The sequence below is a fragment of the Vicugna pacos genome, chromosome 16 (assembly GCF_048564905.1).
Source record: "Vicugna pacos chromosome 16, VicPac4, whole genome shotgun sequence".
In the NCBI taxonomy this organism is placed as follows: Eukaryota; Metazoa; Chordata; class Mammalia; order Artiodactyla; family Camelidae; genus Vicugna; species Vicugna pacos.
Window position 1 is genome coordinate 19043489 of NC_133002.1, and position 71767 is coordinate 19115255.

The window sequence follows — 71767 nt, forward strand, 5'->3', positions numbered from 1 at the left end:
TCATTTGTTCTTTTGTTCCCTTAAGAGCATTATTACTGAGACCTGTTTAAGGACAAGCATGATGGCCAGGCTTAGATCCCTGGATGAGTTAAGCCAACCATGGCTTCTCTTTGGTCAAGAAAGCCATGCCTGATTCCCTTTCTCCAGGGACCCACTACCTTATCTGCTAACAGCTCTCCATTGAATGTCAACTTCTTTACCTTCCTTGTTTAGCTTACTCTGTCATCTAATCACTGGGTACTAAGTCCCTACGTCATCTCCTCTTAAAAGCCTTCCTTCCTGCCCTGCTTCAGTATCATTAGCGACTCTTATTATGTGTCATTGAATTACCATAAGCAATGCTGCATCAGAGCCTTCAACACACTGAACAGTCGTTTATGGTCAATTGTCTTTCTCTCCCACCGTCTGGATTTTCCCTGGGGATAGGGCATTTTGCTTTACTTTGTATCTGGCAGCTAGGTGCTCATTAAATTTGCAATAAATGTTTGTTAAATAATCATATGATAGAGAAAAATAATAAATTATTAGTTATTTTAAAATCCTTCCTTTCCTGCATCTTTCAAGGAAGTTAGATCTCCACTAAGAACTTTGGTTTTGCACAGCAGAGTGATTCTTGGAAATGCAAATTATAGGAGCAAAAACAAAAACAAGAACAAAAACAAAAAACAATTTCTTTGCTTGAGAAAACGTACAGCCAGACCTTCTGAAAGTGGAGTGTTTGCCCCACTGGCATGGAGAAAAAAACGTTAGATGGGAAAATGGGATTGTTTGGCAGAAAGAGAAATGGCAGCTCCCATAAGATGTAGAATTTTGAAGAAAGAGATGTTTAAGAGTGATACATGTGGATAAAAAAAGGTGTTGCCTGCCATTTCAAGTAATACCTGCTGTTCCGGTAAACAATGAATTATGCCTGCATCAAGCCGGCAGCCTCTGCAGCCGCCTCTGATCATGTGCCCTGAGGGGAATTCAGGATGGAGGAAAACAAGCTACTGGCCCTAGATAGGTAAGATGCACATCAAAGGAATAATTTCAATGACCCCAAACTCTTGCATCTTCCCATACAGAGAAAGGCACTAAAATAATTAACTTGAGATACCTGTCTTTTGTGATTAACAGTAATCTTTGGATGTTTGACTACACGGTTATTCTTTTTGTTTTGTTTTGTTTTTTGTTCTGTTTTGTTTTTTTTTTCCCAGCAAAAACTCCTATATTTCTTGGCTCTTTCCTTACCTCTTTGGATCAGTTCCTCAGAGCTATCTGAGAGGCTGTTTCCAGGCTATTGTCCTCAGTAATGTCTCTGAATAAAACGTAATTTTCAACTTTTAGGTTGTGCAGCCTTTTTTCAGTCAATATACACAATGTCAATTCCCTTTTCCATTTTGCACAAGAACTTTAGTAACAAGTGATAATACTTTTCTATTCTTTTTAGAGGATCATTTGGGATCTTGTGTTTCTTCCAAGTATAAGAAATTTACACAGCAGAAATGGACAAACAAGGGGCTTAGTTGCATTTGGTTTACAAATAAATGAAGGATGACAGCTCTGGACACTCTACAGTAGCAGGTGAAGCTTCTGAGCAGCATCTTTCAGTGTGTGCAAGTTAACAAGTGCTCGTGGCCATTCACACCAACACACTCTGCTTTTCTCTCTTCAAGAGAAGCTGTGCTTCAACTTGTCAGCACCTCTTATTTATCATGAACAAATAGAATAGCTGAGCCCATACAAACACCAAGAACCCCTCAAATATTTTCAGTTCATGGTGGACTTCGGCAGAATAAAAGATTTTATGGATTGACTATCTCCATGGGTTTAGGAAACCCATATCTAAGTAAACAAGAATCATCAAGATAAATGGCTAAATGACCCCAGTTAAGGACGTATCTGCATTGTGTAAAATATAATTCTTTATTCTTTCTGACGGAAGCGAAGCATAGACATGAGCTTTCATACAGATCAATATGATGGCCCCCAGTGTGACCTTGTGGCCTCTGAATCACATTATGGGAACCACTGCCATCAACTTTCATTCTGTTCCCACGTTGGTCTCTTGGGATCCTCTTTGCATTCACTGGCATTCCCATCCTGATTCTCATCACCTCTCAAGCCTTCGCTGGAAGAAAGAGCTGCAGCAATCCTTACCTTTAAAAACATCATGAGGCAGTCAGAATGTTCCACATTCATATAAAGTTCCTTTTTGAGGGGGGCAAGGGGAGACAACCACAACAGCCAGAATAATGTCATTTATTGCTTGTCCACTGGGAATAGAACATGGCTGGCTGTGATGAGGCATGGCACATACTCATATACTGTGATGAGGATGGAAGGGCAGAAAGCACTGGGGCTTGGGGTCAGAAAACCTAGGCTCATATCTTGACTCTGTCATTTATACTTACAAATTTCAGTAACTCATAAAACCTCTTTAAGATTTCACTTCTTTATCTACAAAATAGATATGATTTTATCTACCTCACCGGAGGGTTTTAAGGATAAAGTGAACTACTAGATGTAAAAGTTGCAGGACGTTGAATCTGCGTAACTATTGCACATCTCTCTTCCATGTGGTTCAGTCTCTAAAAGAAGTTGTTTCAAGTAAATACAACCAAAGAGCCAAGAATAATTTAAAATAAGGGGTGGGGGGTGTAGTTCTAAACTTGGAAAATATTAGAGTATCTGGGTCATACTCTTGGCAAAATTTCTCACAATCCCTTTCCTACTCTTCTCACATCCCACAATTCTAAGAATTTTCTTACTTACCTAAATCCCTCCCCATCTCACAAAATACCTTTACCAATATCCCCCAGATTATGGAATATTTTCCTCTTGCTCATCTTCATCATGTAGACCAATATAGCATATCTGCCAACGTGTCTTCTTTCTCTCTAAATCTCTTTTTTTTTCCCCCGTTGTTTTCATCATGAAAGTTTAGGAACTGTGCATGAAAGAGAGGTGTGCCTCAAAGATCAGATGTCTTAGTCTACTTGGGCTTCTATTAAAAAAAGCCCCAAGTTTTGGTGGCTTATCAACCACAGAAATTTATTTTTCACAGTTCTGGAGGCTGGAAGTCCAAGATCAGGGTGCCAGCATGGTCAGGTTCTGGTCAAAGCCCTCTACTGGGTTGCAGACTGCTGACTTCTTGTGTCCTCACATGGTAAAAGGGACCAGGGAGCTCTCTCATGCCTCTTTTATGAGGGTTTTAATCTCATTCATGAGGGTGGTGGTCTACCTAATCATCTCCCAAAGGGCCCCCTCCTAATACTGTCACATTGAACATCATGATTTCAACACATGAAGTTTGGGGTTCATAAACATTCAGACCAGATCATCAGGGAATGTGGACAAAAGACTAAGACCTAAGACTAAGATAGCATCCTTCTCTTCAGGAAACGGAAAAGGCTGGCCGCATTTATATTTTAATAACTGCTTGACTTTGTCATACTTGGAAAGAGACAGACTGAAAGCCAGTCACAGAACAAGACTTGCAATCAGAAGTTCAGGCAATCTTCCTGGGCATCTGGAGTCACAGTCTGGAGCAGAGCTGCTATTTTCTGATTGGAGGATAGCAGATGAAGGTCTAGCTTCCAGGTGCTTCTTCATATGGTCAGCATCCAGTCCAGGAATTCTGTGTCCCTCAGCAAGCAGGACAGGTGTTCTCCCAAGAGATTCCACTGTAGCTGGCATCTGCACGGTCACAAATCCTTTCTTCTAGGCATAGGCTATGCAAATACTTGTCTGCAGTTTTGCAGAAAGAAGAACTAGTGAATGTCTGAGCTCAACAAAAATGTCACATCCTGCTAATGCAAAAACTTTCCATTTTCTTGCACTCCCAAATTCATCTCTAGGTCAAATCTAGCACCTCTTTTCTGAAAATATACTTGGGATTTCTCCTCAAAACCATTCAAATGGTCACCTCACTAAAAAAACAAACAACAAAAAAAATGTGGCAGGTATTCACATAAATAATCTCAGGCTGTTTCTTTACTTTTCTTTTCTGTCTCTCTTTTTAAAAAATCTCTTGAGAATTGCTTTCACTTCTAGGGGAAAGTCACCAACAATGAGGTTGATTTAAATTTGTGATCATATTGTTTCTACAAGCCATTTTCAGTTAATATTCCCACATATAATATTCCTGCAATATTTCTGTGGAAGAGGCCACTGTCAGTCAAGGTATTTTATTCTATCAATTCAACCTGATTTTTATCTGACTAATTTTTTTTTCTTGATTAAATGCCATTCATACTGATGTTTCTAAACCTAGGTGGCCACATACCAATTTTCCCCATACTGACCACATCTACTTGTTCAAGCTGTTGTCCCGTATGAAAGGCTGTGTGCCAAGTCATGCCCATCATGTCTTTCAAAACCCATCTCCAAACTTCCATCTCTCATGCACTCTATTCCCCAGTTAGCTCCACCACACTTTGATAGCTTCTTACAGACTTCTACACATTCTTAAGTCATCACTAGGATGTGACTTTGCATCTGTTGGTTCATTGACTTTTTTTTAACCCCTCCTATGCAATTCCTATTTTTTATTAGTTATTTCCTTTGCAATCTTTCCCTTGCTCACCAATTTATTTAGCCCAGTGGCTTCTCAGAGGAGATTAGTAAACCTTCAATCCATGCTCATTTTTCTGACTTCCAGAAAAAAGAATTTTTTTTTTAAAACAGACATACCACTGTAATGAAAACACATGCTTTGCTGGTATTGTTTGTTTCCTGAGTGGGGCATAACTAAGTTTCTTCATTGATTTTGTCTTGGATGGGGTACCAGGGATTGAACTCAGGACCTCTTGGGTGTTGAACATGCTCACTACCTCTTAAGCTATACCTTTCCCCCAGATATACTACTTTAAAACTTAGGGAGTGGCCCCTTCCTGCACTGAAAGGATCTGAAGCTAAAGCTATTGTTAGACAAAGCTAGGCACAATTCCTAGTTTTGCTTTTGACAAGTTTCTAAATCTCTCAGCCTTCTTATCTGTGAAATGACTAAGATAATGCTTGTCTCCTGAAGTTCTTGGGGAAATTAATGAAATAATTAAATAGCCACGGAAAGCACCCTTCTGGATCCTGCCAACTTGGTAGATGTTAAAGAAAAAGGAAACTAGAATTATGGGTGGAAGAGTTTCCAGCTTTCCAACACTCCACTGCATGCAGAGTAAACACTCCTAACAGGCTGACCTAATGCCCCCTTGAGAGTCTGAAGTTTGGGGTGTGGGAGACAGTGTGGACAGGCTACCTGGAGGTGAGCACATCTACATTCCAGGGGTCATAAGGAAAAGGGCAAGAAATCAGCCATTCTATTCAGTATCGTTTGAGCCTCTCTTCCAGCAAGCCTGGAGGTTTACGTTTTGACACAGCACCCTGATTCAGATCCACTTTTTGGTTTATCTGGAGGCTGCCTGGACTAAAATAAATTAAGAATAACATATAAGTATCCCTGGGAGGGCTCCTCGTTGGCGGTTCTCATGGAATCTGAGTTAGACGATACTCCTCGCATGACAGACAAGGAAAGGTTTTAAATCTGCCCTGGAACCTCACACAACAGCCTAGGGGTAGCTGGTCCTGCAAACGAAGAAGAAATAAATGAACAGAGGGATGGAGAAATAGATCATGAAGAATGAACCAATGACACAGAGCCAGGACTAGATCGCAGACAGGGGTCCCCGTTGGGGGCTATTTTCTTTATAGCTGCTTTTATGACTCGTGCCCCACCTCCTCCTTTACAATTTCTCTTCCTCTGCCCTCCGCCACTTGTCATTTCACGCTCCAACTCTACCCGTTCCAGAAGCGCGCCGCCCTCTCGGCTCCTCCGCCCCTCCCTGGCGCCCCGCCCCTCCGCTGCGAGGCCGCGCCCCCCCGCCCCCGCCCTGAGGGATGAATGGCAGCTTCGCCGCTGCTCCTCTCGGGGCGCTGATTGGCCGCCCGGCGCGGTGACGCGCTGGCGCCAGGGGGAGCACGCAGGCGGGCCGAGCGGGTTGGGGCGGAGCTGGGCTCGGGGCGGGGCGCGGGCGCCCGGGGGCGGAGGAGCCCGGAGGCGGGAGGCGGGAGGCGCCCGCGCCGTTTAAGCGGCCTCCCTCCCGCCCCCAGCTGCCCGGTTTGGCTTCGGCCCTGTCCCGACACCCAGCCTAACCCATTCCATCCCTGCCCCGCCGAGCGGTCCGCCGGGCACGCGGCGGCCTCCGGAGCAGCCCAAGCTCATGAGGGCCGCCCGCCCGGCCGCCGGCGCAGACGAGACGGAGCTCCCGGCCCCCGAGGACGAGCAGAGGATCGATGCGGTTCCAGAATCGATTCCAGCGGTGAGAAGCATGGCGCCCCCGCCCCTTTTCTCGTGCCGGAAAGGTCCTGGATCCCGCCTCCTCCCGCGTGGGTCCCGGCTCCTCACCTGGGTCCATCCCTGGTGGATCTGGCGCTTTGGCCGGGGACTGACATGGGAGATTCCGCGCCCGGCTGTCCCTGGGCAATCCTTTTCCTCCTAGTACCAGGATCTCATGTCTGACCTGGGTATCCCCTCGCGATCTGCGGACCGGACCTCGGATTCCCAGACCTCAGACCCCGAGCCTGCCCTCCTCCCAGGGGATCCCATTGCTCACCCGGCTTCACCCTCTGCCATCCAGGTAGGGCTCTTGCTTGCTCGGAGGACCCGACCCCCAGCCGCAGGCGCCACCCTTGGGTCTTCCAACCCTGGCATTGTCCTCCGTCACCCCTTGCCCCAGCGTGGGGGGTCTCTTGGGAGGCGCAGACCCGGGGCCGGTTGGCCGCTGCGCCCTGCAGCGAGATTTGTGGTAAACTGGGGGTGCTGGGCGTGTTAGGTGCTTTGTCTTTGAACGGCCTAGCAGCAGGGAAACTGAGGCACGCTCTGCCGGTTTAGCCTTGCCTGGCCAAGTGCGGGCCTTGTGGGTTCTCAGGCTTGGAGTCCCAGGGCGTGCTATTTTGGGCGCTGAGGAGGGGCAAGTTAGCATTCGGGTGATGAGACCTGCTGTTGAGTCGCCTGTGTTAGGAAAGGAGGAGGAGGAACCGAGGAGGCACCACCGGAAGGCTGGCCGGCCGCTCTGTCGCTTGAGAGCTGGTGGGAACGCCAGCCTGGGAAGGTCCCGTGGCCTTAATCCCGACTCCGGGTCTCTACCATCTAGCAATGGATGAAGGCTGGCCTTAGTTCCCAGAGGAAGCGCTCGGCCGTTTTGTTTTTTTTTTTTCCCCCCTTAATTCTTCGTTTAAGTGGGTGAAAGTTCACATCTCCTATGTTTGTGTTAACTCCATCCCTTTGTCTGAAACAGGCAGCCATCCCCACTCCCAGAACTTCACCCTGAGCAGGCTAGCTTAGTGTGCAGTGACAGAGGGGATTTGAAAAAAGAAAAAGAATGCATGAAATCTTTCAAGGAGGTTATTGTTGCCTTTTAGGCACTGCCTTTTATTTCAAGATTTGAAGGTGCACTTTTTTTTCTTTCCAACTCCCTAATCCCTCGACGCCCTCTCACCCCTTAAGCAGATCTCATTCCTCCTGTCCCTAAGGGTGAAGGAGTGAAATGAAATATACACAGGGAGAGTTGTGGTGGACTGTGCCACCAGAAGGGTTGGAAGACTTGGGTCAACTTCTGAAAATTGCTTATCACTCAGGGTGTTGAGTGCCTGGCAGTATTCCCCTAGTAGGAACATCCTATCAGTATTCTAAAGCAACCATGATGTTCTGGCTTTAGAACATAAAGTCAGCAGTGAAGACTGGAGGGGCTTTAAGGGAGGCTGTGACATCGGTTCAGTCGTGTTGGGAAAACCCTATGCATGTGGTTTGTTTGATTTGGTTTTGCTTCTCTGCACATCTGTGCTCTTCCTGTTTTCAGAGAACAGTGGCAATATTCTGTGAAATTACCGGGTTTTATTTGATTAAGGGTTTGTATTGCTTTCCCATCCTTTGAATTCTTCTCTAGAAAGAAAAAAAAAGAATCTGTTTTATTATTTGTTGCACAAACATTTAAAATGTTAGGAGAAAGGAAAAACAAACAAGCCAACCTTCGTAGAGGATCGCATCATCTCAGCTTATGAACTATCTTCTTTTTGCTGGATACTAGTCTATCCAGTCCTTATTATCACAGTTGTAATGTGACTTTGTATTCTACTTCATTCATTTAAAAATGAAAATTACAGGCGTTTTCTTTTGGTGCAGCATAGATGTCGTGATTTTCTCAGTGGCTGCACAATATCAATGGATATTTAACAGTTATATTCTTGATGACATCTAGACTTACCTTGATTTTCTATGATGACTGAATGGTCCTATAATTTCTTATTTTTCTGTTATAGGCTATCTTGGAAAGATAGTTTTAAGGATCAATTTGAACTTAGAAATAAAACCTGCAAATATAAAGTAATGTAACAGTAAAATTCTGTTTTTTGTGGTCCATGCATTAAAATGTTGAGACTACTGTTCCGCACCTCTTAAAGCTGTTTATTATACATCTTTTGAGCATTCAGGATAGTTACAGGTAGGTAAATGGCAGAGGAAGTGGAGGGAGGGACACTTCTTTGAACACATGTGCTCCTCCTGATAGATGTATCAGGACTACACTGAAGAGCACTTGGCTGCAGTAAAAACATTTCATTAGGCCACAGTTTGTGGCTATGTCTAAATGGTAAGAAAACCTGAACACCTCGCTGGTTTTGGTTTGTTCATAATGGAATCTTGGTGGTCACTGTGGCTTTGGACCAGCTTCCAGAGCTCTGCTGTACCTGTGGAGGGGGCCGTATGGACACTTAGCCTGCTGTCCTAAGTGGAGGGCTTTATGCAGGCGTGGCTTCTCAGAGGGCTTAGGGTGTGAAGAATGCCACCGGGACTCCTTTTATCTTTCTTGCTTTATCCCATCCACCCTTGATTCCTTCCCTCAACTGCCCCACCCCGGGGAGGGGGTCATTCTCTCGCTTTCACAGCATCTCGGATGAATTAGAATACCTGCTAACATTTATCTAGTGCCTACCCGTGCCAGGCAGTGGCAGGCTATCTGTAGATTACTCATCTCACCCTCAGCTGTAACCCTGGGAGGCAAATTGTATACTCATTTAGTAGAAGAGCAAATAGGGTCAGAGAGTAAAAGAGAACTTGCCATCATCACACAACTAGGAAGGGGCAGCCTAAAGGGTTCAATTTCACATCCCTCTCTACCGCCTATGCAGCCATTTACCTGTCTCCCCGCCCACCACATCTGACAGCGAAGGGGCCTCGGATGCACAGCGCTTCTAATGTATCTTGTGGGTACATATGCATTTCTTCACCCTGGCAACCAGAAATCCAAGGAAATGGATGTTTCTTCAGCCCCATCCTTGTGACCACTGGTTAGCTTTAAATTGAATATGCCGTAAAGCATCTTATTCAAAAGCATTAGGAGGTCTTCCAAGACTGCCTGTTGTGTTTTTGTTTTTGTTTTTGTTTTTTTGCGTGTTCTCAGAGCACTGAATCATAGACATGAGGTAGTCTCCTTATATATGCCATCTCCCTTGTTTAATAATTAAGTTAAACATCCCTTACCACTATCTCCACCTCTGGCAACAGACACTTTTCCTAAACATCGTGCTTATCCATGTAGGGGAGATAATAGGTGCTGTGCGCAGGGATCAGCTTCTGTTGCTCCATCAAGTGATGTCCAAGACCTTGGAATGTCCATGGTCTTAATTAGCCTTTAAGAATTTCATCTTCACGAGATTCAGAATTCTCTTGGCTCTAAGACTGCCTGTTTTCCTTTGTTCCCAGATAGAATCCCCAGTGAAACCAATTGACAATGGGCTTTCTTGGTCAGGATAAAATGGTTCAGCCGCAGGCAGAATATATGTCCATTCATTTAGCATTTATTTATTAAACTTCAGCTATAAGCTGGGCCTTGTGCTTGGGACTGGAAAGGACCTGGTGGACAAGACAGCCTTCATGAAATTCCCATTACAGAGGGGAAACGTGAAATAAGAAACAAGTTAAAAAAGTCAAATTCTGGGGGACAGATATAGCTCAGTGGTAGAATGCATACTTACCTTGCATGAGGTCTTAGGTTCAATGCCCAGTGCCTCCTTGAATAAACCTAATTACCGCCCCCCACCAAAAAAGTCGGATTCTTAGTAAGTGTGATAAGGGCTCTGGTGGAGTGGGGAGGGCTGAGGTGATACTTTGGGAAGGAAGGTGAGGAAAACCTCTCTGAGGAGGTGACATTTGAGCTGAGCTTGACAGTGAGAAGAGGGCTAAGGATTCTGGAGAAGAATGTTCCAGGCAGAAATAAGCAGTAAATGCAGGTGCCTGGAGGCAGGCCACACCTTGGTGGTTTAAGGAGCGGGAGGGATGTGGTGTGGAGGGGAGAGTGACAGGAAGGTAGCTTCAGGCTAGAGAAGTAGTGAGGCCTTGTGGCCCACAGAGGAGCACACTGTTATCTGAAGCCCCTTGGGAAGCCAGACGGGTTTTAACCTGGGCTGGGGTGTGCGGTGGGGATCCGAGTTGATAGACTGTTGCTACTGCTGGATAAAGAAGAGAGTCCGTCTGCGGACAGGCAGGGAGACCATTGACAACACTTGCATTTGGAGTATGAGAAACACAGAGGAATCAAGGATAAATTCTGAGATTTGATCTTAGGCCTCTGAGATCTGTTGGTAGGTTGCAGGTTTACTTTGGAAGGCACGCTGCTTTGGGCTACATTTAAAGTGTGCTAAGTTGTGTCCCTGGGTCCCCATCTGTTCCCTCCCTGCCCAGTTTTGAAATGCTGTCATGGGGAGAGTGTAAGGACACCAGGCCAGGGGGAAGCAGGAGAGAGTGTTTAAAGAGAAAGTGAGGATAAATAAACCCTCCTTCACTAATAGCTTTGTTAAGTGTGGTTCCCACACCCAGGACTGACTCACCTTCCCCCAGACCCTCTAAAGCAGGCTGGAATCTCTCTTGCAGCACTGGCACTGGGTGACCATCAGGGAGGCTCTGCTTTAAGCAGAGGCGTCTTCCATAACCACTTGTGGATATACCTGTTTTCCATGACTCTTGAGAATCCTCCTCATCTTTTTGTGGTGAAGAGAATAGACTCATTGTGGGGGAGTATATTTGCATTTTACATCTGCTTTTCCATTTAGATCTTGGGTGACTAATTTCGTAGTGATTTCTGCAAGAGCCTGTATTATATACCCTGGGCGATCAGAGAGAAATGGGAAAGCTGCATTGTAAATTTCACAGCAAAACCACATGCTGTCGGTCCCACGGGGTCCCAGACAGTGATCTGTGCCTAACATGCCTGCTCTTCCCCTTCCTTATTGCCCGATGGGAGACTACCTTTAAGATACATGGGTGGGATGTTTTCCTTTGCAACTTCTGAGTTTATTTTTAACCTGAGTGATTCCAGGTGGGCAGGGGCTAAGCTGTCACAAGCATGACCACCCAGCTTCTTTGCTTTTAGGAGAAAATGTGGAAGTCTACCCCTGTTGCTGTGTAACGGCTTATTTTTAGATTGGGCGGCCAGAGATATAAATTGCTATTTCAGTCTGAAGCCTGCTGGTGGGTAGACAAATCCTACTTACTGTGCCCTACACAAAGCACTTGCAACTGCATCTACGCTCAACTATCCTGGAGCCCGGCTCCTCACTCTTTGCAATTCCTAATAGGGTATGCTACTTACAGCCCTGTCGTTTTGTCTCAGGGTAATGACTTGGGAGGTCCTTGAATGCTTGGGATGCTTTTACAGCATTCTTCCCCAGAGGGTAATTATTTTCCTTTTTGCAAATAATTGCCGTATAGCAACACTCTCCTCCCTTAGGAAATTAGTCAAATTATTTAAAGGATTATCAGGGGAGAAAAGACTCATTTATCTATATGTGAGAATAGCTTGGAATAATTCTGAAGCCGTGAACTGAACATTTCTCTCAACTAGTTTTCAAGTCACCTGGTGAATTCCATTCCATAAGTATATACTTTGCACACTGGTTAGATGGCTACCCATTGGTGGTCCAGGTAAGATGTCTTCACTGTCCCAAACCCACTCCCCAGTGGACTTTCCACCTGGACTCTGTGTCTGGTTAGCGGGGAGTGCCGCTTGATTTTTGTTTATTTGCTCTAAGGATAACAGGCCCTTCTTAATTCAGGGAGAAATTGTTGGCTAATCTTTTGTTCATAAACTGGGCCTGTTTGGAATGGCTTGACCATGTGTTTCAGCCAGTTTTTGGCAGCCTGGCTCTGCCATTTGGTTTAGCCTGGTACCATTTTTTTTCATCATGTTAATGAATAAGGTATGACTAGTCAGAACTCATTAGTGACAAATAAAATCTCCTCTCCCACTACCTCCACCCCCTTAAACTAGCTCAAGCAGAAGGCTACTTTTTGTGCAAAGCCTGTTGCCATCTTGCAGGCTCCAGAATGCTGCCTGAATGCTGAGACCTGAATCCTGCATGGCACCAGGGCTCTTTTACCTCCCTTGTTTCTCTGCACCTGCTTATTTCAGGTAGCTGCCTCTTTTTTATATATATTCCTGAGTTTGCATCTCCCTCCTTCTAGGGAACACAGACTAAACCAGAATCCGTCATGAAACGTGGCACGGGTATGGGTCGGGGTTGGGGGTATCCTCACCCACAAACTGGAATGGAAGAACGCTCTTTATCTCTTTTGGTCCTGTGGTACTTATGTGTCTCACTGTTTTTCTCGTTGCTACAACCTAGCCAAAGGGAGGTATGGAATATGGGCATATGTCTATATATGTAACAGATTTTGATGGTTAGATATATACACACAAATTTTATAGCCAATGTATCAGGTGCTAGTCATATATTTAGATTTTGAAGAAAACTCAATTCAGGAAGATGCAGGTGAGAAATGTACCTCCTGTTTCAGGTGGCCCGGAGGCAGCCAGGTATCATTTATTTAAGCTGTCTGGTGCCGGGACAGGTAATGTAATATAGGGAAACTAGTTGGACAGGCCTGCTATTCAAGAGATGGAGGGTTTAAAGATCTACATGTATAAAGCTGCATACATTTTGAGAGAGGAAATAGAAACCTTGCAGATGCACTGAATTTGCATTAAATGGCAGTTACCAGTGGTATTTGTAAAGTTTAGAAAAATTACCTTGATTTTTTTTTCCTGTTAAGATTTAAGAATTGATTGTGCCATTTTTATTTTTTTATTTTTTATTTTTTATTTACTTTTTTACTGTGGGGGTACCAGTTGAAGTGGGTGGATTTGGTTTTTGTTTGCCCTTGGTTGGTGGAAGGTTTTTCTTTTGTATACACTGAAAGATACTTAATCCCATAAACTAGGGCATTCGCTGTCGGACCATTGCTGTTGGCTTGGTTTACACCCAGTTAGTGGCTTTGGTTTTGTTCCCGTAATCAGGCATTTCCAGGAGTCACCTCTTCAGTTAGAACAGACCAAACAACCACTGGCAAGCCTCCCCATTGTTCTTTACTCGCTCCGAGCTTATCCCATGTTGTGTCTCTGTCTCTACAGGTTCATGAACCACCCAGCCCCCGCCAATGGCCGCTACAAACCAACTTGTTACGAACATGCTGCTAACTGTTACACACATGCAGTGAGTACCAGTTTTCTGCCTTTCCTGTCCTTCCCCAGGGGCTGTGGTGGGAGGAGGCGCAGTCATCTGTGTTACCCTCAGCCCCATTAGTCGGGTTTACTCATCTCTGTGACCTCACCCACCATGGCATCAGTGCTGGGTCATGTCCGTGTGAGCGTGTCAGACACTTTGAGTGCTCTGACCTTCAGTCAGCTCTGTCCCTCCTGGACCTGCTTTCTCGGACAAGGGCTTCTTTAAAAGAATAATGTGGTAAGTACCATAGTTATTAGGAAAACCAAAGAAGACTACTTCACAAAGACTGTCACCCCTAGAATGAAACAGATTGCCTTTTCAAGACAGTCAGCTGTGGTCATCTGGCAAGAAGAGTTCACAGTTTGTTGGAAAAGGTGGCTTTTTTTTTTTTCACTACGTGATTCCCTAAAACAGGTAGCCCCATCCTCCCCCTCCCCCCGTGGCCCCTGCTTCTAAGAGCAGATGTTAGTCCACATCGTAGAAGAAAAGGCTGATTTAATCCCTAAATTCTTACTTAATTTTTTTTCTTCCTATAAAAGCAAAACATGTTCATTATAAGAAGCTTAGAAAATACTGAAAAATATAAAAGAAAAACAAAACTACCTAGAAGTAAATTGTTAACATTTGGCTGCATTTCTTCTTTTTGTGTATGGTGTTTGTGGATGTGTATGTATTTTCATATTAATGGCATTATTGGCATTTTCTTGTGTCATCATAAATTTTCCTTTATGATTTCCCTTTGAAAGTTGCATTTAGTGAGACTTTTGAGGGAAAGATAATGGCTGGTATATCATCTGAAGACAGGAAATAGAGAAGAAGACAAATTTATTCCGTTAGTGAAGAGTGTTTAGAACAGGCGAATTTAATTATTTTAGACAATGTTAATACAACATGTAGGTGACATATACATGCTATTAGAATAAAATTTGCTTGAATTCAAGTTGTTCCTTTTCATTTCTTTAATTCCCTTCTCCAAAGAATAGTGTTTCCTGTAAAGGAATCATGATGCCAAATAAACGTGAAATAAACTAGTTTTTGGTGGATTCCTTTATAATCTAATAGAACAATACCATTTCATCATTACTTAGTGGAAATTCAACTTTATAAAGTATCAATTTTATGTATTGTAATAGTAGAATTCAGATACTACTTGGTAATACTAAAACGTTATTCTCCTTTATCACTGAATGTTCTTTTTCCTTAGATGCTCAAGACTTTTATTTAAATAATTAATATGCTGAAATCTTGCTCCTTTTTTTTTTTTCAAGAAAAAATTTTCTACCTGGCATGCATACCCCTGGATTCCATAAAAGGGCTTCAGTAATGAAATTTGGAGTAACTTCACTAGTGGACAGTCTCCCTGGACCCGTGGCTTAGATTCTGGTGACAGGAAGGATTTGGTGGAATTCTCTAGACTTGAGCTGACCCCTGTCTTTGCCTTCATGACGTGCTTTGTGAAGTGAGCTTCATGAAACCAGAGAGTTAAAATATTTAGAGGCCAAACTTGGTTTTAGAGAATGCATAGCCTGATTTGATTGTTGGCTATACTTGCCTAGATATCCATCTTTTATATATTTTTTTAATTGAAGTATAGTTGATTTACAATATTGTGTTAGTTTCAGGTGAGTCAAAGTGATTCGGTTTTATATATATGTATAATATATAGGTTACTTTCCATTATAGGTTATTACAAGATACTGAATATAGTTCCCTGTGTTATATAGTAATAAATTTCTGTTCCTTATCTATTTTATGTATAATAGGTTTCTTGCTCCTGATTTGTCTCTCCCCCTGCCCCCTTTCCCCTTTGGTAACCACAAGTTTGTTCTCTGTGTCTGTGGGTCTGTTTCTGTTTTGTATGTAGATTCATTTGTATTAATTTTTTAGATCCCACATATAAGGGGTATTGTAATATTCGTCTGACTTACATCACTTAATATGATCATCTCCAGGTCCATCCATGTTGCTGCAGATGGCGATATTTCATTCTCTCTAGGGCTGGGTAATATTCCATCGTGTGTGTGTGTGTGTGTGTGTGTGTGTGTGTGTACACAATATATATACATGCAGACACACACCAATAGTCTGCTGATGGGCTTTTGGGTTGTTTACATCTTTTATTCTTGACTAAATGCCTGATGCATTTAACAGAGCTAAAAGTAAAGTTGCTTCTGAAGGCAATCGTCCACAGGCTCCTATGAAAATAAAGTGTGTATGTGGTGTTTTTTAAATCTAGGTCAGTATTAGGATAAAAGAAATGTAAAAGTTTGAGTAAGTTTATTTGGCTTGTTCCTTCACTTACTGTTCCAGTATGCATTCATTATTTTCTCCATTTACCACTGCAAAACACTGATAAAAGTTATGAAAATCGTGCCCTGAAAGTTTTCATAACACTGACCAATAAATGCAGTCAATGAAGTACTTAGTACTTAGTATAATATTGAGCATTTAAATATGACATTTTGGCCCTTGAGATACACAGCTCACGTTTAAGAATAATATTTGCTTCAGATAGACCTGAATAATTTCTTAGGTTATCTCTTCTGGATTGTCACAGGGAACACTTGCATAAACTGAAGTTAAGGAAAAACTGATAAAACAGCTACATTATCTTTTTAGAACAGAAAATGTCCTCTTATACTAAACTGTGTCCCTGATTTCTGGATTTCAGAGAGCAGTAAAATGTCTAAAATCAAAATAAAAAACTTCCATTTAGTGTCATCATTTCATTACAGAGAAGATACTTGAACATACTCTTAAAAAGTAGAAAAGGCATAATCTCAAAATAAATTAATTAAATTCTGTTTTATGAAAAACTTACTTTGTTGCCCTTAGTTTTCTCATTTTGTTCTGGGCCAGTGAAAATGCCAGCCAGCATATGAAATTGAGTGTTGGTCTCATCTGGGGAATTTAATATTCTTTTGCAAGAGGGAAAAAGTAGGTTGGTAACAAAAAAGATACGTTTGCTAAAGTTTGCGTTCTTTGCTAGGTATGTTTATTCTAATAACTAATAAAGTAGTTCATTTCTCCTGATGATTTCTGTTATTATAAAATGTTTAGTAGTCAGACTGATGTGACTAGACATTGAAATTTATGTCCATATGTAGTATAAAATGTGCAGAAAGCAAAATTCTGCGATTCTAGTCTCCTGAAATTATTTGAATAGGTAGGAGTCGATTACTTGAAAGGTGCTGTTAAAAATGAAATAACCCAAAAACCCTTTGACTCTGGAATAGCTCCCAAATGGATGGAAGGCACACATCTACAAATCAGGACGTGAGACTAGAATGAAAGGCTTATTCGAGTGTGGTGTGCACATTATAATTCTTACTGACTTGATCCATTTAGTTACCCTTTGCTGAAATACTGGGATTTCATTAGCTCATGGGGGAAACGGGAAAGAATATTTAAAGATCAGAACTTCCATGGGAACTTGGTGTATGCTTGGCATTTGACTACGTTAAGTGCCTTCCCTAAATCACTAACAAAATTAGGGTAAAGAACATTTGTTTTGCCACAGTTGAGTAATGTTGCATTCTTACTGCTTGATCGGGTACCCACTGGTGGGCACAGTTCCTGGGCCCTGAACAGTACAGTACCTGTTTTCTGGGGAGCAAACTGACGACTCCATCTGGCTCTTGTTATGATTATCCAGAAAAGGCAGATGTTTATTTTAAAACGATCTTCCTAAATTATCCCTGACATTTTTAGCAAAGTCCTTAATTCACTGTTTTACTGAATATTTACCTTCCTTTCCCTTTCTCTCAGTTCCTCATTGTCCCGGCCATCGTGGGCAGTGCCCTCCTCCACTGGCTGTCTGACGACTGCTGGGAAAAGATAACAGCATGGATTTATGGGGTGGGCCTCTGCGCCCTCTTCATCGTTTCCACAGTATTTCACATCGTATCATGGAAAAAGAGCCACTTAAGGTACAGTGGATGGTATGCTCTTTCAACAGGTCACGGTAGTTGTCACGTTGGCCTCTTAGGCTGGCATGCTTTGGCCAGCGGAGGCAAAGAGTGGACATTTCCCTGCCTGGTAGACTATTATGCCGTCCCATCTTTCAGGACATTTCCTATGGATTGGACAGAGTTTGAGGACCCCCGTGTGAATCTAAGAGAGCAAGCCTTTGCTCAGAAACCAAATAAAACCACATTGCTTCCCCAGGACTTAACGTAAAATCCTGAGACCTGTTTTCCAATGTGTCAGCTCGCTAAGAAAGAGCCCAGCAGCTGCAGAGTGGTCACCAGCACCCTGAACCTGGACTCACCAGGTGGGCTTTGAGTCCCAGCCCTGCCACCTAGCCTTATGTAGGTCATTGACGTGGGGAACATTGCTTCTTCATCACTAAAATGAGAAAGGTAATGCCCAACCTGCAGGCTCTTGTGATAGGTAAATGAGATGACGCATGTGACATGACCTGGAAATCACAGGTTTACTTTAGGACTCTGTGATATGCGGAGGTGTCACTACAGCGCGGGTTTACTGTCTTACAAAACTCAGCTTTCAGAATTAGGTCCTGTGTATCTGTTCAAACAAAATTCACGTATTTTGCTACTGTTCTCTGTTAAGCACTTTCTGAACAGTACTGTGTCTTGAGCCTCCCCATGAGAAGGACATGAAAGCATTCCTCCTCTGAGTGAAGGGTTAATTTGGGGCAATACCAAGAGAGCAGCACACCATTCAGTTGCTTTTAAAATAGATTCTGCACAACCCAAAAGGGCAAAAATTCTTCTAAAAATAAAGGAGAATTCAGAGCAGGCTTGAGAGTGATTTACTATATTAGACTATATCTTTTGGTTTTTAGAGAATGTTAAAAAAAAACCCAAATATTCAAACAATCTAATATTAAAAAGGCATATTTTATTTAAGACCAGGATTTGGGATTCAAGAGATTATTTTACTGGTTTCCTCATATGTAGAATCATAGAATTTCGAGCTGGAAGGCTCCTCATGGATCATCTAATCCAAACCCCTTTATTTTCATCTGGGGAAACTGAGGCTCATGGAAGTAGCCTGAATTGCCCAAGTCAGTGATACGAACACAATCTGGTCATTCCAGGATCTCTGACACCTAGTCCTGAGATTTTTCTCACCACACCCTTCACAGTATTGCTTGTAGTTTGCAATCTGTTACCTTTGCCCATAAGGCGACAGTTCCCTAGGCTTAAAATAAAACCACAGCATTGCATCACAGCAGTGGTCTGAGACACGCTCAAAAGAGAGTCTCAGAAGTACTTTCCTGCCTCTTTAGGACGCACTGTCGCGGAGGCCAGAGCACTTCATTATCTTCTTGGCACAGTCCAGTGCTTGTGGTTGCCTTGGCTGACTTGGCTCTGCTGTCTAGATTTCTGAGTTGATAGAGTTGTAGGTACCTGTTTCAGCATTCAGGGCCTCCCTGCCAGGGCCGGTGGATGGAGGTGTAATAAAAAAGACTCTCCTGAACCTTGGAATAGCACTGCTAGAATCATAAGCCATGTGTGGAGTTTTGCTCTGCATTCATTAAAAAAAAAAAATCCAAGTATAGCCTTAATTTATGTAAAAGAGGACAGGGAATGAGGATTTATTGAGTATCTACTATGTGCTCAGTGCTGTGCTAAATAAACACATGGCTACAGCATCTCATTTAATGCTCACACATACTCTGTGATAGAAATGTTACTATCTCTGCTTTACTTGTAAGGAGAGTGAGGGTCAGAGAGGTGGATGATAGATGTTGAATAAAATTGCAGGTCTGACTTCACCTGCTGCCACAGTGCATAAAAGTCTAGAAAGCAGAATCAGAAAGGCCCCAAGTCTGGCTTGGAATCACAGTCATCCAAGGAGTTGAATAAAAGAGATTCTCTTCTTCCCTCCGCCGTCTGCCTCCTCCTCTAGCCCTTTTAAATTAGAAGCTTCTGGACTGAAGTTTGTGACTGTATTTTATGAGCTCCCCAGGCGATTCTGGTAGGCCATCAAGTTTGAGAAGCATTCATCCAGTGTTGGCTTTTTCAGACTTGTGACTTAAATTATTCTCACTTCTTTACTAACACGTGACCAACACTGTGACCACAACATCCTCAGTGAACTTTGGGCGACACTGTGTGTGCGGTGAGGCAGAATCTAATACTGGTGCTCCCAGACCATGGCCACTGCCCCTTGGACATTGAAAACGGATCCAAGGGGAAGCAGTGCAGTTGTAGTTTTAAATCACCTCTGTAAAGGGCGGATTCTGTCTCATCCGTTTTCTGAACAGACCCCTACAAGCCAGATCTCTGTTCACTTCCTGACTCTTCAGTTTGGAAGGAAGAACTTGCTTAGAAACCCAGGTGGCTACCCTCTTTGGCAGCAAACAACGCTTTTTTTTTTTTTCCTTTCCTGGTTTGTGTTATTGCTGTTCCTAATTAGTTTCTAAATTTGCTTTATTACAACTTACTGTCTGCACTAGGATATTTGGAATAAAAGCTTCTTCAAAAGACATTCTAAAAGGAAAGAGCCTGGACAATTTTTGCTCTGCACTGTGATAGGGGTTGTGAGTTGGTCCACCCTGAAGGAATTTCATTTTTCTGTTAGCATCCAAACGGAAAGGAACACATCAGAAAAGACAGGTTTTGTTTGTTACTTTTCTCCACTTCAAAGTTCCTGATTATTGTGGAGTTCTGTTCCTATATCTCATACATGTTGAGGGTCTGTGGTATGTATGTGCAATCTTAAAATAATACAAAGCTCTTACTTGTGGCTTCAGATCATTAAGAATAGCTGTGTGTAGAGGGGGAGGATATAGCTCAGGTGGTGGAGCTCATGCTTAGGATGCATGAGGTCCTGGGTTCAATCCCCAGTACCTCCTCGAAGAGTAAAGAAATAAATAAGCCTAACTACCTCCCCAAACCAAAAAGAAAAGCAAAGAATAGCTACACTGAAAAATCAAATAAATAAATAAACCTAATTACCTACGCCCTGCAAAAAAAAAAAAAAAAAAAAAGAACAGCTGCGTGTATACCTCAACTAAAAAAAAAAAATAACTCTGAAATTTAAAAGAAAAAGCTATTTTTAAAAAAACCTATGTTAAAACTCAGTTTTTATAGTGTACTTCTGGCATCCTCCACTATTACTTATAATTTTCCAAGTACTTACATAATCTTATTTCTCAGTCTGTGAATGAGCATTTAGTCTGTTACTAGTTTCTTTTTAGTTTTGTTTGTTGCTATTCTGAATAGTGTTGCTCTGGACATCAAAAATAAATAAAATCAAAATTTGAAAAAAAATACCGTGTGACCTTGAAGGCCAAGGCAGACCGGCCATGAGACACTGGAACACAAGTGGAGGTTGCAGGGTAGTGGAGTGATAACCCCTACTGCCAGTCTGAAGAATTTCTGGAAACTGTCTAACTTGCGTTTCCCTCCAGGACAGTGGAGCACTGTTTCCACATGTGTGACAGAATGGTGATCTATCTCTTCATTGCCGCTTCCTATACTCCATGGTAAGACACAGCCTTTCTGTTTTTGAAGATAGTGTTTTGATGAGAGAATTCTCAGCCCTCCCTTCTTCCTGTCCCTGCCCCCAGGCTCCCCCCTCCCCACCCACAACACACATGCCTATATGCACTTTTTTTTCCACTTTGATTTACCTGGTTCAGACCGCAGGTTTTTAGGGGAGAGTGTTGCTGCTCTTCAGAATACCTATCTGGCACTGGATTGTTCGAGAGAGGTTGCTACAGACTCGTGTGCAGGTGGCATGCTCTTCTGAAATGTGTTACCTTTGCCTTCCAAATTCTCTCTGTATGTGTCCGCTGCTTTTCACAGTAGCTGGACATCTCATTGTTTACGTGGAAACGCTGTAAATGTGTGTTAAAAAGCAAGCTCACTTCTGAAACTTGTAGTTTGCTTCCAGTTCACAGCACAGCAGCTGGTGTGCGTTTCTCATTCGTTTGGCTATATGAGAAAGAGATCTAGCCAAACTTCTTAGTTATTTAAAACGCCTAGTATTCAGTTCCGTTTCCTTGACCTTCCTGCCCTTTTGGTATAGATCAGATAGAACCTTTTGCTGCTCTGAAGCCCACAATTAAAGAAACATTAGTTTTCCTCCATCAAGACATGGTCCAGTTTCAGACACTCAGAAATCCGCAGCATGCCATCAGCTGCTGTCGTCATGAGAAACAGCAGGCCTCTAGATCCTGACTAATGCAGCACCCATCATTCCAAAGAAACCTAATTATCTGTTTGGAGTAAGAAGTAAGTGCCACCTCTCTCCAATGCCTGTTACTAAATTATAGGTCTGCATCATGTTGGAACGAGAACACATAAAGGCTTTTGTGAAGTATACCACAATTTAAAATAAGTAAATAAAGATTTAAAATGTAAGCTGAAGAATCAAATATTGCAGTAGGCAAGTTGCTCACATGTAGTCGTCCATATGCACATAGTACATTTTCCATTCGGAAATATTAATTTTGTAGTAATAGCCAATCAGAACTTTTTTTTTCATGTCTGTCCTTAATCTGAATTTACCATAAATGAATTTGCAGCATTTTAAAATCAGGCTTCACAGGAGTCCACGGTTAAAGTCTAACAGAACATCTTTCGTAACGCGTTGGGCTAATTCTTCTCAGGTTCTGTCTTGGCGGAGAAATTGATGAGGGAGGCACTGGGTCTGTGTGCTAGGTACCCGCTGTGTGTGTGATCCGGTTCAAGATTTTGTTGAGTTCTCAGGGAGCTTTGTAAACAGCCTGCTCCCAGATACGATGTCAGAAGTAAGAAGGCGAGTAGCCTTTCCAGCCGTCTGCCTAATAAAGTCAGGCACCACGGGTAAGCCGGGACTCACTTCTGCGTGTCTCCTTTTAGCTGGTTCTATTTTTAAACCACATTGGAACTAATTCTGAGTCTTAGAGGTTGAACGACAATTTTATCTTCGAGTTATTAATTTTACCCTGGTTGCCCAGATACCTCCATGCCATGCTGAATGCTTTTTCTTTCTGGCCTTATCCTCGGACCTTCTCTCCCAGTTTTCAGAATTAGAGGAAAACACAGGTTGTATGAATTCCCTTCATTGGTCACTGATCACTTCTGTTCTTTGTTGTCATGTTTACATTTTTAGGTTAAATCTCCGTGAACTTGGACCCCTGGCATCTCATATGCGTTGGTTTATCTGGCTCATGGCAGCTGGAGGAACCATTTATGTATTTCTCTACCATGAAAAGTAAGAGAAAATAATTTTACATTTGATAGGTTTAAAATTCCTAAATTTCATCTGCAACACAATTTGTATTTGCATTTCAAAATAGTAGAAATACATAAACACAAGATATATCGTTTTAACAATTCTTCAGAACCATTCGGTATTCATTATTGGTGGACAGATTGCTGCAGAAAGAAATGAGTGCCACCTCTGTGGCGTGATGACAAGGTGGACTTGTCCCTCATGTGAAATGACAATTTTAGAGTCTCTCAGACCTCATTTCACATCCTCAGCCAGACTAGCTTTGTCAGCAAACTAGCCTTCTCCTGTATGATTTAACAGTTACGACATGAGAAAAAGAACTGCTTTCCAATGTTTCTATGAAGGATAAAGATAATAGATATTAAGCACCCAACACAACACTTACTCAGTTGTGTTGCACCTACTTAGGGACCCAGAAGATGTTCAACATTAGGGTTCCCTGAGAAAGGGGACGTTTGGGTGGGCATCTAAACTCTTAGTCTCCTAGCCATGGGACACACTTTTTTTAACCCATTTTTCGTAGCTCATAGTCATAAGTGTTAAGCAATCGAAAAAGGAAGCTTACTGAAATTTAGCATCTTAGTTCTAGAGGAGCCCTTCAAGGTCATCTATTTCCGCTTCATGTTTTAAAAAATGAGAGCATTTAGGACGTGCATCCAATTAGTGACTCATCTGGAATGAGGACCCACGTGTCCCAGTTCCTACTCCGTGGCTCTGTTCATTATCTCACGTGCCTGCACTTGAGCAGCCGAAAGCCATGAAATCATTGTCATTGGATTCAATTTATTAAATTCTTGATCTATTGTTTTTGGCAGAATGGCCATCAGAATTGAACATAATTTGTGTTTATCACAAAGCATTAAATTGTTTTCTCTTTTCTGAGGAAAATGATCGTTTTAGCCAACTTCTCTCCAACTTTGAAATTCACTTTAAATGCATTTTGACCATAATTAGCAATTCTGAGTGGTGTTATGTGTTGTGTATGTGTGTATATATATATCTCTCCAAGAGAACAGTTTGCTTCTCAGGCTCAAACCCCTAATTTATACCCTTGGATAAAATAGGAAATAAAATAAGACAACTGTCTTTTCTCCTATTCCGGGCCTTCGGATGTAAACGAAACCCACGTTCTTCCCCAGTTCCCTTACATAGTTAACTTCATGGTGGACTTAGTATAAAATGCTACGAACGAGATGCGAGGTGCCCTTGGCACCCACTTTGGCAGGTGTTAGGGAGGACCTAAATGGTGCCATGTACTGTCCTAGGCCCTGCGGACCCAAACACAAATAGCACGTGGTCCCCGCCTTTGGGCAGTTTCCAGTTTGATTAGGCAGAGATAGAAGTTGAATTTCAGGATGGTGCATTTCTTAGCATGTACACATTCTGCAGCCTAATGTGACGAACCTTAGAAATTGAATTTTATGCAGACGCAGAATAAAGAGACAGTCCAAAACACATGTCCTTCGTTCCTTAGGGCTCCCACCCCTTTGCCACTGAGAAAGTAGGCTGCACGCCACTTCCCTGTGCAGCTTCATAGTCTCAGTGTCACAGAGCGAGGACTGGGGTGGGGTGAGGGCAGACACCCTGGGGTTGGAAACGGTGAAGTGCATAGGGGACTGGGTTCAGTGATAACTATTTTTGGCAGAAAACATTTTCCAGGTAGCACATGGAATTTGATGCCTTAATCCCGAAAGAAATGCTAGTTCATTGTTACTCAGTGACAGTATTTCAGTTAGGAAGCCTAATGGTCTCCTACTGGAAAAATACATTTTCTTTGAATAGTTAAGAGTTTACATTTGTCTTTCCAAAAGAAAAAAGGGAACAACTGGTAAGGAAATGGTCTGTAGGGAATAGAGAAGTTAAATTAATGGTATTTCTGTTCTGCAGGTACAAGGTGGTTGAGCTCTTTTTCTATCTTACGATGGGGTTTTCTCCAGCCTTGGTGGTGACATCAATGGTAAGAAATGGCTTCATAATTTTAGTTACTTCACCTTATTTCCTTTTAAATCTCTGTGACTGTTAATATTTTGTCTGCAGAGACGAGATGTAGCTTTTCTTTCTGAAGTTATGACATGTCCATTAAAGAGAGACTCAAAAGAAAAAATACATGAATTACAACATGCCACAACTTGTACTGGCTACTCTCTCCATTGTGGAAAAGCTGCACATTTAACTGTGTCCTTCCATGTGGCTTCTGCTGTATTTCTTCTTCTGGATAATCTTTCTGTTCACCCACCCCCACCCTTTTCCCAAAGAGGTGTGGAATGATGTGAAGGTGGGCATTTCTACTTGAATTACTTGTATCTTAACCCTAAATCCCTGGACAAGGGTGAATTTGAGGTTTCTTAAAAAGAAAATATAAATTAGTGACTTCTAGAACTTAAGAATTAAAAGGACCTCGTAAGTTCATTTGGTTCAATGCTTTATTGGATATTTCTCAGATCCCTTCACTCTTACTTTCCCTTTAACTTGTGTTTTTTGGGGGGGGTAGTTAGGTTTATTTATGTATTTATTATTTAATGGAAGTACTGGGCATTAAGCCCAGGACCTCGTGCATGCTAAGCACACGTTCTACCACTGAGCTATACCCTCCCCCTTCCCTTGCTTTTAAGTCATCTTATTTCTCTTTCTCAGGACAGTGCCTTTTTTTTTTTTTAACTTTGCTTGAAAATTTCTTTTGTGGACTTCGGGTGAAAGCATGGCATTTCCTGTAGTAGCAGTTGGATGTATGTGTTTTGTTCTCCCATTCAGACGGACTACTGTTGAGAAATCAGTGCTGTCAATTTGAAACAGTAACATAACATAACAGCTTCACGAGCCCGTCCACTGGTCACTTGTGCCTTTAGTTTATGTGTTCCCATGTCCTAGGCTGCATTCTTGGGCAATAGCCAGTATGTTCATTAAGGGACTCACAGTGTATTCAGTTTGAACTCTCTTCTCAGCCTGCAACAGTCTAAATTGTTCCTGTAATTCAATCCTGTGCCCACAGGCCTGTTATGAGGATGTGATTTTGCTGTGCGTAGTTCTTGCCCTGGTCACAGAAAACACCTGTGCCAGGTTTAGGATTTATAGGTTTGCTTATGTTTTTCTCAGAGGGTATTGTCGTATGAGAATGTAACAAGGTATGTTCATTGAGGTTTATGATGGCTTAAATAATTACCTATCACCAAAAATACATTTATACGTATATAGTGTAGTTGGTAAAGGCAACAAGGGATGGTGAGGGCAGGGAGGTGAGTGACGGAATGAAAAAGTCTGCCTTGAAGGCCATATAGTTAGAGGGTAACAGAGGACACCCAAAGCTATGTCAGCAAGGTCTTTGTGGCCAGGTTACTAATCGTTAGAGTGGAACTTCAAGTACATTCCCTCTGGGTATCATAAAAGCAAGTTTACCCAGTATTTGTACCAGCCTAAATCTTTCATTGACGTTTTCACAAGTGGTACAATAGCAGGTGACTAATGTCAATGATCCTCAAACAGGAGAAGCCCCACACTTGCCCGGATAGAACTTAGACTCAAGCAGGAAAATACGGTTCATGTAAAATAAGAAACTACTGTGAAGTTTTATAATGTCTTTGATTGGGGAAAGTGCAGCCCGCTGTGGGAGCTCATGACACAAGAACCAGAGGAAACACTATTTAAGCTGCTTCGGAAAGGCAGGTAGGAGCCAAGAGATGGAAAGGGTGATGCACGTGGTACAGGTAGAGAATCCAGCACGAATGAAGCCCCAGCGACGGGGAACGCACGAGCATCTCTGAAGCACTGATAACAGTACCTGTGTGAATCTGCATGTGTGCGTGAGGCGGTGTAATTTTGCAGGTAGAGCAAGTCTTGTGATAAAGCCAGTGAGCTAGGCAGAGAGAGATCAGAAACAACCTCATAAGCATCTGAAGGAACAGTGAAACAGTGTTAAGTAATGAAGGCTCAAACCTTTGGTGTTCCGGTCAGAAAAATGGGTATCAGACTTACTGTAAAATTAAGAAAAGGGCAGGAAACAACTATTTTTTTGGCATTGAACACAGATATGTAGGACTGTGATCGCTGAGGGGAGAGAAAGCAGAATACAACCTTCAAATGCACCGCAGTTTTCTCCCGAAGAGCACTTTCCAAACTGCAGTGGGAGGAGGTGGAGCCCACGAGCAGCAGCCTGGGTGGAGGAAACAAATGAGCGTCTCAGCTCCTGAAGCAGGCTGCAGTTTTGTTGCGGGGCGCCAGAGAGGAGCGGGCCTCACAGACGAGAGTCCAGAGACCTACAAAGGGGTCTGCTTCACTCCTTGCCCAAATACGAAGCTGCATTCGTGCAGGACAAGGTTCCGTGTGTGCTCTGGCTGAGATAGCTCTGGGAAGGCTGTGGAATAAATGGAGATGCCGGAGGGAGCCTGGTGCTGGGGGATAGCAGAGTTCCAGCCAGCCAGCCAGCGTGGAGAGACCATGCTGAACAACTCGGGTGTTCCATGGACCCTAGCAAGACCACACCTTAGGATAAGAGCTGCTCTGGCCCTAGAGTGAGGGGGGGAGCTCTGGCACTGCCCATTACAAAGCCCAGAAACCTCAAAAGGGTAAAACTGATCCCCCAGTAAATAAACTGCCTACTGGAACAGCATTCTTTTGAGAAAGACAACAAAATCTATACTCTTTAATAACTTGGCATCCATTACCCAGACAAATATTACGAGATAAGCAATAAGCTGGAAAGCGTGACCTACATACCTAAGGAAAAACAGGTCAATAAAAACAGCCAAAGATGACAGAGGTGTTGAAATAGCATACCGGGACTTCAAAACATAATGAGTAAACAGTTAAGGAATCTCAGAAAAGAAATGGAGCTATTAAAAAATTGAGCCAAGTGGAAATTCTAAATCTGAAAACTGTATGTTAAAGAAAAAGTTTATTGGAGGGGTTTAACAACAGATGAGATACTGCAGAAGAAATGAACTTGAAAATGGATAGGCAAGCCCCAGCCTGGGAGAAAACATTTGCACTCTCTATGTGTCTGACAAAGGTCATGTATCTCAAATATATAAAGGACTCTAAATCAATAATAAAACATTGATTCTGTAAAAATGGGTAAAACACTTGAACAGACACTTTACAAACAGAAAGGTACACAAGTACCCAGCAGCCCTTGAAGAAGCGCTCAGTGTCACCCGTCACCAGGGAAATCAAGGAAATGAAAATTAAAACCTCAGCACGCCAGCAGTATACACCCTGTAGAATGGCTAAAATTAAATCTAAAAGACTGATGCCACCAAATACCAGCAAGGAAGTGAAATAACTGGAATCCTAACACATTGCTGGGGAGAGTGCAAAATGGTAAAGCCGCTTTGGGAATTCATTTAGCAGTTTATTATAAAATTAAGCATACATTTATGACTCGACAGGTATTACCCAACAGAAATGAAGACATATAGCTACGAAAGGACTTACAAAATAATATAAGTATGAATTTTTAATTCATGATAGCCCCCAAATGGAAAGAATTGATAAATTATGTTAAATCAATGGAATGCTAAGTAATAGAAAGGAATGACCGTATACATTAGCACATGCGTGAATTTCAAAACCATTATATTGAGCAAAAAAGAAGACAGACACAAAAATGTACATACAGCATAATTCCATTTATGTGAGGTTCTGGAACATAAAGGCTTAGTCTGTGGCAACAGCAGTACAAACTGGTTGCCTTGGTGGAAGGGATTGTCCAGAATTGGGAAGGGGAACCAAAGAGCTTTCTAGGGTGTTAAGATACTAGTGTATCTTGGTGGGGGTATAGGTTACGTAGGTGTGTGCATTTATTAAAACTCCCTGTTCACTTAAGACCTATGCATTACACTATGTAAATTAACAATTTTTAAAATGACCACCTGCCCCCCACCCTCTGCCAAAAAAAGAAAACAGCGAATGTAATTTCAGGAAACTGACCACCTTGGTTCTCAGTTCAAATCCTGATTCTGACACTTAAAAGCTATGTGACCTTAGTCAAATTATTTAATCTGTCTGTGTTCTAGCTTTCTCATCTGTAAAGTTGGGATAAAAATAGCACCTAAGTTAGGGTTGTGAAGATTAAATGAGTGCTTCAAACAGTTCCTGGTACATGGAAACACAGTAATGACCATAATTAAGAAGACATACCTGTTCCGTTTGTTTTAGGATTAACTATGTCCTGGTTCTTTGAAAGTGGGAAAGGCAGGTGTTGTATCTTGAACTATTAGCAGAACGTGTGTCAAAACCAACCTGCAGGCTTGGTTTGGTCTGTTGTTTATTGTTTCAGCAGAGGAAAAGAGTGATGTCTTTGTCCAGGTTACTTCGTGTCTCTGGCCTTAGTGTCTTCATCTCTGAAATAAGGGGGTTGTGTGGGATGACTGACTCATCACTGGGAGTCAGATGCCCCTGTCCGATTCCCGTGAAAACCTTAACCCTCTCAGAAAAATGCCCCTAATACATGTACACAGTGAATATTGTGTAATTAATGGATAATAATTGCTTTAAAACCTTTAGGAAATAGTGTGTGGGGGGTTATGTTTTGCTGTGTTTTCCTTTTTAAAGAAAATGAAATCTGGGGTGGTGAGATGTCCGGTATTTGAATTGGCCCCTTCCTCATCTTTTGATCCCACAAAATCCATGGTCCTGATGAGAGCTTAGACAGTTGGGCTGATCCTAACCTTGGCCCTGGACCTCACAGCTGACTCTCAGCTCGTGTCCTCCATGGCTGCCGTGGCTTTGGCCTGGAGCCTCCCCGCATTCCGTGAGGCTTGGCCTCAGGGACCCGCCCTGAGGCTCACAACGTCGCAGCTGTCAGTGCCCTGGCCTCTGGGACTTCCACACGCGTGTCCCCTCTCAAGGCTCTGCCGCGACCCAGCTTAGGCTTCCACTCGCCCTGCGGAGCCTGAGACCTTTCTCTTCCTGGTTCCCAGGAACCCTGGCTTGTTTCCTCATCCGCTTCCTGAGCCCTGCCCCTGTTCTCCCCTCTCATTCACACAGCCCCTTGAACCTTGTAGGTCTTTGGAAACCAAGGGCCGCCTATGCGTTCTCCTTTTTGTGCTGAAGCACACATGACGGTTAATTTCCTGCTAAGCTAAGAAACTCCCAGGCCCAAAGACAAAAAGGCCTGGCAGCATTTGGAAGGCTGGAAGTCCATTGTTCACCTCGCATCCCAGGTCGCACCTCCCAGTGACTTCCTGGTCAGCCCCGAGGAAGCTGTAAGCTCGCAGAAGAGGGAGGAGTCTCGGAAAAGGGATTAGTGTAGCCCAGTGTCGGAGGAGGACGGAGGGTGTGGGTTGTAGGTGGAGTGGCGTGGGTGCGCCTGAGTCGGGAAGAGAGCTCTTAAAGGGGGAAGATGAGAGCTGGGATTGTACTTTATTAAAATGGACCGTCCTGTCTGGTTCACCTGCGGTCGACGGCAGGTGGCGCTGCTTTTCACTGTGGAACCTGTGACCTGACTGCTTGGTCCAGTCAAGACTGCCGACCCAGATAGGAATCCAGGTCGATGTATGAGACAGACTTCTCAGTGTTGCTCCTGTTTACAGAGCAGGATTCTGTCTCTGCAAAGCTGCTTCATTGTCTGGAAACTCAGGAGGCTTAGGGGGAGTTGCAATGAACTCTTTGGCTTTTAACCTCAGCGTGACGTCATTTTTCCTTCTGTCGACAGAATAACACCGATGGACTCCACGAACTTGCCTGTGGGGGCTTAATTTATTGCCTGGGAGTTGTGTTCTTCAAGAGTGACGGCGTCATTCCGTTTGCCCATGCCATCTGGCACCTGTTCGTGGCCACGGCAGCCGCCGTGCACTACTATGCCATCTGGAAATACCTTTACCGAAGTCCAACAGACTTTATGCGACACTTATGACCAAACTGTACTAGGTCTCCAAACCAGTATTATTTCAATTATGGCACTTAGGAGTCGGGTAAGAGCTGAAAATTGCACAAAGGAGGAAAAACAAAAAAAAAGAAGACTGCACTGACTTTCTTTGTATCTTTTGAATATAATTACTGTGAAAGTGTAAAAGCTGTGTTCTGGAATTTTCCCCCCTCACAGCTAATAAGGCAGTGAATTAATTATTCATTCCATTCCACTATCATGAAGGACTCTGGATAGACTTGGCCAGCTTGATGTTTACAAACCAGAATTTTGTATTTTAATTTTACAGATTTTACTACATGATTTTTTCTAAATTACTAGGTCAGGTTGTCAAAGTCAGTGCAATAACAAAACTTCCTTTTTAGGAGACAGTGGTTTCTATCACTTTCCCATTAGCTGTGTGAAGAATCATGGACAGAACTTTCACTACTTTTTTTACCATGTTTCATCTTGGCATGATGTGGTCATTTTTTAAATAGAAACTTCAGTTTTTTGTAAATTTTTTAAAAAATACTTCATTGAAGTGCATCTCTGTGGTTCCTCATCCTTGTGAATTTTTGCAGCAAGCTGTCAACATTCCACAAGTGAACAGACAGACCTCTTCTGATCGTTTTATTAAACATGGAGAAATTGCCGATTTTGAAAAACTGCAAGTTTTCCAAACTTTTCTGCCAACCTCTGACTCTGAATTCCATGCTGCTTTCGGCCACATACTTGACCTAGTTTGGTTTACCCGCGATGGAAAAGTATTTTGATATCATTAACTTTTTCAAAAGACTCAACTTTTTCTCTGTGTCTTTGCCATGTTTTCTTCAGGGTCTTTTTCCGCAGTGGATGAGAATTCAGTCTGTCCTGGGAGCATGTTGTTGGGCTGACCATCCGCTGGACTCCAGTGAATAGTGGGAATGCCTGTTTGGTGCCCAGTGGTTACGTCATTGTCCCTTAGCTTTATATTATCAGTTTGATATTCGTTTTAAATTGTGGAACTAGATGCATAAATTCACATTTCTACCTTTCCTTTGCATCTCCTGATATACTTTTTTCCTTTTTTTATAGAAAAATATTTAAAGCGTTGTCTGCCAGATAGAAACTCATGTGTCTATGGTCCATGGGTTATATCCAGGCTCAGTGGAGTGGTATTTAATATATTGTTTTGGTTTTCCCTCGGTGTCTTATATTAAGATTAACGTATTAGTTGCTTTGTTGATTAATCTCTTGTTGGTGTTTTAATAAGTGGGATAACCTTGCCTTTTACTTTTAGATCAGGTGCTGATACTGCCTGTGTTCTAGTAATGGGTTTGAACATTGGAATTGTTGGATTGACAATACATTGAATTCAAATTCATTGAAATTGTGTGCTGTTGTGGCTTTAAATGAGGGTTTATTTTGTGGGTGTATGTTTAGAACTCTTTGAATTTGGTATATTATACGGGAACAGAAGAACTGCTTTTTGCTGGTGACTTCTTAAATATGCAAGGTATACCCAGTGATGACACTGACCAGACCACCCCTGGCTGCATGATCCTGAACATCTGAATGCCTATTATTTTATTGAGTATATTTTATTTTTAATATATTAACTTTTGTGGATTCATTTAAAGTCTGCTCAGAAGTAACACTGTCAGAACCACTAAAATGTATGTAAAAAATTGTGCTGTAGACTAAAATAAAATTGCTACTTGGATTTGTTCCACTGCCTCTAAATTAGATGACTATGAAAATGATAATATATTTTTGAAAGCTTGAGCTCATCCAGCATTTGTAATTCGTATACTGGCCTTTTTTTTTTTTTTTTGGTAAAGTCAGAATGGAAAGAAAAACAAAAGTGCCCTATCATCTAGAACTTTCCAGTCCACTTTTTTATGATAATGGAATTGCCAGAGCCAGCGTAAACATTAAAATCAACCCACATTTTCAGTTTAAAACATGCTGGTCTGGGCCTAAAGCTTATCAGTTTTATAGATGATCTATCTTTACCCAGAGAAACCTTTGGTTTAGTTTATGTAACATATTACACTATAGGGCTGAGGTCACAGGCTTTTCTGTTACCAAGCAGACACACATCATGTTGCAAGCCTAACAAGTTTGTAGTGTTACAGTTCCCTCTGCCTCTTCTGCAGGGCAGGTAACAGAGAGCTTCCACTGCTTCATCCTTGGTCCGGGAACTGGGCCAGGAGCCCAGGTCTACATCCAGTTCCAAAGCCTCTTTACACCACAGCATTGGTAGGGTCAGCAGAAACAAATGACTCGAAAAACTTGACCTGAAAATTGGCCAGGCACGCACACGGAAAAGAAAAATATTCACACAGTTTAGAGCCTCCGTGAACCGTTAGGCAAGCCTCCGTCAAATCGAATTTTGAAGATTGAGGATCCTGAAGTGTAATTATTCCCAAGAATTCTGTCCTCCGTTCCACCGGGGTAACCTCATGTCTTTCTGGACAGTCTGCCCACTTTTGCCTTCCTTGATCAATATCTCCAGCCTAAATCTGTTTTCTGAAGGCCAGACCTCTCTGATCAACTGCCCAGATGACCCCCGCACAGGCACATTTTACTCACCCTGCCCCAAACTGAATTCATTCTCTCTCCTTATTCCCCACCAAACCCACTTCTCTGACATGTCCTGTCCTGGTTAATACCATGGCTGCAGCCATAGCCGCCTGTCCATCCTTGATTTCTCCCACCCCTCAGATCCAGCCGGTCAGCCAGAGCTGCCACTTACGTTCCAGCTGCCAGCTCCCTGATCTGAGTCCTCGCCCCCTCCCTACTTCAGGGCCCTAGAAAGCCCTGCTTAGCAATCCTCAGATTCCTGCTGCTACCTCCTCATTTATCCCCCTGCCACAGGTTACACCTCCAGACACGTCCACCCTCCACCCTGCTACCAGGGTTTTCCTAAAAGAATCCAAGCTTGCCTCTCCCTGGCTTCAGAACTGCCATTGACTGTGAAGCCAACCACCTCCGCATGGCCTCTTCACACACGAGTTCTTCCTGATCTTTCTCTTCCCAGCTGAACCCCACAGACCAGCCTCAGCACACCTTGCCCTCACAGTGCCTTTGAAACTGCACGTCTGTCCCTGCTGCTCCTTGGCCTGGAATGCCCTTCCCCTGCCCTGGAAACGTTGGCTGGGTCCAGTCCTCCACCAGGACCACCTCTGCTGTGCAGTGAGTGGTGGCTTCCCCTGACTCTGCAGCCCTGACACTCCGTGGCCCTGGCGTGTCACCCTGGGACACGTCTGCTTGTCTGCCCTCTCTCTGGCCCGGGACTGACTTCTCTCCAGGCAGAAGCTGAGCTGAGGAGCATCCATGTTGGTCCCCAACACAGCGCTGGGCTCAAAGAAGGAGTGGAAAGAGGGCTTGTGAATGAAAGGAGAGCCAGATGGGCAGTTTGGAGGATGGTGTAGTGGAAAAGAGATTGAAAATAAAGTGGTTTTAGGACAGACTTGGTTTTCACCCAGCTCATCTGGTCCATGAAAGCCAGGCAGTTCTCACTGACTGGTGGGAGCCTGACTTCCAGTTCCTTGGCCTCACTGGCTTCCCTGACCCAGGGTCAGCTAGAACGTCTGTAGCAACCGCAGCAAAGCTGCTGAGAAGTTGACATGGAAACATTAAACAGTGTGTCCTAAATAAGGAAGAATCCAAGCTTGTTTACTGAAGGGTTCAAAGAACCGAGTATTTATGACTTAAAAGTCTGGAGTGGGGAGCACCTAGCATGCATAAGGTCCTGCCTCAATCCCCAGTACCGTCTTTAAAAATAAATAAACCTAATTACCCACCCCCAAAACAAAAAAAGCCCCCCTTCCCCCCACAAAAGGAAAACTAATTTGCCTAGCCTGCCTCCCTCTGGTCGTCTTTTCTGAACACAATAAAATAACTGGAGGTAACACTCAGTTCTGCAACCCTTGTGCCTCAGTGCAGACTACACTCAAAAAGGAACAACTTGAACGTAATTCTAAATACTATTTTGTATATTTTTACTCAAAATCATGCAACTATATAAAGCACTTTGGAAAACAGAGAACAGAAAACCAACGATTACACAGTTTACTCATCCTGATGAATTTTCATGTCATTCTCTTTTTCCCTCTGTTTATGGGATTTGGTGTTGGTTTTAACACAGTTGTACATATGTCACAGATGCAATTAGAAACAGTTTTTTCCCGCTTATAAACATTTAAAATTTATCATATAGTTTTCAGAGCCAGAATTTTTATTCGTTCCGTCATCTTTCCAGACCAGACATGCAGCCTGTATTTTGCTTAGTCATTCACCTAATTTGTGGTTTTTGGATTCAGATTTTTCATTATTGTCATCAGTGCTGCATTGAGCAGCTTTGAGTAAAACTGTCCATGTTTCTGATTGGCTCTTGAAGGTAATAATGAGAAACAATGGAGGGCTTCCTGTGTTTGGGGGACTGGTACTGTGCTTATTACCTGCATTATCTCACTTCATCTTTACAGAAAAACTTATGGGTAGATAATTCTATTATCTCCATTTCACTGATGAGGAAGCAAGCACAGATGAATGAACTTCCTCGTCCAAGGTGAGTATCAGGGTCAGACTGAACCCAGGAAGCCTAGAGTCTCCATGTTTTCATTCTCAGGAGGGGATTCCCTGGGACAAAGGCTTATTAATGGGTTTACCCAAAGGAAGACCTTTTAAAAATAAAGCTCATCCAAAGTTCCACTTTTTACTTGGCATCTTCAGGTTATGTCTACTCTTCTCGTGGGCCAATTAAATGGAGAGCGGTAGAGGAAAATCTCCAAATGAAACTGACCTTGAAGAAACTTGTTCACCTCCCTCCTTGGGAAGCAAAATAAAGTTTCCCAAGAGGGCCCGAGGAATCTTTTTAGTTGAACGAGGTTAGGATTATTGCATGCATGTCTTTCTGCTGCTTTTGCTGGTTGAAACAGACAGCACCAACGCAATCTCACACACTATAAACCTTCCTCCTGCAGCCCCGCGATGTGTCTGTGGGTGGGGTGATTGTCCCAGGAAACAGTGCACCCTAGCCGCTTTGCAAAGGGAGTTAAACTCTTCTCCTCAGGGGCCCGTTCCACACAACAGCACATTCTCGTTCTCCTACACAGTCCATCATCTGTCAGACATCACCACACTCCTGGTCAGAGGTCCCTTTGGTTCTGTGCCAGGCCAAACTTAGTACACCCAAACAAATGTGTCAGTCCCTGAAAAAAGCCAGAAAAATGTTTTCATCGGAAAGGTTTGGTTCTCTTAAAATCACGAGGGTTTTCTGAATCTCACTTGCGAGCTGCATGTGGCATCGGCATGGACTCAGCCAGCCTGTGACAGATCGGCTGGTGAGCTCAGGCAAGTTCCTCATCACCTTGGGGCCTCGGTTCCCATCAGCAGAAGGGGCCCAGCACCTCCCGAGGATCAAGTGAGACACCAAAAGTGTCTAGTCCATGTATCCTGCTGTATGACCAGCTCTAGACGAATGTTAGCTTCCTTCCCATACAGCTAAGCTTTTAAAATGATGGTTGTAGCCCACCTGCAGAGATATTTCTGCAGACACAACCTGAAGGAAGGGTGACTAGCACTCTTCAAAAAGTCTTGTGCACTTTTTGGCTCTTAAAAATGGTCCTGGATCTTACTGTGGCCAAAGTTAAACTGAGATACATGTGGCCACCCCGGCTTTGTAATGATTTTTTTGCTCTTTGTAACAAATGTCCTTTAAATATTCAATATTTCTTGAGACAGGCTGAGCCCTCCATGGACAAAGGGTGGATGAGGAAAGCTGAGTGGTTCTACGTCTGTGCCCAGGTGGGAATGAACATCTTCCACTTGGTCAACCCAAAGGCCTTCAGTTAACGGGGCCCCCACTCTGGGCCAGTCATTTGGTCACTGTCTGTTGTTGTATGAGTGTGCCGCTTGGGAGACTCACCCATCAGCCCCACTTTTGGTGGCTTATTAAAAAATTCCTTCTGGGTTGGGGGAGGGGATAGCTCAAGTGGTAGAGCACATGCTTAGCATGCATGAGGTCCTGGGTTCAATCCCCAGCACCTCCATTAAATAAGTTAATAAATAAATAAAGTTAATTACCTCCTCCCACCAAAAAATAAAAATAAAAAGGTTAAGAAAAGAATTTATTAGAAAAGAAAAAAATAAGAATTCCTTCTAACCATAGGGCTTCACTGTTTCCTTCATCTTGTTCCTTTCCCAGTGATGTTGTCGGATCCTCCTGTCACACATTCATTCAGCATGTTTAAATGGGTGCAGGTCTGTGCTGGGGACTAATGTAGCACTGGGGATGCTGGGAAAAAGACAAAAACCCCTGCCTGTTGCTCAGGCTAGATGATCCCCGGGCTCTGCTCCCTTATCTGGTTCTGAGGCTTGGTGGGTCTTGGCTGACCTGTTTTTTGGCACTTTCCGGATGACTGTGGGCAGCGAACACAGCAGTGGGAACAGGCACACAGAAACCCATGCTTCTCAACAGGGGTGACTTACTTTATGCCACAGATTTGTGTTTGCTGGGCCACCTTCGAATTCCCTGTCTGAAAAATCAGCCCTTGCCTTGGAGAGCACTGAAAGCAGCTAATGATTTAGAGGAAGTGTGTGTGGACTCTGCCCTCAGATGTGGGAGTCCCTGAGGAAGCTCATTTGTTCACGTGTGTCGGCCACCTTCGAAGCAGGCTTTCCCCAGCCTCCCAGGCAAGGGGTGAGGAAGGAGAAACCTGCCTTGGTGTGGACAGTGGCTGGGCTGCCTGGAGCCCCTCCATCTCTCCCCCCTAGTCCTGGGGTGTGTCATCCACGTGTCAGTGGCTGGGGAGACAGTACCAAATAAGGGAAGTCTCTGTGCCCTCCAGCCTCCCACGGTCTCTTGGGGAGAAGGACGTGGGAACAAATTAGCAATGATAATGCCACCTAATTGCAGTGCTTGTATTGGGTGCTATTGTTGGAGGAGAGAGATGAACTCTGCCCAGGGGAAGTGCAGAACCCTTGGAGGCAATTTCAGTTGCGACTTGAAGGATGAGTGAGGAATTACTAGGGAGACGAGAAGTGAGGGGGCAGTGGATAGAGACAGGGTGGGGGAAAGATAACTTCTGGTGTAGGGACAGCACGGGCAGGGGCGTCTGGCAGGAGAAAGCATGGTAGGTTTCAGAAAGAGTGTGGGGTGCCCAGGGCATCTGTAAGGGGAGATGATGATAGCAGATAAGAAAGAACAGCTTATATCAACTGAGTGCCAATCAGGGGCCTGTCACACATGATCTCTCAGGAAGGGAGAGAGAGAAAGAGAGAGGGAGAGACACAGATGCATCTATTATTTTGGAGTGTGAAGAAGAGGATCTTGTATGCATGTGAATTTTTCTGCAGCAAACTCTGAATCCTAGAAGGGGTTTCTTGGTGCCAATATTTCTGGGCTTCCGTTTCCTTTTCTCTACCCCTCATAAACACACCACACCAGAGAATTATTATAGAAGGCGACTATTTCAAGGTTCAGCTGAGCTAATTTCTGTGTTCCTGTATCAAAAATGAAATACTGAATGGTAGAGTACACTGGGAGTTGGTGGGATGGATCCTCCATCATTGGGCATTATTATCCTCTGCTCTTGACAGAGATAATCGAGATCTGAGGGTGTTGTGGAGACTGTCATCCAGGCACCCAACTCATTCAACAAAGAATGAGCCTCTCCTAGGTGCCAGATGCTGTTCCAGGTATTGGGGATACAATAGTAAACAAACGAGACGCAAGTCCCTGCCTCGTGGGACTGACGTTCTCATTAGGGAACTATAAACAAAATGTGAAAGGAAAACATACAATGTGTTAGATGGTGATCAGTGCTATGGAGCAAAATCAAATCAGGAAAGAGGCAGGAGGAGTGCTGGGGGTGAAACAGAGCAGGACCCTGTGGGGTCCTCCCTGGTACAAATCTGTCCCCTGTTTCTTGGTTATAGAAAATAGGCTTCATTCAGCCTCGTCGACCTTCCCCTGAGTTCCAAAGGGCAGGTTCAAACAGCTGCTAATCAGGGAAGGGAGAGAAGGCAGTAACAGTCAAAAACAATAGTGCCTCCTCAAGAAACTAAAAATAGACTTATATGATCCAGCAATCCCACTCCTGGGCATATATCCAGAAAGAATTCTAATTCAAAAAGATACATGCACCCCAGTGTTCATAGCAGCACTATTTACAGTAGCCAAGACATGGAAACAACCTAAATGTCCATCAACAGTTGACTGGATAAAGAAGTTGTGGTATATTTGTACAATAGAATACTACTCACTCATAAAAAAGAATAAAATAATGCCATTTGCAGCACCATGGATGGACCTGGAGATTTATCATACAAAGTGCAGTAAGCCAGAAAGAGAAGAAAGATACCATATGATATCACTTATATGTGGAATCTTAAAAAAAGACACAAATAAAATGGAAACAGACTCGCAGATATAGAAAACAAACTCATGGTTACTAGGGGAGAAAGGGGTGGAAAGGAGTAAAATGGCAGTCTGAGATTCTGAGATTTGCAGATACCACTATATATAAAATAGATAAAAAATAAGTTTCTGCTGTATACCACAGGCAACTATATTTAATATTTTGTAGTAACCAATAATGAAAAAGGATATGAAAAGGAATATATAGGTACATGTATGACAAACATTATGCTGTACACCAGAAACTGACACAACATTATAAATTGACTGTACTTCAATTAAAAAAACACACACACACACACACACACACAATAGTGCAGCCTTGGGACAGGGTCCAACTTCCTCTTCAAGGAATATACATAACAATGTCTTTGAGTTCTTCTGCAGGAACTAAGACCCCCATCCAGGTGAGGATGGTAACTTCAGGCTGAGCACAAGATTCCTGGGCACCGCCTTGTTACAGGGCACCAACCAATCTGAAGAAAGTCACACCCCCTGCAGCCCTCACACCAACCAATCAGAAGACAGTCACACACCCTGCAGCCCTCACACCAACCAATCAGAAGACAGTCACATGCCCTGCAGCCCTCACACCAAATGTTGCCTTTAAAAACTTCTTCCCAAAAAACCACTGGGAGTCTGGGTTTTTTGAGCATGGGCCCTGCAATAAACCTTATTCTGCTCCAAATTCTGATGTTTCAGTTTGTTTGGCCTCACTAGGCATCGGGCACATGAACTTTTCAGTAACAAGGGCAAGGATTAACTTGGGCTCATAGACAGGGCCCTGGGGAGACTGAGTAAAGACCTGAGGGGCCCTGATTCCTGCTGGGAAGATGTTCCTAAGAAGGCCTGAGGTGGGAGCATGCCAGGCAGGCACAGCAGGAGACCGGTAAGGAGTGATACAGGAAAAAAGTGGGGCTTCATGCGGGAAAGAATTCAAGAACAAGCCATAGTTGAGTAAAAGTAGATTTATTCAGAGAGGTATACACTCCATAGACAGAGTGCAGGCCATCTCAGAAGGCAAGAGAAAGGCCATGGGGAGGGTGGGAGGAGTTGGTTACAGTAAAAGTAGATACATACTCTGTAGATGGACTGCTGGCCATCTCAGAAGGCAAGAAAGAGAGTGACCACAAGGCGTGGGGCTGTTAGTTTTCAGAGGCTTGGTAATTTCATATGCTAATGAGTAGGAGGATCATTCCAACTACTTTGGGGAAGGGGTGGGGGATTCCCAGGAACTGGGCCACTGCCCTCTCTTTGACCTTTTATGGTCAGCCTTGGAACCATCATGGCACCCAGGGGCGTGTCATTTCCCATGCTAATACATTACAACGTGTATAATGAAGTTCAAGGTCCACCGGAGGTCAACTCTCCAGCCATCCTGGGCCTCAGGGTCCATTGGGAGTTGACTTTTCTGCCATCTTGGTGCTAACTGGTGTGTCGTTCCTTTAATGGCCACGCCCCACCCACTTCCCTCCTGTCTCAGGAGCATTTTGAGTGAGGGGAGAGCAGCCTTGGCCATGAGGTCAAGGAGGCTGACAAAGACTATCTCTTTTGACAAAACTTGAGTCAGGCTTCTTTCTGGGTCCTCCTTCTGACTAGTCCTGGTCTCGGGCTCTGTCCTTGGCCTGTTTAGTCCAGTTTTAGCAAGAATCCTGCTAAGTCAGTTTAGTGGAAAATCCCCCACCCTCTATCAGGGCTAATGAAATTCCTCGTCCCCCACCATTGATATCTCATAACCCTGGTCAGCCTTCAGACCTTGGTATTTTCCTCTTAGTAATTTTCCATCCACTGGCCACCCCACCCAACCTACTCTCGGCTATAATTCCCCACATGTCGTCGTTGTATTGAGTTGAGTCGAATCTCTCTCTCCTTCTCTAAACCCCATGGCAGTAGCCCCCTGAATAAAGTCTGCCTTCGCATCTTTAACAGAGGAAGTGAGTGGCAGATGCCCGGGGCCTTGGAAGTCCATGGGTGCACATGTGAAGCTGTTACTAGTGGCACAATTCCTTGTGGAATCATCCATCTCCGAGGTTACAGAGATCCCAGCACCAGGTTCTGAGTTGAGTCCTGGCTCCTAAATAGCAGAAAGGACATCGGCAAGTCCCTGAGTTTCAGTTTGTTTATCTTTAAAATGCAGATTTTCGTAGTTAAGACCAATCTTGGAGGGTAGTGAAACACTGTGAAAGTGTTCATTTGAAAATGTGGGCCTGAGTATACCCAAGCAGCCTTGAACTGTCTAAGTGCTGAGAAGGGAGATTTGCAATGAAGTCACTGGGAGGGAGCCAACCCGACTCCCTCCCCTCCCCATCTCCACCCTCCCTGACTGATCTTTGCTCCTGAAGAAGAAAGCTTCTTTGTGCAGTATCTTATCACTCTTCTGCCCATTGCTTTAACTTGTTCTTGCGGAGGCCTCAGTGGTGGAAATCTCTCCTGTATCTGGCCCAAGTTCTTATCAGCTCTAGGAATTTGAGCCAGGGAGAGATAAAAGCCTGACTCTTCAGTGATCTGTCTTGGGGGCTGTGACCTGGCCAGTGGGGAGGAAAGAAATGAATAAGTGACTTGGCCAGGCCAAGCCTTGATTTCCTCAGCTGTAAAGGGAGGATTATGCTGTCACCTAAAGGGCTATGGTCAGATTATTGGCACGAAGGATCTATCACTGGACCTGACAATAGGTGCTGAATTCCATTTCCAACTATTCTTCCTCATCAGAGGTGCTGTGGAGAATGTGAAATAGCTCTGGGCTAGGAACTGGGGTGAAGAGATACAGGCAGGTGGCTCCCCTTCCCAGCTCTGTTCATCCCAGTCAGTGAGGGGCGGCCCTCCTAGCTAAGGCTCTGCCTCGAGCCCATCAGCTACGGGGGCGTTGCTCTCCCAGCCAGGTCTCCTCATGTTTGGCCTTCATCGTACTCACCCGCCCTAGGACTTGGCAGCACTGCCCATCTCCACCTCTGAAATCTTCCCTGATCTTCTTGACATGCTGCTTCCTGCTTCCCCCTGCATGTCTGGCCTCTTTTTCAGCCTTCCTTCCTGGATCATCCTGAACCAGGAAGGAAGGGGGCAGGGCACAGCCATTAAAGGAATGACAGATATTAGTACCAAGACGGCGAAAAAGTCATCTCCCAGTGGACCCTGAGGCCCAAGATGGCTGGAGATTCGACCTCCAGTGGACCTTGAACTTCATTATGCACATTGTAATGTATTAGCATGGGAAATGACATTCCCCGGGTGCCATGGCAGTTCTGAGGTTGACCATAAAAGGTCAAAGAGAGGGCGGTTGCCCAATTTCTAGGAATCCCTGCCCCTTCCCAAGTATTCCCAAGTAGTTGGAATAATCCTCCCAGTTTTTAGCATATAAAAACAACAATGCCCTCCTGGCCGCTCTCTCTTGCCTTCTGAGAAAGCCTGCGCTCTGTCTATGGAGTGTATATTTTACTTTAATCATCTTCCCCCACCCCACCACACACACACTCCTTGTGATCTCCCTGCCTTCTGAGATGACCTACACTCTGTCTGTGGAGTGTGAAACTCTATAAATAAATCTACTTTTACTAAACTATGGCTCACTCTTGAATTCTTTCCTGTGCAAAGCCAATGACCCTCACTTGGTGGGACATGTCCCAGGAACTCAACTGAGACCTGGGACATGGCCATCCTCTCTCATCCCATTTTTCACCTGTATCAGTCCAGCTCTACTTGATCTTAAATACTGTTTTTGTGGGGTCTTCTCAGCCCTCTTGCTTCCTCTTTCCCCCTACTCATCCTTCATGAGCCCACTGATGCCAATGTAAAGGGTCTCTAGCCCCAAACTCTCTTGGCTTCCAAATTCTTAAACCCACTTGTGTGCTGGCTACTTCCATATAGATGTCCCATACTCATCTTGGTCTTTCCAAAGCTAAATAAATCATCTTTCTCCCAAACCTGATTCTCCTCCTGTATTTCCTATGTAAACTGGCAGTCAGATTATGTACAGTCACCTAAGCCAGAAACCTGGGGGGGCCACTCCAGACATCCCTCCTTCGCACTGGGGACCTTCCATCAGTCCCCAAGTCTCATTCTCTCTGCTCAGCACTCTCCCTCTGACCCCCTCTCCCTCCTCCACCAGTGCTGGCTGACTGAGGCCCTGATCCATTTTCAGCTGGTTACTGTGACAGCTTCCAACAGGTCTCTGCCACCCACCCTGCTCCTTCAACCTCACACATCCCCATTCTAGTCTCCACATGTCAGCAGAGTATTCTTTCTAAAAAGAATCTGACTCAATTCTCTGAAGTAGTTCCCCATGTCCTTCAACATAAGCCTAGTGCCGGATCTGACACTACTTAACTGTCTGGGCTCCCCTCCTGCTACTGCACAGGTACCCTCCAGCCAATCAGAAGGCTTGCTGCTCCTCAAATGTGCCACTGCTATATATGCCTGCGTGCCCCAGCACATGCTATGCCCTCTTCCTAAACGCCCTCACTCCGCCTCCTTTGCCTTTATCCATCCACAAGGAGAATTCCTAGTTAGGCTTCAAGTCCAAGTTCAAGTGTTCCCTCCTCCTGAAAGTCTTTTCTGACTCCACTAGGCTTAGAAAGGGCTCCTCCTTCACAGTCTTCAAAGGCATTCCACTATGATAGTTCTTAATCACACTGCATTGTACTCATCTGTTTCCTAAAACAGATGTCAAGGTGAAGGAAGCTTTCTAATCTTTGGACACCTGATCCTTAAGAAGTTCTTGACACACAGGAGCTAGTTGGAACATACATGCTTATTCAATAAGTGAATGAATGAACGATTAAATGAAGAATTGATGGTCAGTGGCATCGAAGGGGGCATTTGTTGAAAGAGCATCAGTAGCATTGAGGAGACGAGAAACTGGGGGACCAGGCTGTCAGATGAGCCACTTGAAAATGAAAGCAAAGAGAAGAGAGTCTTGAGTCAGGCTTAACCCCAGTTGACCTTCCTCCTTCCACCCGACATTTGTCTGGGTTTCTTCACCCATTTTGCAAAGCTAAACCTGAGCAAATAAAACTGAAGAAGGTAAAAAAAAAAAGATCCTATTATTGCAATGCTCGATTAAAATGATCACACTCTTTGAGATGATCTGCTCTTTGAGATTATGATCTGCCCCTTAGCATGGATAATCAAGGACTGACCGCATCACTTTCTCAGGACATTCTGTTTCCTGAACCATCAAGTGCAAATCGGTAACACCTAATGGGGTAAAAGCTGCATCCAGCCAACCAAATCAACCAGGAGGCATCCAGCTTCGGAAGACCTGAGGTCCCACCCCAGCCAGGTGAATCACTAAGGTTGTCTTAGCTTTAATTCCAGAGTAGCAGAGGTGCCAGAGCCCTGCACTATAGCAACCCAAACCCAGGTGATTCCAAGGGATGCTCTAATAATAACATCTCCCAGCGTAAGACGTTCTACTTTAGAAATTTTCCAAGTGCCTTCACGACTATTACCCTGCCTTCTTTTTCAGTTTTCTTGCGAGGTCATTTGTTGGCAAATGGCATAATTCCTATGTTACAGTTGAAGAAAGTGAAACTCTGAGGCGGGAAGAATAACCCAAGATCACACAGTGAAACGGAGATCAAGCCAGAACCTGCACCCGGGGGAAGAAATACCTTCTGAAGGGCCTCTTCACCAAGTCTTCTCTGAAGCATCATCTGCTCTTTATTTAAGTCTGGGGGAAAATTAAATTTGGGGAAAAAAAGAATAGAAGCATAATTAAAGGATCTGGCAAGAGAATAGAAAACCCGGAGGGAACAATGCATTCCTTTGTGCCTTTCTTTTTTAGCTGCTTGAGCTCGCGCATTTTTCTTATTTCTTATTCCCAAATGCCCCCTTTTTTTTTTATAAGGTGAATCTTAAAGTACTGAAGCCCAAACCCTTCAAGCAACTTGACTTCTTGGGTCCTGACCTTTCCTTGATTCTCTCTGCCAGTGGTGGGGCGGGGGAGGGGAGGGGCTGATGGAGCAATTCAACTCCTTTTAATTTTTTTAAACTTTTTATTATGGAAAATTACACCTGTATGCAAAAGTACAGAGCAACTCAGCTCTAAACAGAAAGATAAATCATGCAAAACAAAACCTCGAGACCTGAGTATTGTCAGTCCATTCTCCCACAGCCCTGAGTTAATGGACAGGAGAAATGGGGGGCGCGAGAGGATGGCCATGTCCCAGGTCCCAGGTGAGTCCCTGAGATGTGCCCCATCAAGTGAGGTTCTCTGGCTTTGCACAGGAAAGGATTCAAGAGTGAGACATGGAAGAATGAAGGTGGATTTATTCAGACAGATACAAACTCCATAGACGGAATGCAGGCTGTCTTAAAAGGTAAGAGAAAGGGAGCGAGTGGGAGAGGGGGAGAGAGTGAGTGAGCCCACCCCACAGCCCCGGGGATGTGGGGTGGGTAGTTTTCATGGGCTCTGTAACTTCATATGCTAACAAGTAGGAGGATTATTCCAACTACTTTGGGGAAGGGGCTAGGATTCCCAGTAACTCGATGTCCCATCACCCACTTTTTGACCTTTTATGGTCAGCCTTGAAACTGTCCTGGCACCTGCTGGAGGCCCATTTAGCACGCTGTTGTGTTTCAATGAGTGTATATTGAAGCTCAAGGTCTACTGGGATTGAATCTTCCACCATCTTGGTGCTAGTTGCTGTGTCATTCTTTTAATGGATGTGCCCTGCCCTCTTCCCTCCTGTCTCAGTAGCATAAACTCAAGAATTGAAGGAAAATGTCCACATTCAGCTTTTCCTTTTCTGAATTGGAAAGATTCTCTGAGGCTTGGTTTCTTTGCTTGCCAAATAGGACCAATCAGGCCAACCGCACAGAATGGCTGTGACAGTGAAATGAGATAATGTCTAGGAATATGTTTTCTAACTTATAAAATGCTCTCAAACTGTGAAGAACTATTATTAAGATTTCACAGGGAACATCACCATGCAGAAGTGTGGTTAATATGCTCACAAATGTAGATAGAGTTTTGTGCAACAGGAGCTCTGCATGCCCATCCTCTGTTCAGATTTTGTCCTGAACCGGTCATCTCATGCCATTTTGCTTTTCAGCCACTTGACTACCAACCTTGCTGCCCACTACTTCTTTTCCTTCTTACTTCAAGGACAATGTATCCATCAGTCTTGCCCTCCCAACTTTACCCAGGTTTCTCTGGTCAACATTTTCGGTTTTCCACCCGGACTACACCAACTCAGGCTGCTTTTGTTTAGAAAGACCTCTTCCAGATGGCACCTGTGATCATCTTATTCCAGTGAGATGATGATTGGAAGCACCTCCATCCAATAGCCAGGACCCAGGCAGGAAGCACCGAGGACTTAGGAAGGAGGGCAGGAAGGAAGACCCCTGTTGCAGGCTCAGCCTCTCTCCTGTGAGTCAAGGAGAGATGCCACCCTGTTTAGAAGGTGGTTTAGGGGCCAATGGCGAACAAGATGCATTCCACGACCTCATGAAGCTTATATTCCAGAGAGGGAACTGACTATAAATGAGTAAGCATACAAATTAAAAAGAAGTAAAATATAGAACAAAGAATAGTTCACATTGTGAAAAAAATAATGCAGAGAGACTGGGGCAAGAGACTGGAGGCAGGGGTGGCTAAGTAAGACAGGATGGTCAAGGTCATGGGTTGTATAAGTGCCATCCCGACTCCACCTTATCAGGAACAAGGAAGCTAAGTGCTCCACTGGGAGCTGGCAGCCATCCATACCCTTCATGGTTCTCATTATAGGACGAAGCCACCAGATAACAGAACAGAAATAGATAACAACAGAAAAAAGGAAAAATTGTGTCTTGATCCTGTGGTCAAGCCAATGTATCATGGAACCCTGAAGTCTGCCTAACTCCTCGGCCTCCCAGTTAGGTGAGCCAACAGCTGGTCCAGGCCATTTTGAATTGGGTTTTCAATGCCCAGCAACCAAAGGCATGGTGACTGATGAGTGACTCTTGTGGCCTAAGCAGCTTATCCACTGAACCACATACAACTCTTCCCATGAAGATTCTGGCAAACCTTAGTTTCTCCATTTCTTACATTCCCAGGGATGCCATTACCCAGATGAGGCCCTTCATCATGTGCCTAACATATTAATGACACTTGACATATGTCTGTGGAGCTGCATTAAGTGAATAAGCCAGAGGGCTGCTTAAAAGTGGAAAAGACAGAGGAAGTCCAACTCTTCCAAAAGACAAGAATGTTCCAAGATAAAACCTTGTAGCCCTTTTCTGGGTCACAGAATGCTTCCACATACCTTGTATCATTTAGCCTTGTACATCATGAGATCGTCAGTTTATAGATGAAGAAAGGGAGAAGGAGAAAGGTCAAGTTGAGGAGCATGGCAACGAGGTGGTACTCAAAGGTATTCTGATTCCCAATCTCCCACTCTTCTGATTCTGAAAATGAGCTGGTTGATACAATAGGTATTTAGGCTCTAGTTATGACCAAAGATGTTCATGGGTTTAGTGACCTCAGAGAGCAAAGATTCTGGAGATGATGGTGTGGAAAATGTTTATTCAGGTCAGCCAGGCACTAGAGGGGCCACGTATCTGTGACAGGAACACAAGAGCTCTTTTCTGTGTTACTTCACTAGAACCCTGCTGATTCACAGGGAAAGTAGGATAAGACTTCTATGGTGCCTTCTTACCACCCCTACCCTTATAATACCAGCAATCAATTTACTGCACTTTTTTTCACTGAGTAATTCATCATTTTTAAAAACTTACTTCCTTTGCCATAAACTTTTTAACTTTAGAATAATTGTAGATTCACAGAAAAGTTCGGACAATAATATGGAGTTCCCATATACGGTCTCACCCAGTTTCTCCTATTTACATCTTGCATTAGGACAGTATGTTAGTCACAATTAATGAACCAAAATTGACAAATTATTGATTCAGATTTCCCCCATTTTTAGCGGATGCCCTTTATCTGTTCCAGGATCCCATCCAAGATAACATCCAGTCTTCCTGTCTCCTTAGGCTTCTCTTGGCTGTGACAGTTTCACAGTCCTGAGGAGTGCTGGGCAGGTATTTGCAGAATGGTCCTCAGCTGGGATTTGTCTGATGGTTCTCTCATGATTAGACGGGATAATGGGTTTTGAGAGGGAGACCACAGAGCTGAGTGCTGTTCACATCACGGATACCAAGGGTGCACACCATCAACACGACTTACCACTGCCCTGGGTCACCTGGCTGAGGCGCTGGTGGTCAGTTTCCTCCACTGTGAAGTTAACTCTCCTTTCTCTCTTTCCACTCCATGCTCTTAGGGAAAAAGTCACTGTGCACAGCTCACACTAAGGAGTGAGGAAATTTGCTTCCCCTCCTTGAGGACAGAATATCTACAGAAATTATCTGGAATCCTTCTGCGGGGAAATTTGGCTCTTCTCTCCCATTTGCTTATTTCTTCAATTGTTTATTTCTAACCGTATAGGCTCATGGATATAATCCAACACTATTTATTTTGTGGCTTAGATTGTTCTAGCTTTGGCCACTGGGAGCTCCTTCCACGGGCACTGATTGTGCTTTTAGCCCAAATATATGTTCTAATGTCTTTTTACCTTAAAGCAATGAAGCAAAGACCCAGAAGAACCAAAGTTCTCCCCATGGCCTCCCGCTTCATCTTCACCACAAATTCATGTCATTTTGGTCAAATCTCAACTCTTTGTCTTCACCAATACCATCTGTTTCTCTTCACCTCTGCTGTGGCTGTGAAGCCAAAGTGAGATGAAAGGGAGGAAAGGATGCTAGAAAAATTAAAAACAAAACATGCAAACATATCATTTAAAACCTCTGCCCCCTCTCCCTGCTCACATCAGTAAAGCTTCACAGCTCAAGCACTCAATAAATATTTTCTGAGCAAGTAAATTGAAGGCATGAGTGAAGGAAAGAGACACACACACCTCCGGAGCTGGGACAGCAGACAAACAACGGAAAAGATGCGACACAGCCCAGGGGGGCAGGCAAACACAACACCTCCACCTCCTGTCACTTCAGAGCAAACTTCTCAGGTGGGCTTACGATGTGCAGACCCCGAGCCTAGGGAGGGCAGGGGTGCCTAAGGCACAGAACATGCCAGGAAGGAATTTACAGTCTAGCAGGTTCCAGACATACAAGCAACTGTCCTTAGAGGGTACAGAAATGCACCTCTATTTTGTTATTTTTTGTAACTTGACAATCCCTATAAAAGTCTCTTTCCCCTGCCTCGCCCACTTCTGACTAAGTCCTTCATCAAGCCGGTTCCAGACTGTCCCAGTCAATCCCATATTTTCTACTTTCCCGTCCCAGCACCTACTAGGACGACATCTGAGTTCCAAGTATTGGATGCTAAGTGGGTAATGCACTGGCCTCCGCCTGGATCCTCAGGTGGGGTTACCTGTGATGTGGTTTCCTGTCTACCTGCTTCATCATGATGCAGATGCCGATGGGCTCTACCAGCTGGCTGTCTCTCATTGTCCTTCTTGGATCCACAGGGAAATGTTGGAGCCTAGGAAACCGTGTGTGGCTGCTTCCGGCTCTCTCTGCTCTCAGCCTCTGGCGTAATAATCTCTACTTTTCTGCTCTCAGACCACAGGGCTGTAAGGAACACCTGCAGGTTGCCTGGGTCCCAGGCCCAAGACAGGGCTCCTCTACTTTTGGAAGCTCACACTCACCTGGGGACACCCACATCCCACCACCTTGGGGCTGACTCTGGGGAGGAGGGACCCTTCTCAGGTGCACTCACCATCCACTTTCTTGCTTTCCTTCCAACCCTCTAACATTCCTCTTGGGAGATGGAGGCAGGCAGAGGGCGCCGGGCTCAGCAGTTAAAATCATTACAGTTTACAGCTGGATTACAATTTTGCTCTTAACACTCAATAATTTGACCAAGTTGTTCTCGCTTTTTAGTCCCAACTTGAACTCCAGACACCCTTTATGTGCCAAAAAGATCTCAAGAGGGTAAAAGAAGGTTTGGAGGGGGAAATAGCCAGATGGAGTGATTGAGTAACACACCAGAACCAATGAGAGTGAAAAGCTGCATCTTCTCCCTCTAGAAACATAATATGGTGAGGCAAAAAGGGCGCAGCAGCCCATCTTTTTTCATCTGCGCCCCATCTGTGCACTTACTTCACTCGCCACCTCTTCTCCAGGCAGTGAAGACTTCTGCGTAAAGAGAGTGTTTCCTCTCTTCTCCTCTGTATTGGTGAGGAGATTGAATGACAATAGGACCTTAGGTTTGCCTAAGTCTGCACAGTTTATGGGAGCATTTTACGTCCTTTAGTGTATTAGGTTATCACATCCTTTGGAGGAGGGCAGGTATCATCCCCATTTTACAGACGAGGACACCAAGGTTCGGAGAGGTTAAGGGACTTGGCCTGGGAAACCAGAGAATGGTAACAATCACCAGAACATACTGTCTCCTGTTTCTAAATCCTCTGTGAGGGGTACAACTCAAAGGTGTTCCTCATCACCTTTGGAGAAGGAAGAAGTAGCAAGGTGGAAAGTCCACCTCTTTCCTTCAGCTTCATGGAAATTGCCATGATATGACAGTGACAAAAGCACTAATTCTTCAGTGATGGTGAATGTCTGCCCTTCGTTCCATGAGGGGATTATGTGATAACAGAAGGGTACAAATTTGAGTGCTCATCATTTGTTCATTCAACAAACATTAATGTCTGTTAGTGTTGGATGGTGTTCTAGGTGCTAGGTATAAAAAAGATAAGGAGGTTTTACTTTTTATTGTATTTTATTTTATTTATTGAAGTACAGTCAATTACAATGTGTCAATTTCTGGTGTACAGCACAATGTCCCAGTCATGCATATATATACATATATTCATCTTCATATTTTTTCACTAAAGGTTATTACAAGATATTGAACATAGTTTTCTGTGCTATGCAGAAGAAACTTTAAGGAGATTTTAGAATTAGCAAAAGACACGTGAACAAATAAATGAAATACAGTATTTTTGAAAGTCTTAAATGTTGATACACGGTTCAGTTGGGCACAGAGAGGGGCTGGTCAGTCCTGGGGAGCAGAGGTGGGAGGCTTAGTCGAGGACGTGCCTCTTGGGCTGACCCTGAAAAATAGGTGGGTTTTGCCACGTGAATCAGGAGATGAGGGACAAGGCAGTGGAGGGAGAGGAGGTGTCAGTGGGGAAGGGCACAAAATGAGAGGAAATACGCTTCCCTGAATCATTTTGTGTAGCGGGGTTGGAACGGGGATGAGACTGAAGACCCCGGGAAGAAGCTAGGTCCTGGCGGGAGGGCTGCAGAGGCCTTGCCAAGGGCTAGGGTTTTGTCCTCAGTGTCACTCTGACCGACAGGGTAGCACTCCCACATGTGACTAGAGCATTGGAAATATGGTAGAGTGACTGAGGAAGTTAATTTTTAATTTTAATTCATTTAAATAAAAAGTGGTACTCAATTCAGTTACTGAAAAATGCTGGAATATGTTTGGAGCAACTTGGATAAGTACATCTACTTTTTCAACTCCCCTGTAAATTTTACAAAATCTAAACATAAATTAAGTATTTTCAATGAAGACTTAATATCTGAATTGAGAGGCACTGTAAGCATAAGAACATGTACCAGATTTCAATAATTTGGCATAAAAAGTATAAATATCTCATTAATGATTTTTATATTGGTTACATGTTGAAATATTTTTGATACATTGGGTTTAACAATAAATCATTTAAATTAATTTCTTTTTGTTTTTAACTTAAAAATTTTCTAGTAGCCACATCAAAAGATTATGTAGAAGCCTCCACTATATTTCTCTGGGGATAGTGCTGCTTGGGCACTAGGGGAACAATGATGAAATTTATGTAGTGTAGAGACCTGATCAGATTTGCATTTGGAGGGAACATCCTGGCAGGAAAGGAAAAGAAAGGAAACTCAGAGGGATCTAAGGCTGGAGAAAGGGACACGGTGAGGAAATGACTGAAATAGTTCAGATGTGAGAAGAGGCAGGCCTGACTTAGAAGCTTCAGGAAGGGAGTAATTAGATAATAAGACAGGTCCATCTAGACCATTCATCAGAATAACCTGGTGGACTTGTTACACCACAGATTGCTGGGTCCCAGCCCCAAATGTGCTGATTCCGAACAAGGGAGGGGTCCAAGCATTGTTAGTTCTAACAGTTTGCAGATGCTGTTGCTGCTGACGATCTGGCGACTTTATTCTGAGAATCTCTCCTCTACAGGACTTGGCCACTAATAGGATATAGGAAGAGAGGGAGCAGAAGTCTGTGAACTTGCAGGTTCCTGCTACAGCTGTCTGGGTAGACGGGGTCTTAGAAGAGGAGACATTTGTTTGGGACAACATGGGATGGGTTCAGTTTGGGATATTTTGAGTTTGAGGTCCCTTAGGAACACCCAGGAGGAGATATCACATGCGTAGTTGGATATACAGGAGTCTGGAACTCAGGGGAAAGATTGACTGTAATGAAAAAGTTGGAAGTCATCTCAATGGAGTTGGCAGTTAAAGGCCTAAGCATAAGTGAGATTGAGTGAGACGATGGGGAAGGAGAAGAGAAAAAAACCCAAGGGCAGATTCTTGTAGTTGAAGCTATGTTTTGATCAAAATCATCAGTGTTCATGAAAGGTAAGATGGGCGTGAATATCCACTTGTCATTTTTAACTGTACGCCTCTGTTGTTTGATCATGGTGATGCAGGCTGAGGTAACAGTGTCAAAGGGCCTTAAAATTCTTAAGATTCTAATCAAAGGTTAGCTATGCTTCACCACTGACACAGCAAGCATTAAGCAAAACCTTTGATTTATGAATTTGATCATTAATAAAATAGTCATAAGACAGGAGGGAAGGGGGCAGGGCACAGCCATTAAAATAACACAGCAACAGCACCAAGATGGCACCAGTAGATCTTGAACCTCATTATAGGGTCAGTGTAATACATTTGCATGCTTAATGACAGTCCCCAGGTGCCAGGACAGTGTCTAGGCTGACCATAAAAGGTCAAAAAGGAACCAGTTCCTGTGAATCCCAGCCCCTTCCCCAAAGTAGTTAGAATAACCCTCCCGCTTGTTAGCATATGAAGTGACTGAGCCCATTAAAAACTCCCAACCCTACACCCAGCGGCCTCTCTCACTCTCTCTGGCCCTCTGAGGTGGCCCACATGTCTGTGCAGTGTGCATCTCTCTGAATAAATCTACCTTCATTCTACTATGGCTCGCTCTTGAATTCTTTCCTGTGTGAAGCCATGGACCCTCACTTGGTGGAGCGCGTCCCAGGGACTCAATTGAGAACCATCCTCCTGCCCCACATTTTCCTGCAACCGTCATGGCCAAGACTCTTCCCAAGTGTCAGTTTCTTCATCCATAAAGTTGGGATGCTGATCCCTCTCGCAGAGTTGCTGGGAAAATGGGGATAATGTGTGTCAAGCACAGCACCTGAGTGACACACAGGAGCACCTCAATATGGGTAATCACCATTATCCCTGTGAGACTGCTTCCGGGTGAGGCTGCATCACTCGCTAAGCCTGTCGATAGGGGCCAAGAAAACTCTCGCTTCACGTGGAATTCCAGCCAGGGCCAAGAGTGTGACTGAGAGTCAACAATAGCAACAGTAAAGTCAGTATTATAATTATCACAGTTTTAGAGTTCAGCAGGGGATGCAATTCTTCAGAGTATTGTGTGTTGTCCACTGTCCTACTGTGTTTTTATAACGATTAAAGTGGAAGGGAAGGAGCCTCCCTAAGTGCTAGACAAGCTGGATATATTATTCCACTTAATTAATCAATGCAAGATCTTTCAATAAGGCCACCGTGAATGGCTCTGAGTGTTTCTTAGCAAGAGGAGGAGGAACGGAGTCCCTGTGGTCCTGACAATTGCCACTGCTGCGGCAGTCAATGGCTGGGTCATTGCAGGGGGCTTGTTGTCATGTGTTCAGAGCAGCAGAAGGCTGGTCAGACTCCTCACTTGGCTCTCAGGCAGGCTAGACAAGCACAGCTGTTCTTTTGGTTATTTAAGCCATTTTCCCCATCATCCTCTCCAGTTCTCTTTTTCTTTGAAAGCCCCAGTGCTTCCTTTGATTTGCCTGCAATTTTCCGCAAACAAAACCCTTCTCCCCTGAGAGAGAAAGTCCTGCTCACGTTACCTTTAATCTGCATATCGATGTCAGCATCTTAACCAGAGAGCCTGATCTAGTCCAGCTGCTTTGACTGAGATGTGGTCTGGAAAAGTAAGATTGAATTTGCGGGGCTTGGCTGACAATCACTCCTAGTCCTCCTGTATTTTTCTCTCCAGAGAATTCTCACCTCCCCCCGGGGCCTGGTGTGCTAATGAAATAGAGACTCTTTTTTTGTTTCTGCTGGGCACAAAATGAGGCCCCGATGCACTCCCTAATGGTTTATTTTCCAGCTGGGCTGAAAAGAATCAAAGCCACAGCTACCAGCGAGGGCCCACGACGTCTAACAGAACAGGAAGCCATTTAAAATGCTAGAAAAATAAAATAAGATAAAATTAAATTAAATTAAGTGGGAGGCCAATGAGATTCTCTGTAGTTATTTTATCAAGTAGGAAGAGATTATTTTTATATACATATGAACGTATGTCATTAACAATTGATCTAATAGTAAGTCATTTATCAAACAATCAGCAATGTCAGTGCTGTTTAAAAAAAAAAAATACTATCCAGGGAGTGAGGGTGTAGCCCCGTGGCAAAGCACCTGCTCAGCATGCATGAGGTCCTGGGTTCAATCCCTGGTACTTCCATCAGAAAAATAAAATTAAAATTAAAAAAAAATAAAGTGAAAGCCTATCTATACACCCCTTCATCTAACCAATCCTTCACTCCTTCCCTCCCTCCCAACCCCTACACTCTGCCACCAAGAACTTCTACTAAGTGATCGGTAGACTTCCTCGAACACGCCTTGAGTGTCTCCTACATCTCCTGGCCTGAGTTGAGACCCCAGGCAACTGTGTGCCCCTCCCCCTCCCTCAGCTCGGGGTCCGATGGGAGAATGGTCCTTCTGGTTGGTCATTGTTGGTCTCACAGTTATCCCCCTATCCTTCCTCTTCTGTCTCCTTCCCTTGTTCACCAGAGACCCTAGCACATGACCCATGTCTCTCTATCTCTTGCAGTCCGTGCCCTTGAACTTAGTAACTTCCACATGCAGATAAGCTGCTCAACCAGCGCCCTGCCCCTCAACTCACTGACCTTTCTTAGCTGCATCTCAGCCCACGCGCCCACGATTCCATCTCCAGGTCCCCACCCCCCTTCCCAAGTGATGCTTTTGCAGATCTGCTTTTTAGACCCCGTGTTTCTATCTTACCAGGAATTCTTCAGCCTTGTGGAGGACTCCAATCTATTCATCCAATTGCTTTCTGTTGTTGTTCATCTGCCCTCTTTTGACATCACTTAAATCTTCATGGCTTACAGTTTGTGATTTCTCAGTACCATCATCACACCCACCTCACAAACTGAACAGATTCTCTACCAGTCCTTCCGGGAATGGCTGCAGAACACCACAAAATGGCAAACTGTGGTCAGTTTAAGTGAATAACTCGCTTTAGATGGGTACACTGTGATGCCTGGGATTCCTACGCTCTCTCGGTCGGCTTGATTCACTCCTTTTGTTCACTCCTCGAAGTGCCCAGTCTTACCTCTTATCTTTGGGGTTAAAATCCAAGCCATCAGTGGAAGTGCTCCTTTCTTTCCTGGACCAGCCATGACACCTGCTTGCATCTGCACCCGTCTTCTCTTTCCCTTCTAGTCCAGAGGAGCAAGTGCCCATCTCCTCCTCCTCTGAAGGTGCCTGGGTTTCCTCTCTTGAAGGCGAAGCCCCTTCTCCACTGCACATCATTAACTGCCCTTCATAATGGGATCACACACAATCCCGCCCACACACAAACTTGCTGCAAGAGTTCCCACCTTAGAAACTTTACAAACCAGCAAAACGACACCCTTGGAGAGCTCCCCCTACTCTCTTCACTCCTCAGACTTCGTTCAGACCAGCAGTCTATCTTCACTTCTTGTCCTCACATTCACACTACCCATCTGGATCTGGCCTCTCCCCTCATCACTCCAGAGCAACTCCTCTCAAAGTCCCCAGTGACTTCTCTGTCCTCATCCTGCTCTGATTGTCCCCCAGTAGGCCAGGCAGTATGAGCCCCCAGAGCTGGCTGGAGTCAAAGGAGAGTTCCTCTAGGCTTCTCTTTCCCTGGTTTTCTCTATTAAACTCTTGGCTGCTCAGTCATTTTGGCTTGCCTTTTGCAGATATCAACCTCCTTGATTGCCCTCCACACAGATCACTGGGATTTTCAGCCACACGCTGAGGCATGGAGTTCTCCACTCTTTATTCCAAATAAACTCAGTCTGCTCAGGCAGAGCTGTGGAGTTTTCCTCCTCATGGCCTGCCTTTCCCACAAGGCAGAACCCCTCCACCACTGCACTGGCGCTGGGTCAGGGACCCTCATTTCCCAGAGTGACGTCCCTGCTTTACAAGTGGGTTCTGGGGGAAGGGGAAAACACTTGTCTTCTCAGCATAGAACCCCTCCTTGCTCCACAAGTGAGCTGGGGTGGGGGCCACCAGGGCCCTAGCATCCTCAACGTGCCATGCCTGGGGTGGACCTTCTGCCCTACATGGGGGCCATATGAGGCGAGAGAGATCTGGTCCCCCCAGCGTGCCCATCTGGAATAGAACTTCTGCAAACTGGGGGCAGGGGCTGAGAAATACCAGCATCCTGCCTTTTCTGGGGTCAAACTGCAGCCCCAGACTGGGATCTCAGGAGAGATGGGGCCCTTGGCTGCACATGCCCTGAGCAGATCTTCCATAATGTGGAGCTAGTGGGGAGGACAATGGAGCAGAGCAGGTCTCAGACACCACAGATTGTCCCTGTTTTATTGAGATAGTGTAGATTTTCTTGAAGGAATGTTTCTCCTTTGCTGTATGCCCTTAGGACACTTTCCAGAGACTGTAAATGATGGATATTTAAAATATACCCAACTAAATTATCTTTTTTTTTTCTTTTTTGCTGGGAAGAAAGTCTGCCCAGCTTCCTACTCCATCATTCCAGAATTCCACCTCTTCCTTCATCTTTCTATGCCCGCCATATTGTCTCTTGGCATGTTAGCGCAGCTGTCAACAGCACAAGCCCCGGTCTAACTGGCTTAGGTTCAAGTCTCTGTTCTACCACTTCTTTGTTATGTTACTTAGAATGAGTCATTAAACCAACGGCAGCTACCTCAGAGGGCTGTGGTGAGGATGAATGAGCTAATTCTAGAGTGGTGGTTGGCTCACAGGTAGACACCCACTAAGCGATAAACTCTCACGGCCTCTTGTTGAGCGCTGCACGGTGACAGACTGCCACAAGGGGGCACCAAGACCCAGGTGTAATGACAAAGCACTGGAGGGGTGGCCCCAACAGTTCCATCTGCAGGCCAACCAGAAGTCAGAATTTTTTCCAGACAACAGAAGATGGGAGTGGGAGGCACTTCTTAAACGTCACCACAGCATATTCCACAGAAGACGGAAATTCAAGACATCCCTAAACATCACCAGGTGGCTTCCCCGTGGAAACTGAGCTGTGTACCAGGAAGCACGCTGTGGAGAGGAAGGTCTCATTCAGTCTGCAAGGTACCGCTCCTGTGTGCAAAGTCGTGACCAAGGTGTGGGGAGGATGCAAAGTTTCCCTTAAGGAACAGTCAAATATAGTAAGTTGGTGTTTACTTATTGAGGGCCTGTCAGGCACTGAGGTTCTAAACAGCATAAGGCATCACCCTATTTCTTCACTCTGATTGAAGAGGGACCAGGGGCTCAGTTGGGGATTTGATTTTTTCAAAGGATGATAAACAGTCGACAGATATTCTGGAGCAGGGAGGAGGTACCTTAATGCAGAAGCACTTAGCATGATTTATTCAGCGTGGAGGGCAGGAAAGGAGAGTAGCAAAAGTCAGGGAAACCATGGCGAGGTTGCAGCAGAGCAGTGTGAAGCCAAACTTCACTAAAGCAAATACTTTGTTGGGGGGCATGTAATTAGATTTATTTATTTATTTCTTTTTTACTAAATGTACTAGGGATTGAACCCAGGACCTTGTGCATGCTAACCATACACTCTACCACTGAGTTATACTCCACACTCCCCTTTTTTTTTCCCCAAAGAAAGCATCTTTTAATCTTTTTTTTTTTTAATGGAGGTACTGGGGATTGAACCCAGGACCTCATGCATGCTAAGCAGGTTCTCTACCACTGAGCTATCACCCACTACCCACCCCGACAAAAAAAAATTTAATAAAGCTAAATTTTAAGAGAAACCCCAATAGTTAAGAGAAATCAAAATGAAGCTGCTGTTCTGGCTGAGACAGGAGTATGGAACCTGGGTCTTCACCTGCTAGGGCTCTTTCTTACCTTCTTACAGCCCCCAAAGGGTGAATTGGCTTCAGTTTTTAACAATCAAATCAAATGTTGGGAGAAGCTTGGGTGCATCTCAGGGTAGCACAGTTTGAAAGCCCCAGCGATGGTCCCAGCACGGGGAGTGGATGAGACCCAGAAGGATGATGACAAGGATGAAGCAGACAAAGCAGGAGGTGAGCCAGCTCTTACACCTGCTGCCCTGCATCCTTCTCAGTCGCAGCTGCAGCCGGTGCATGGCATCCCCTCTCTCCCGCCCCACTTCCCCCGCTCCTCCGCATTCTGCCCCTTGTCTCACACCTGCGGAGGCTCAGGGTCTCAGCCATTCTTTGGCATTAATCTTGGTTCTCATCCTCGGTTATAGCTCACATTGGCCTCTTACTTCCCAGAGACAGACCAGCCCACCCCAGCCGTATAAATGGGAGCCCCAGGATGGACCCAGGAGACCGCTACTTTTGCCAGGATTTTTCTAGCTCCTGTGAAAATTAGGAAAGAAAATGAAGGGGACCTAGAAACTGATTGTATATGGAGGCAGAATGACTATATACTATGTATATACATGTATATACCTATATATGTGTCTGGAGCAGAACTATCAAAGGAAGGGTAAAACGATGCATTAGTGATAAGCTAATATTTATTAAGTGATGTCTGTGTACCAAGCACATGGCTAAGATCATATATATACATATATGAGAGACTGACAGGAATAAGACAAGTTTAAATGCACAAAGTGCACTGTTTCTAATGAGACTCAGGCATTTTTCCTGAATAAAGACTCCTCGGATTGTTGCAAAACTTTGGTTAATTTCCAGAGTTTTGAAAATGTTGCTTCTGAGCATGTTTGCCAGTGTTCTCACTGCTATGTGGAAGAGCCGATTTACAGAAGTCTCTATTCTGCTGTTGTGCAGCAACGACACCACATTCTCACTCATACTTGGCTTGTAGTCATCAAAAGCCACAGTCGTTTGTCATGAACTGCTGGCTACTCCTTCCTGAATTTAATCGTTTTAAGGTTTAAGACTTCTCTCTTTTTTTTTTCCCCTAATTAAATCTCATTATTCTTAATTGTTGTTGTTGTTCCACGATGTCAAATAATCATGAATCCTGCATCAGGAAGTGTGCTTTTTAGTTTCATTTAAGTCACAGATACCGTTACTGGCCAAGTCAGAGCGTTAACCAGACTTTTGGTGCTTTACCAGGTTACCCATCTGGGGGGACTGTTCCTCCATTAACTAGTTTTGGAATCTTTATCTTTACCAAACTGTGCCTCTAGCATTCCAAAATCTATCGGTGAGAAAACTTTTTCTAATAAGGGAAGTTGGTTAATTTTACATGATTTATCCTTAGCAAATTTTTCCAACTCTCATTCTTCACTCTTTCTTTACTGTTCATACACCATTTGTTTCTAAAGCATGTTGTATGTAGGGAAATATCAAGGACTCATCATTGCCCCCTTTTGAAAAAGTAAGGCAACATTGGTCTGTCCTCAAGTTTCTAGTCCGTGTTTCACCTCTCCACATATTTCTCAAAGGACAATGCCTATTGGGTGAGAATTAATCTGCACCCTGAGCAGTCTTGTTCCTGGTAAAGGGAGGGCTGGAGGAGTGTGGTCTGGGGGAAAGCAGCTTAGCTGCAGAGGCTGGTTCCAGTACGGGCAGGCTGGGCATCTAACGGACAGCTCCAGGCGTGGTGTGGGAAGTCATCGAGACCAGAGTTCCCAAATGCACTCAGCTGAGGGCTGAGCTGGGGATCAGAGCTGGCTTTTTTTTTTTTTAATAATCATAAGAGCATTTAGTCAATGATTAGTGGACAGAGGGAGGAGAACCCAGCAATCCCCATTCCCTAGGAAAGGGGGCTGGTGTGAACAGCATGAAATAATAAGGCCCAGCTAAGCTGAGACTGGAATTCAGACATAGTCCCCAGGGCAGGAGTCCATGCTGTGAATTGGGCAAATGTGTGGACATAGGGGACACCAGCCCCATTGATTCCCTAAGCTCCTGCCTGTCTCATGAATGGCTCATGGTGAAGTTTGGAGCATCTGTGATTCCAGCTGAGAGGGACTAGAGAAGGAGGAACCCTTGAGAAACACTATTTTTGAGAGTTTGCCTGGTACAGTGGGAACAGAGGTTGAAGGAGGCTAACCACCCTGTGGCCAAACCTCTTGGCAAGTTGCTTAATATCTTTGAGTTGCAAATTTCTCGTTTATAAAATAAAGACAATTGTAGCTCTTTCTTTCGCAGGGTTGGTATAAAAGTCAAAGATGTGCATTAAACACTGAACACACGAGAATCCCAATAAATTGTATTTTGGGGAATTCCATTTTGTCCGTGGGTTTCTTTCTGAGCGCAATTTCCCACCTCTACTGCCAGATGGCGCCTGTGAGCAGCACTGCCCTTTCCAAAGGCTTTCGTTCCCACCCTTCGGGTGCTCAGGCTGGCATTTAAAATCCAGTACTGCACACAGACTTTGTGTTTTTGATCCATCTGCTCCATGAAGAACTGTGAAACTCAGAAATACCTACTTCTAGCCAGACACCCATCCCTCCACTAGGATTCGTCAGTTGATAAACCTTTGTGTTGTAACCCGGCAGTGAGGTGTTCGAAAGAAGTCAAACACGTAATTAGGAATCTGACTTTTTGCGTGTTTATCTCGCTTATGAGTGAAAGACTCTGGAAAGAGTGCAGAGATTCAAAGTTCAGGCATGTGGATTTGAATCTGAGCCAGCTGAGCAACCTTGGAGAATGTGTTTGACCTCTCTGAATCTCAATGTCTTCATCTATAAAATGGTTGTGATCATTGTGGCTGCTTTGTAGGATTGTCGTGAGGATAAATGAGATCACAGGAGCAGGATAATTAGCATGAAACCTGCTACACAGTAAGCACGAGCCGAGCGTAAGCAATCACAACTGCTCAGAGCATGAACTCTGAAGGCAGGCGGATGGCGATCGGGCGCCTGGCGCCTGGCTCTTTCAGACGCTGCATGATCTTGGACATGTTGTGTCAACTCTCTGCGTGCCACTTGCCTTGAAAGCCACAAGATTCTTAGGAAAATTACAGAAATGCATATTTCACTTTTTATTTGTATCGTGACCCATTTCAGGATTTAAGTTTACCCATTCAAGATTAAAATTATCCCAATGACTTTTTTTTTTTTAAGTAAGTAATAAAATCAGGGTGAAGGAAAACCAAGGATAGGAAAAGTAAGAGACGAGTTAAGATCTTAGATCCTGTCATCAAAATCTGTGTAATTGCTAGTGATGGGTCACAAATTTGGCTTCGAGCATCTTAGCATCCAAGGCAGTAAAGAAAGAAATATGGGTAGTTAAATGAGTCAGAGTGCCCAGATAAACGCAGAGGAGTTCTGAAGAAGTTCACCTATTCCTCGATCTGAGACTGAAAAGACTGTATGTGGCACACGTTGCATGAACAAACGTTAGACACATAAATGTTAGCCATCGTCATCTTCAGCACAGAGGAAAGAATGGGTCTAAGAATAAAAGCAACGTGGAAAGGGCAACATGTGAGCTAAATAAGACTGAACAGAACTTGCCAGGTGCCTGGAGGGGGCTGGAGAAGGGAGGGAGCCGGTTCATAAGGGGGGAGGATGGCAACCCCTGGGTTGTCCCCACCCTCCAATGACTGCCAGGCTGAAAGGCACAGGGACGTGCAGTCTGAGGGAGCTGGAGGCAGCGCTGTCACACAGCTGCTTCGGTTTAGTCTCTCCCTGCTGGACATATGGTGTTTCATGACAATCCTCAAAGGGAAGCTAGTTGTCTTTTTTTTTTTTTTTTTGAGTGCTTTGTTTTGTTCTGTTTTCCTGAGGACCCAGCCCTATGGCTCTTGGAGGAGGAAAATGGTCAGGATGGTTACAGAGAATATTCTGTTTTTCCTCCAGGTCTTCTCAGCTGTTACAGCCAGCGATGGGGGTTCTGTGATGTAACATCGAGAAAGCATCTTTGGACTGTAAAGACCCAGAGAACTGTTAGGCGATCGTGTACTTACTCCTCCTCTTCCCCACTGCACGCCCTGCCCCTCTGCTCCTTCCCTTCCTGCTTCATTTCTTCCAGCACATTCTCTCTCTCTCTCTCTCTCCCTCTCTCTCTCTCAGTAAGCGAGAGCGGGTAAGATAAACAGACAGAAAACGTGTTTCCTCCTGCTTCAGCCTCGCAGATGGGACAGGCTCTGAGAAACATCCAGGATCCAAGTCCCTGCCGTCCCCTGTCCTAAATAAACCTACATGCATAGACAGAACATCGCTGCCTCGAGGTGTGTGTGCCCAGGAGGTTGGAAATGAGCTCATTCGTGATTACAATTAGGTTTGGCTTCCTGAACACACACTTGGTATCACCGCCTTGCAGGCAGAGATGACTGAGCAGTCACTCATTTTGGGGATATAAACACCCTTTGGGCTCTTCCTGGCCTGTCCACATAGGAGTAAGTGATCATGTAGCCCAAGGCAGTTGCTTACTATCTCTGCAATCAGCTGTGTTCTAAGAACTCTCCCCAGGGCCAGTTCTGGAAAGGGTTCTGATTGTTATGTTTGTACCCTCCCTTGGACGTGTGTGGTGGAGTCCACATGCTCTGCCCAGCCATGCTGGAGGGGGCAAAGGATGGGCGAGTCAAAACATCTGACCTTCCAGATCTGACTGCCACAGAATGTTCGGTGGCTTTGGATAATTCACTACTGTTTTCTGGCCCTCAATTTTATCATCTGTAAAAAAAAAAATTGTATATTAAATTTTTTAAAAAACTAAAAATAGACTTACCATATGATCCAGCAATTCCACTCCTGAGCACATATCAGGAGAAAAATATAATTCAAAAGACACATGCACCCCAATGTTCACAGCAGCTCTATTTACAATAGCCAAGACATGGCAACAACCTAAATGTCCATTGACAGATGACTGGATAAAGAAGATGCGACATATGTATACAGTGGAATACTACTCAGTCATAAAAAAGAACAAAGGAATGCCATTTGCCACAACACGGATGAACCTGGAAATTGTCATTCTAAGTGAAGTAAGCCAGAAAGGGAAAGAAAAATGCCATATGATATCGCTTATATGTGGAATCTTAAAAAAAAAAGGACATAAATGAACTTATCTACAAAGCAGAAAGAGACTCACAGACATAGAGAACAAACTTATGGTTACTGGTGGGGAAAGAGGGTGGGAAAGGATAAACTGGGAATTTGAAAATTACACCTCTTGGGGAGTGATGGTAACATTAACTATCTTGATTGTAGTAATGATCTCATTGGTGTGTACATCTACCAAAATTCATCAAATTGTACATTTGAAATATGTGTAGTTTACCATACAGGAACCATACCACAATAAAGATGTTAAAAAATAAAAATAAAAATAAGATTTTTACGTGTGGATTTTTCTGGGAAAGTGTCCATGACTGTCAAGAGTCTGTGACCAACCATGGTTAAGAATCCCTGGACTCAGTGATTTAGAAACTCTTATCATCCAATTTGAAGTAATTCTTTGGCTGTTTCTAAGAATTTTATGCATCTAACTGTTCAGCAGTTTTGCCTACAGAGGTACTAGGTCACTTGAAATGGTCCAAGGATACAACAGTAAATAAGACCCCTTCCAGAGACCACCCTTCCTTGGGAGAGATGGACCTATGAACAAAAAGATGTCTGAAATGTAAGGATGGAGATATACCCTGGGCATTGAGGGACACAGACACCTGGAAGTATTGTAACTGTGGACAGAAATAAAATGCACAAACTTAGAGTTGAGAGTTTTGTTTTATTTGGCGGATTTCCTGAGGACTCAAGCCTGGGACACAGCCTCTCAGATTACTCTAAGAGGCTGTTCCAGAGCAGCAAGGTAGAAGCCAGGATATCTGAGTTTTTGCAACAAAGACCAGGTAGTCAGAACATCAAAAGGTTACTTTTTCCTTTTTTAATTGAGGTATAGTCAGTTTACAATTTTGCATCAATTTCTGGTGTACAGCACAATTCTTCATTCATACATAAATATGCATACATTCATTTTCATATTAAAAGGTTACTGTTAAAGAAAACCAGATAACTCAAGTTAAGGAATTTTGTGCTTTTCTATGTATGGGAAGTTGCAAAATCTGGGCTGACTGAAAGCATTCCTATGATAGGCACCTAGCAATCTAGGACCAGCAACCTGTTCTTTAAAATCCTGCGTTTCCTCTGGTTGTGGGAGTGGGGAGGCCCCTTTGGGAGTGTCGGCAGAGGCTGCGCTGCCCTGCTTGTCTGCATCCCGGGTTACCCCCTCTAACTGCCAGGGGTGGTGGTAGTGGCTGACGGTTTGATGGCCACAGCGTTCTTTGTTTACTGATATGGCTGGCAATAATTTTCACTCACATAACCCTTCCTCTTCACCTCCGGAGGGACATAAACTGCTGAGAAGAGAAAGCAACTTCTCCTAAGGGCAGCCCTCCAGGTCTACTGAGTGGAAGACACGTCCCCAGCCAGCGCTGAAGGCCACAGATGCTCCCAACACCCCCCACACGGGGTCTCTCTCCTGGTGCTGCCAGTAAGCTTGTTGGCCTTATGTGGAAATGGGGTGTGACCCCTACTGACTGGTCCTCAGATCTGTGCCTCGGGGAGGAGAAGCCACACACCTTGCAGGAGCCCCAGGATCCCACCAGCTCCTCTTTTCTTGTCCCTCCTGGGGCCTCTCGGGCCCTTTCAGGTCCAACACTGCAGGAGAGTGAACTGTGGAGACGCTGAAGAATGCGTGTCACAGCGGCACGCTAATCTGGCGCAGGGTAGACCCTAGCAGTCCCCGATGACCTCAGGCTCTGCAAGAAGCATTGTTAAATGGGAAATCTATTTAAAACAAAAGAAAAGCAGGAATATCGATACTGGCCCATGGCCGACCAGGGGGCAGGTGCTGCAGCCAGCAGGCTGGGTTCTAATCCCAGTTCCCTCACTTACCTGCATCCAAGCTTCTCCATCACGTTGCTGTCCCATAGGCCTGCTACCACCACCTCTGCCCTCAACTATTCCACTTAACTTCCATATACGTCTCCCTGTAATCCATTCTCCATATGGGAGCCAGAGGGACCTTTTGAAAACATAAATCAGAACATGCTACTCCCATACTAAAAGTTTCCAAATATTTTCACTGCGCTTGGAATGGAACTGAAACTTCTCACCAAGTCCTGTATCACCACCCATGCTCTGGCATCTGCCTCCCTGTCTAGCTCCAACCTGGCCCCCTCCTCCTCCCTCGCCAAGCTCACTGACCTTCTCTGTCTCTGCCTTCCAGTACTGTGTGGGCCGCAGGGGCTTTGCACTTGCTGTTTTTGTTGGCTGAACTGCTCTCCGCTGGTCTAGGCATGGCTTCTTCCTCTTGTGATTCAGGTCTCAGCCTAAAAGGCAGTTTTTGTTAGAGCTCTTCCCCAAGGACCTCATCTAAAATTTCCTCACCCTTCTCCATCACAGACTTCTCTCTCTGCTTCCTTTTACTCTCTTCACGCTGTTTGTTGTTAACTAAATTATCTTGTTTATTGCCTCCCCTGCCCCACTGATGAGCCTCGTCTGTCCCATTCACTGTTATATCCCCAGCACCTAGAATAGGGTGTGGCCCACAATGCAAAATCAAATATTTACTGAGTGATTGGATGAATAATGATGGTAAAGTCATCTAATATGTTTAAGACCCCAAACCTCAGCTTCATCGCTGATCTTTTATTATTCTCAGAAAACTCTCTAGGGTAGCTACTACTATTATGGACACTTTGTAATTGAGGAAGTGGCAAGTCAGATGAGTTAAATAATTCACCTCAAATCATAATTGTGGCCTGGAAATTTATCCCCTTTGAGACTGCAATTCACATTTGAGGGATGGAGAGGAGCAAGGGAGAGAAATTCTCTCCATTCCTCCAAATTTAAAACCCCACCATCAAATTGTTCATCCACTGGAGAACGGGATAAGGTGCTGCCTCTCCGGTCCACCCAAAAGCAAGCTCTGTGGCCAGGACTCAGTCCCAGGGGGTGATAGACTCTATTCCCACACATGGTTCTCCTACCTCTGACTGATTCTGAGCACAACCATGACATCCAGCCATTCATTCATTTATACATCGATTGTCACATACATACTCTTAGCAGGCACTATGATAGGTCCCTGGCAGCTCCAGGAAGGAACCCGTGATTCATGCTAAGAGTTTGCACCCTGGTCTCCCCTAGAAATGGGTGGTCCCCAATAGAGTCTGTTGATCAAATTCTAATTCTTTTGACTAAAGATAATGTGTACAAAATGCTTATTGGCCAGGATTCTGGCATGTAGTAGGCTCTCAAGGAATACTAGTGATGAAGACATTAGAACCTGGACTTCTTTTCTCAGCCAGGCTGCCTACAAGGAGAGAAAAGACTAAAAATGCCCTTGGCTGGGGAGAGGGTATAGCTCAAGTGGTAGAGCGCATGCTTAGCATGCACAAGGTCCTGGGTTCAATTCCCAATGCTCCTTCTAAACATACATAAATACGTAAACCTAATTACCCTCCCCCTGCCGCTAATAAAAATAAATTAAAACAAATGTGTTAAAAAATAAATAAATGAATAAATAAAAAATAAAAATGCCCTTGGCATTTTTTTCCCTTCCACAGCCATCCCATTAAAAACTCCAGCTCACGTGACCCCCACTGCCTTTTCCTAAATCTACAGCCTGTACAAGCAACTGAAAGTAATAAGCATAATTTAAATGCTGTGTCTTTCCTAATTAAAATACATCCAGAAGGGGATGCCAGAGTTATTTTAGTCCATGTGGCAGAAGAAGTTCCATTATATTAATCCAGGATTTTAAACAGGGCCAACGGAGAGATGTGCCCATGTGTGTGCATGTGTGTGTGTGCGTATACACACACATGCATGCACGTGGGTGCAGTGTGAGTTTGGGGTGCCATCAAGAAGGCATAGCTGATAGGGCCGTTGGGGATTGCTTCCTGAGTGCCTCAGGCTGGTGAACGATGCTGGGGTCTGCCTTGGCCTTTTTAGGTGGTTCTGAAGAAACTCATTGGAATGGCCTTTCCATGAGGAGATGCTGTCCTGGCTCCCTCCGCGGAGGCTCCACACGCTTGGCGGCTCTCCTTGGAAACACTGGTTGCCAGAGCAGCTGTGTCAGCCTGGCTTCCCCAGAAAAGAAGGGAAAGCCAGCAGGGTGCCCTCTGCTAACCCAGGGGCCTCTTTCCAGGAGACGCTCCCAAGAGCAAACCACGCAGGAAACGAGAACCCGATAGCGAGGAGATGACAGTGGAAAAACAAGGAGGCAGAGAAGAGAAGGCAGGAAAACTGAGAAGGGCTAGGAGATGCGAAGGGCTTAAGAGACATTCTCTCTGAGGACAGGCCTTGCTTTGCAAGGACAGGCCTTGCTCTGTGGGGGAGGACAGTGGGCTGAAGGGTGAAGACAGTTTGGGGCACGTTTTCATTTTCAGAGGATTCTTCTTTCCCATCACCTGGCCTGGAGCCCTCACTGTGACTGCTAACATTTTTGAAATACACTTCAAGGTATTTTCTCCTAGTGACAAATCTGTTTCTTTCCCAGCAGCCCTGGGACCACATAGCTGCTAGGAAGGGAGGACAGCCATGGAGCAGCAAAGAAGGAAGACAGGTTATTAAGGAAACTCCACATTCAGCAGGAGAGGGGCGGAAATGCATTGCAGGTCTGAGAAGGAGGTTCAGAAGAGAGAGAAGACAGGACAAGAGGTATGAGATGTGGCTGTTTCTGCTCTTCAGTTGCAGGTCAAACAGGCGGATTAGGAGGGACAAAGGACATTTAGCAGAGGTTAGGAACACCCAGACAGGGAAATAGGATGACTTACCCCTGGGAGATGCAAATGCCTCAGCCCATGGTGGGCCCAGCACACGTGCAGCATGGCCCCAGGGCAGCGGGCACCAGGGTGAGGAAGGTGTCCAGGTGAGGGGCCAAGGTCGGGCTTGCAGGGTAGTGCAGATTCCAGCTTGGCGAGGGGGTAGACAGCCGAGATTTCCTAGAACCCCAGGGGGATGCAGAAGCTGAAGTAAATAAAGGACCAAAAATAGATCTGGGTGGTAGATAAGATGGCTGCAGGGAGTAGGGACTCACTTCTAGAGGCCAGGTTGGGGACCCCACACAAAGCTTCAGAGGACAAGCTGGGATTTCCCCGAGGCAGACCCCCAGGAACCAGACCAGGATGGCCCACGGGTCAGCATATACCCATGACCCGCTTGTGGAACTGATGCCAAGTAGGACCCTGCAGGCCACCCTCCCAACCCCTGCCTCTTGTTTATAGAACAGCTGACATCTCCCAGGCCTCCCTGAGCCATAAGAGAGTAGGCTCAAGTGCTTAATCTCTCTAACTGTTACCAAGCCTGCTGCCCGCAGGGTCATCCCCCTGCACCTCCCTCAAATAGAAACCAGTTGCTCTTATCTAAGTCTCAGGAGGCAGCCGCAAAGAACTGGCTAGAACTAACAAGGCCCAAGATGGAGGAGGATCTGACTTCCGGTGGACCTTGAGCCTCATCACACTCACTGCAATGCTTTAGCACGCTAAACGACGCACCCACCAGAAGCCATGACAGTTGACAGCTGCCATGACAACAACCGGAAAAGTTCATACAAGGATGGAAAAAAACAGTGGGGGTTGGCGATTGGCTTCAGCACACCCAGAAGGAGGACATGATGGCAGAAGCTTCTAATAAAAGTCCACGAGGCCCGACTCTGGAGCTGGAGCTGTCTCTCCTGGCCATCTTGGCTGACAGCTCCTTGCTCGAGCCCTTTCTTTCCTTCTCCCCTTCTGAGCAAAAAAACAGGTCTTCCTTTTGTCCCTCTGCCTCTGCTGCGAATCCTTTCATGGCTGGCGGCAAGCACTCAGACTTCGGTGGGCTTCTTATTTAAGGGGTCTCACTATCCACCAACAGAACTATGACTCCATCCTGCTACTGTAGGACTTTCAAGTTCTGCCTCCACTCAGACACAACTTGGAGAAAGAGAAGAAGGTGGAGCGATATCTTGAGGGAAACTGCCCCGAATCTTTGAATTGATTGAATCCTCAACCCAAAGACATCGAGTGGAATGAAAGAGTCTCTTTTAAATTGGAAAAGAAGAAATTAATTTTAATTGGTCAATTAAGTTTTCTGGGGACTCAAATAAAGATGAAATCAATTATAGATACTTTTTGGAGCTACATTTTTTCCCCCCTAAAACAGAACTGCAGTGTAAACTTTCTGACCTCCCTGTTAAGAATGACCTTTCACATCCACAAACAGATTTAGAGCCTGAGTCTTCTTCACATTATCATTTTTGGACTTGACATCAAGTCAAAGTAGATGTTTTCTTCCAACTTTACAGATGCAACAAAAAAAGATGCTCAGTGATGGTTGGAACTTTATTCAAGTTCAACAGCATGGAAGAGGGCCTCTTACAGGTCCGTTTCAAAACAAGCTGCTGAATCTCGGTCTAACGTATTGGTTCTCACCCGGGGCCATTACTGCAGACAACTTTGGTTGCCACACTGAGGGGAGGGATGCTACTGGTACCCTGTGGGTAGAGGCAGGGATGCTGCTGAACATTGTGCGGTGCAGACAACAACCCCACGGCAAAGAATTATCTGGCCCCAAATGCCTAGTGCTGAAGTAGAGAAACCCTCTCATACACACACTATTGGGGGTTGATTCCAAGGGGGGAAATTGTATCTCTCCTTTCACACTCGTGAAAATGGACTAGGATTCAGAGCCAGGGTGACTGATTACTATTTAATAAGGAAGACACAACTGATAAACCTTAACTTGCCCGAGATAGAACCTCATTGGAGCTTCGTGTCTAAGATGGGTGAGTCAAAGATTTGGTCGGATAAAGGGGAAATTGTGAGCACCCTGGGCATACTCAGAGCAGATAATTTTTAACTTCCTTTCCTCTGCACAATACAGTTATCTTCAATAACAATCAAATTAAAACAAATAACAACAGCCAGAAAAATGAACTTTTTAAATTGAATGTCATATACATAATTACGGCGGTAATAAAAAATAAATACAGTGAAAAAGGAAGAAAAGAATTTTATATGAATAGTTTAAAATTATATTAATAAATTTTCTTTCAAAGGAAAAAAATATATACCTGTATATTGGTCTGTCGCAATAACGAAAAATAATATTACAGAGTGTATGTTAACTGACTTCTTGCAAATTTGTCTTCTGTAAGTTTGTCAGTGATTTCATGAAAATTGGTCTTCTTTTTCAAAATTAGTCTTCTTTGTATATTTATGTTCACCAGACAATGCAGCCACATTTGTCAAGCTATCTTCACTCATAGTTAATCAAAAAAATTTTTATTACTTTTAATTCTGAAATTTCTTTCACACAAAGCAACAAGCTTACAAATAGGACTTGCAATACCTACTTCAGGGCAAGTTTGGCTGAGATACATAAAATATCCCATTTCTCAATAAATTTCAGAAATGCCAATACTCCCCATGTCTTTGTTCCTCTTCAGGATTTGTTCTAGCAGCGTTCCAAAGTTGGCATGGTTGAAAATTTCCATTTAAAATATCTCCAGCAGAAAATCCATCTAATTTCATTGCATCTGGTTAAAACTTTGAAAATTTTTCTTCCACAAAAACAGAAAATGGCTGAACAACAGAAAACATTGCCATTATCATTTAAAAAATCACTTCAGACAGTAACTCCCCTTTCTGCCTACACTCAGGGCTGATCTGTCTTGCCCCCCAGCTCTCAGTACTCTGCCTGGGGATGCTTCCTGGAGGAGGTGAGTTTCACTGTTCAGGGGAGGATCTGTGTGGTAAGGCAGGCTTCATGGATTCAGTGTTCCACCATGAGGTCTTTTTTTTTTAACTTTTTTTTTCTCTTTGCATAAAGAATATGCAAATACAGGAGGGAGGGTAATAGCTCAGTGGTAGAGCATATGCTTAGCATGCACAAGGTCCTGGGTTCAGTCCTCAGTACTTCCATTAAAATAAATAACTGAATAATTAAAAAATAATAAATGAATAAGAATATACAAATAATAATCATAAAAGTAATAAATAGATAAGAAATTTGCAAAGAATATGGAAAAGGAAACACATTAAAGAATAAAAATGACACATTGCATTAGGAGTATGTTTGGTTTTCCATCCACAGTGTACAGCTTCTGCCCTCAAAAATGCTGATACATTATGGGCAAACTATCACTGTAGGAAGTCAGCCATCGCAAGAGGGACTGGGGGAGTGCTTGCGCTGGGAGTCGGGTGAGGTTCAGAGGAGGGAGTGACTGCATCCAACCAGGAGACTAGAGGAGATGTCACAGGAAAAGAGACACCTCAATTTGTCCTGAAGAATGAGTAGGGTTTGGGTACTTGAAGAGGATGTTAAGACCTCCGTTCCTCCCTCTGCAAAATGAGAACCAGATCACTACGTCCCTTGGGTCCATGTGGAAAATAACACAAGAGGAGACAAGGTGCTCTGTTGG

The 71767-nt window shown here is 44.3% G+C and overlaps 1 protein-coding gene and 1 non-coding gene across 11 annotated transcripts; both read left to right on the forward strand.

Moving 5' to 3' along the window:
* The first annotated feature begins 6000 nt into the window (after positions 1 to 6000).
* Positions 6001 to 44647, forward strand: LOC102536580 (monocyte to macrophage differentiation factor). 10 transcript variants are annotated; one of them, XM_072938605.1, is made up of 9 exons: positions 6007 to 6296; positions 13440 to 13521; positions 17302 to 17462; positions 20918 to 20992; positions 22606 to 22707; positions 24616 to 24685; positions 35044 to 35126; positions 36302 to 36364; positions 44440 to 44452. In XM_072938605.1, exons 1-8 carry the CDS (start codon positions 6271 to 6273, stop codon positions 36330 to 36332), a joined length of 630 nt encoding a protein of 209 aa, XP_072794706.1. In that variant the 5' UTR covers positions 6007 to 6270; the 3' UTR covers positions 36333 to 36364; positions 44440 to 44452. The 10 variants fall into 10 exon arrangements, with proteins under 10 accessions (XP_072794708.1, XP_072794702.1, XP_072794701.1 ...); XM_072938604.1 differs by lacking the exon at positions 44440 to 44452 and adding an exon at positions 39366 to 39610; XM_072938601.1 differs by lacking the exon at positions 36302 to 36364 and having other exon boundaries at positions 6005 to 6296; positions 44440 to 44647.
* TRNAP-AGG (transfer RNA proline (anticodon AGG)) lies at positions 20286 to 20359 on the forward strand. The gene has a single exon. It is a non-coding gene; the product is annotated as a tRNA-Pro (tRNA).
* Positions 44648 to 71767: the final 27120 nt, after the last annotated feature.

What these genes read in the sequence shown, in the direction of transcription:
- LOC102536580 (XM_072938599.1), top strand. Translation starts at nt 6,271, where the DNA reads ATGCGGTTCCAGAATCGATTCCAGCG. An exon ending in GCCGCTTCCTATACTCCATG is followed by an intron (nt 20,993 to 22,605) that starts GTAAGACACAGC and finishes TTACATTTTTAG; the next exon opens with GTTAAATCTCCGTGAACTTG. An exon ending in GTATTTCTCTACCATGAAAA is followed by an intron (nt 22,708 to 24,615) that starts GTAAGAGAAAAT and finishes TCTGTTCTGCAG; the next exon opens with GTACAAGGTGGTTGAGCTCT.